General features: G+C 43.8%; 2 protein-coding genes across 4 annotated transcripts; both read left to right on the top strand.

Moving 5' to 3' along the window:
* The first annotated feature begins 8,739 nt into the window (after positions 1 to 8,739).
* Positions 8,740 to 28,850, top strand: HSD17B2 (hydroxysteroid 17-beta dehydrogenase 2). Of its 2 annotated transcripts, XM_067540158.1 has the most exons (5): positions 8,740 to 9,057; positions 13,416 to 13,628; positions 14,070 to 14,255; positions 17,915 to 18,052; positions 19,473 to 28,850. In XM_067540158.1, the coding sequence occupies exons 1-5, from the start codon at positions 8,772 to 8,774 to the stop codon at positions 19,829 to 19,831; spliced, it is 1,182 nt and encodes a 393-aa protein (XP_067396259.1). In that variant the 5' UTR covers positions 8,740 to 8,771; the 3' UTR covers positions 19,832 to 28,850. The 2 variants fall into 2 exon arrangements, with proteins under 2 accessions (XP_067396259.1, XP_067396260.1); XM_067540159.1 differs by lacking the exon at positions 13,416 to 13,628.
* Positions 28,851 to 61,727: 32,877 nt separating this feature from the next.
* On the top strand, positions 61,728 to 66,546 carry LOC137147652 (arylamine N-acetyltransferase, pineal gland isozyme NAT-3-like). 2 transcript variants are annotated; one of them, XM_067539957.1, is made up of 2 exons: positions 61,728 to 61,846; positions 64,458 to 66,546. In XM_067539957.1, exon 2 carries the CDS (start codon positions 64,463 to 64,465, stop codon positions 65,333 to 65,335), a length of 873 nt encoding a protein of 290 aa, XP_067396058.1. In that variant the 5' UTR covers positions 61,728 to 61,846; positions 64,458 to 64,462; the 3' UTR covers positions 65,336 to 66,546. The 2 variants fall into 2 exon arrangements, with proteins under 2 accessions (XP_067396058.1, XP_067396057.1); XM_067539956.1 differs by lacking the exon at positions 61,728 to 61,846 and adding an exon at positions 62,115 to 62,167.
* The last annotated feature ends 5,543 nt before the right edge of the window (positions 66,547 to 72,089 follow it).

The following is a 72,089-nucleotide window of genomic DNA, read 5'->3' on the forward strand; positions in this document are numbered from 1 at the left end:
AAACAGTTTTGATAGAGGTTTTATTGGAATCCCGATCAGGCGATCTAGTCAATCCACCTCCCTTTGTAGGGCCTCAGCTGAAAAATTGTCATGGAAAAAACAGCACCATTAGTGTTAGGCCTAGTTCTCCAAGGATTTTGATCTTCGACTCTCTGAACGACTTGTAAGACTTGAACGCTATGTGGTTTCACCCATGGGATATTGTCCAACAGGACCTTGGGAGACCTGGTTATTTACTGCATTGTTAAGACAGAAATTCTTTCAGTTTGTACTTTCACGGTCTGTTGGGTTTTTTTTAACTTTTTCTGTCAGATAGCCTTTCTAGTTAAGAAGAGCTCTCATATGGCAGGTTTTCTGTACCGCCTACCAGTCTGTAAACTTCACCTCTACTCTTTCTTATGAACCTATATTAGCCCGGGTCTACACTTACCTGGCGATTCGGCGGGAGTTGCACAAACTACACAGAGTAGCTTGCATAACTCCCGTCGACTGCTGTGCTTCCCTTCTGTGTGACGTCTTCGCTGCACTGTGCTACGCCACTTGAGAGGGTGGTTTACCAGCGTCGACTTCTGGATCGATTGAGCAGGTCTTCACTGACCACTCAGTCGATCCAGATCGGTCAATCTGACGGTGGCAACTTTGTGACCTTTGTACCCTTAGAGAGACTTTTTAATCTGTAAAATGTGGTTTCTGATAGAGAATAAAACAGTGCTTAGTTCAATAATAGATATACATGGTACTGCAAATGGGCTCATGACTCAACCTTTTCCCTAGAAACATTTTTAAAAATCAAGACCATCGACCAGTAATGTTTAGAATGTCTTACTCTTGAATTGGGGGCATTTACAATTAGAGTGGGGGGCTTGTCTACATTGGGGAGGATTAACCAGATTAAGTCACGTTAAACCAGTTTGAAAATTCAGTATAGCACACAAACTCTGTATTTATTGCGACCTCTGGAGTCCTCTATCAAAGTGAACTAAGGCTCTGTCCATGCTGCCTCAGAGTCCCGATTACGGGGATGTGAATAGCAGAGTGCACCAAATTGCTGCACTGTAACTCCTCCGTGCGATTCTGCAGGTGTGAACTAAAAGGTTCCTAGTTTGCATTAATGTAGTCCTGTTTGAAGAGGACTTATGTGAACGCAAACTAGGACCCTTTTAGATTGTGCCTGCCGTGACTGCCCAGGCTAGTTACAGTGCAACAAAGAGGCCCGTGAACAGATGTCCCCAGGATCTCTTTGGGACTCAGGCCCCTGATGCCGACCCAGTAGAAAATGAGCCCAATTCCTGCCGTGCAGCAGTTGAGCCTGAGTCCCAGAAAGCCAGGCTGGTACTGAGGAGGTAGATCCTCTTGAGGGAACTCCGGCATATAAGTGCCTATTTTTACAATTTGTTGTGCTAAACTACAGTGGAAGCTTCTGTTCACAGTGCCTCATGGCTGCAGCCATTTTAGGCAGATGTGAGGAGCCTTTCCAAGTCTCCAGCCCCCCCCCCCCATCTTTTCCTCTCTCCCTCAGCCCATGTTGTCCATTTGCACCCCTCCCCCCATTTTCGAAATGGCAGCTGCTCCAGTCGGGCAACGTGCATCCATCTCATGCTGACTACTGATCGTTTTCCAGCCCACGCCATGGAGGTCGTCACACATTATTTACTCTCTGCTCCGGGATCCACTTCCATGCCTGTGTAGGGCTGCTGCTCATGGACTTGCCATTGTTGCAGGTTGGTCTTGCCAGCACCACGCCTCACCACTTCCCCCTTCTTCCTCCCCACAAGCTCCACGTGTAACCACTTATTCTCTGTGAAGTGATCCCCAGGAATGTACTGTCCATGTAGCGACTTAAAAGCCTGCGATCGTATTTCTGAGGCCAAAATATTTCTGAATGAACAATTTAAAAGACTTAAATAGCCTTTTTTTTTTCTTGAGCTGGTAGACTGGTGACATGTAGTTCTCAGCCTCTAATGTATTGATACCTGGTACTCTGGGGGTTATTGCCCATAAGTAAATATTAGCCATACAGTATCAAGAAAAAAGGATACCCGTGGCTGTATTTTCAGGCACTGTCTACTCCTTGTGCATGTTCAGCTTTATGCCCATTCTTTCAATACACCAACACCTGTGTGCACAGGGGTTTCTATTCAACAAGATACTTAAGCACAGACTTAACTTTAAGTACATGAGTAGTCTCATTGACTTAAGTGGGGCTACTCGTGCTTAAAACTAAGCACATGCTTAAATACGATGCTGAATAGGGACCAAGGGACTGATCTTAACACTTGTGTGAGAGGTTGATAGACATTTTATATGCAAAATCTATTTGCCCAAATGGGTTGTGTGCATGTAGAGTCAATAACTTCTGCACTTAGGAGTTGCAGTCTTTTGACTGTTCATGCTGCTGTCGTTCCACCCAAATGTGAACATGTAGTTGTACATACACAGCTAGAAGGTGTGGAAAGGCCTGCCAGAAAATCTTGTAAACCTAAAACAGATTATCATTGATTTTAAAGAAGTGGTAAGTTTGTTTTCTTGTATATACATAATGCAGTGGTTCCCAACCTTTTTGGTTCGAGGGCCACAGATATCATTTTTACAACCCTGACGGGCCACCAGTCTCCACCAGCAGCCTCCCCTCCCCCACTGCAACCAGATGGAAGGAGTCCTTGCTGATCTCCCATCCCCCTGGCTGCAGCAGGGACCCCAGTGTCCATGGACCCAGGCAGAGCGCTTTGCCATGCTTCCTGCTACAACCAGGGGGAGGGGAGCGCTGATCTCTGGTCCCCTTGGCTTCAGCAAGGACCCTGCGCTGGTCTTGTAGCCCCGCGGCAATGTGCTCTGCCTGGGTCCCTTCTGCAGCCAGTGGGAAGAGAGTGGTGGGTCATTCTGAAAGACTCCGCAGGCCACTTTTGGCCGCAGGTTGGGCACCACTGGCATAATCGGTTACCATTTTCCTCACCTAGTAAACCCAAGTAAATAATTTAATATTTTTCCCACTCGGGGATATATTTGCTCATGGATATATTTTCACAAACTTGGTTAATAATACATTTGGTGGAGCAAACTCCACCTTATTTCATGCTGGTTTTATTTTCCAGCAGAAAGCGTCTGGCCAAGAATCTCTCTACAAGAATCTCTTCAACGAGAGTCAGGTTATGTCTACACTGCAAAGTTACGTTGACTTAAGTTACGTTGATGATCAGCTATCGCTGTAATTAAACCGCTTTTGCATGTCCACACAACGCTTGTGATGGTAGGGTGCATCCACAGTTGGTGCTCTTGCATTGACAGAGAGAGCAGTGCTCCGTGGGTCGCTATCCCACTGTGCAACTTGCCACAATCTGCCGCTGGGAGTTCTGGGACAGGATCGCGGTGCCTCATGGGGCGGGCTCATTGTCCCATGATGCAGCTGTCTCCATCCCATTATCCTATGGGCTTCTGACTACATTTTGCGCCACTTTTCAACAGCACCTGTAAACTGTGCACCTTCCATCTCTGTCTGAAAGCATGTGTCCTGCACTGCTCTCCAGTTTTGTGATGACTGTTCTGAATACGAGGATGATCCTGCAGTATTTCATGACCTGCGAATCTGATATTGACAGAGTGGTGTCTGCCCTGCTGTGTCCCATGGAAAGAAACAATTCAAGATTGCTGTTGGCATTCACAGAGCAGTTGCACACGGTGGATTGTCGGTACTATGCTTGGGAAACAAGCACTGAATGGTGGGGTCACACCGTGAGGCAGGTACAGGATGACGAACAGTGTCTGCAAAACTTTTCCATGTACAAAGCCGCCTTTTTGGAACTGTGTGTGGAGGTCGCCTCTGCCCGCTGGCTCAGGTACACCAAAATGAAAGCTGCCCTCACAGTGGAGAAGCGAGTGCAGATCGATGTGTGGAATCTGGCTACTCCAGACTGCTACCGATCAGTTGTGGAGTCGGGAAGGCCACGTGGGGGTTGCAAGCATGCAAGGCCATTAATTGCCTCCTGCTACAAAGGACTGTGACTCTGGGCAATATGCAGGAAATAGTGGATGGCTTTGCAGCAATGGGATTCCCTAACTGCGACGGGGCGGTAGATGGCATGCATATCCCCATTTTGGCCCCAGACCACCTTGCAATGGAATACATCAACAGAAATGGCTACTTTTCTATGGCATTGCAAGTGCTGGTGGATAACCGGGGTTGTTTCACTGTCATCAACACGGGGTAGTCAGGGAAGGTGCATGACGCTTGCATCAACACTAGCCTGTATAAAAAGCTGCAAGCAAGGACTTTCTTTCCAGATGAGAAGATTGCCAATTGTGAACCTGGGAGACCCAAACCTACCCCTTGCTCCCCTGGCTCATGAAGCCTTACACTGGAAACCTTGACTGCAGCAGGGAGCGCTTCAACAACAGGCTGAGAAGGTGCAGAATGACTCTCAAATGTGCCTTTGGCTGATTAAAGGGTTGCTGGTGCTGCCTTTTTGGCAGGTTAGACCTCAATGACGGAAATATTCCCATGGTCATAGCAGCCTGCTGTGATCTGTATAACATTTGTGAAGCTAAGCTAACGTTTTCACAGGGGTGGAGCATTGAGTTGGATTGGCTGGCAGCTGCTTTTGAGCAGCCAGATGTCAGGGCTGTTAGAGGGGCTCAGCAGAGGGGGGTATTCAAATCAGGGAGTCTTTGAAGGAGCATTTTGACAATGAGCCCAATAATGTATCTTTCTGTAATGCATTGAGCCAGGCATTGCTTTCTTGCACTGTAGTATGACCCTTGTACTGATTGCTGTGTGTGCATTCATTGTACTCTGCTAATGCACCAGTTGCCACTGTGTATGAATTTCTGCAGCAACCGCCATGTGTTGTAGACAAATAAAGATTAATTTTCTTTCTATAAGTACAATTTTATTCATCAGCTATACAAACATGTCTATTTTCTAAAAGAGAAATGACACAGAAGAACATTTTTTGAAATGAGGTTCTCACAGTTAGGTGTGTCCAGCTGTCATTGTGAAACATGTCCCTTTGGGAGGAGTGCAGGGGGTACTGTGATGGGCCAGGAACATGCGAGGAACGTGTGTGGGGAGTTTAGGGAGGGCATGGAAGGCAGTTCTGTGTGGACTGCAGGGGGAGGTGAGCACAGATGTGTTCCACCTGCAGCACAGTTAGGAATCTCAGCATATCTGTTTGATCTTCCAGCAGCTGTATCATCCAGTCCTGCCCTTGTTTCCTTTCCTGGCTATCCATTCTCAGTTTTTCATCCATAATCTTTCTCCATGCTCTCTGTTTGCTATCAGCAGCACCAGCTGAATGCAGCACCTCCCAGAACATGTCTTTCTTACTCCTCCTGGTTCGTCTCCGTATCACATGGAATCGCTCAGCTGGTAAGCAGGAGGAGACCCTCGAAGCCACATGTGCAGAAGCTAAAGAAACAGTAGACAGAGGCACCACTATGAGTGCACTCACAGCCTGGATTCATACAAGTTAGAAACACCACTTTCTCACGTTCCCATGGCAGGCACACAGCACGGTGAGAGCCCTAACCATGGTGTGTTTGCCCCGGGGGGAAGGGGAAAGATGGGACAAAGGTGGGGGGGCATCAGAGAGGTATCAATACAAGCACCTAGGGCCACTATTCTGAACACTGGCACTGTTTTCCACAAGTGGGAGTGATAGCAACTGACATCTCACTTCTGCATGTGACCAAGGATGCAAGAGTGCAGCTCCTGCATGTGTGCGGCTGCAGACCAGGTCCATGTGCTGCACGCCTGTGTGCTGCTTTGGTGCCTACAGAGGTAACTGCTGATTGGCACGGCAAAATTTCCCATCACAGGGGAAGAAACGAGGCTGCGCTCCCAAGTAACCTTCAGCAAAGGATTGCAGAGTACCTCCAGGAAAGTTTCCTAGAAATCTCTATGGAAGATTCCCAGGACATCCCGGTGTGCATTAAGAAACTTTTCCACAGTGCCCCCTCCACCTAGCTGCACAGGGGAAAGAGAAGAAGATGCAAACAGTGCTTGTGTTGGTTATTTCAGTCCCTTTTCTACCATGGGGTGGGGGGGAAAGCAGCACTCTATCTAATGTCTTCCTGCAGTATCAACACACAATGACTACTTACCAGAACTCCTCTTTCCAGTGGCAGGCGGGCCAGAGCTGGAGTGCTGGGGCTGGCTAGATCCTTCTGGAGTTGAAAAGAGGTCCTGGCTCACCATGCCACTTCACGTCCCTGTCCCCCATCTTCCTCCAGCTCCACTTCCTTGTCCACCACTTTGTCCTTGGGGTTTGCTCTGCTGGCCACTGCCTCCAGCCCTTGCAAAGTACAGGGCTCTTGGCAGCGGAGGTGAGGTCACCGCCGAGGATGGCGTACGGCTCCTTGTAGAAGCGGCATGTCTTTGGTGAAGCACCAGACGGACAGTTGGCCTTCCTTGCCTTCTGGTACACCTGCCTCCGCTCCTTGATCTCAGCAGGGCACTGCTGCGGGTCCCTTTCATGCCCCTTCTCCTCCAGGCCGGGAGCAATCTGCTTGTAGATATCAAAGTTCCTCCGGCAGCTGGAGCGGAGCTGCGACAGCGTAGCCTCCTCGCCGCACAGACCCAGCAGATCCAACAACTCCGCTGTACTCCAGGCAAGAGCACATTTGCTGTGGGGAGCTGGCATGGCCAACTGGGATGATGCTATGTAAGCTGTCCGCGCCAAGCAATCAGAAAGTGGAATTTCAAACATTTCTGGGGCTTTAAAAGGGCTGGGGCACATGCCTGTGTACCTGGCCTGCAGGGCAGCGGCGTCTTAATTGGTGATCAGAGCGGTCACGATGGGCATTGTGGGATACCTCACGGAGGTCACTTATGGTGACACAAGCAACGCAGTGTCTATGCTGACACTGCATCCCTCTAACTTTGTCACAAAAAGCTCTACGCCTCTTGTCCATGTGGTTTCATGATGTCAGCCTAGCAGGAGAGTGAGAGCAGTGGCAGGAGCCTTGTGGTGCGTTCACCTCCACTGTTTTGTCGACAAAAGCTGACTTTTATCAACACAACTGTGTGACGTAGACATGGCCTACGTCAGGTACTTGGGTCTTAATTTGATTCCAAGAACAATTGGTCAGTTTTCTTACTTAACAACTTCTTGTCTGTGACTTTCTGAAGGAATTGTTGAGTTCCTTTATAATTATTAATGTCCAGTTTAATTGATCTCCAAACTGCTATTTACCTGAATATCAGACCTTTGGCTAGTGGTTTTTCTGGATTGAGTAAATGTATATTAGCAAATTGGACTATTCTGTAAATACCTGTTTGCTAAACACACATGAAACACTAACATTTTTCTGCTTTGACATATGGTTCTAAGTAAATGAATATAGGTTAGTATGGTTGGTTATGAAATAAAAACAAACCTCTGGGCTCATAGTCTTTTAAGGAATAGTGACCTCATCTGAAACATACACTAGATAATAGCCATACATAAATATTTGTATTAGCTTTTAAAATAATTTATGACAAATAGAAATATTATCTCCTGACACTACAAGGAATGATATATAGTCATGAATGGAGAAAAATTACTTTTATATTTTGTTGGATTCTCATACCACTAAGCTGTACTTAAATATCCAGTAATCTCTCATGCTCTGTCTAGGCTAGGAAAAAAGTACATCTTAAAATCAAATTAAGATTGAAACACCACTTAGCACTTGTAGTAGACACAAGTTTAGCACCTTCATGTTAGCAGGTCCTTGGGGTAAGCCCAGTTTATAACATGACTGATCAATATGATTTTAAAGGTGTTAATACTTATTGTAGATACAGGTTTATGTGGTGTTTCAATCACTTTAGCTAATTTAGTTTTAACATAACTTTTTTTTAAATTTAAAAAGACCTTTAGAGTACCCCAAAGTAGGTGTTAAGTATTTCTAATCTAATTTATTGACTGGCTAATAGCTACATGTTGCTGTACACAATTTTGAACAGTCTTTGCCTGCCAAAACTAAGCTTAACATAACCTTTAAAGTTCAGTTCAAGATTTGAGCTGAAGTTAGTTGACTAGTGCTCATTTGGAATCATATCCTCAAAAACATGAGGCAAACCCCCTCCAATTTCAATCAACCAGAAACACAGTGATCATGTGAATATGGAATGTGTCAATATCCAGAGGAACACATTAAATACAGGAAAGGCAATCTTGTTTAGCTTCGGTGTTTCCTTGAGATAAAGTGGGTGGTAGTAGCATGATAGGAACACAGAAGATATTCACGTAACATTAATGCAATGACAGCTACGTATTTTGTACTAGAAAGAGTAAACAAGCAGACCTGATTCATGCCAGTGTAAATCAAAAGTAAATCTACTGAAGTCAGGCCCCTAACTTCATAAGAAGGACGCTTCTGTTTTCAACGGTGTTAGACATACTTTTTCTATTTAGTGAAAATCCATTTAAGTGTGTCAAACAGGTAACAGTTATATTTTTCCTTAGGCCAGGACTTGCTACTTCATGTCCATTCCTGACTCTGTCAATCATTTTCCAACCCTTGTATCATTCAGAAGGTGGAGCTGGAAGACAATAAAAATAAAAAGTGAGAAGAGGAAGTGTTCTAGTATTTATACCAGTATCTGGGGTGATTCAGATAAACCAGTCTTACATCTTGCAATTTTTTTTCTTACTTAAAGATCCTAAAACGATTCCCCTTTCCCTGCCCCACCCCTCACCCAGTTCATATAAAACTCACTCTGCCTTTAGCAACACCTTGTTACGCTGTTGGCTGTGTAGTGCTCGTGAGTCTGCCTTCTATCTAGCAGAATGGACTCTTATATCTCTAAAGCTGACCCGTCTGTGTTGCTCTACTTGGGTGTGACTGCCGCATTTGGAATAATAGCCTTTTACAAAGCCAAGAAGAACCAGGTGGAGAGAAAGTGTAAATTTGCCCGTGGTCTCCTCCAGCTACTTTTATTGGAAATACTCTGTTTTGCCATGCTGAAAAGTTATGTAGGCTTAATCCTATTCTCTATGGCATGTGTCATCTCTTACATTTACTTACCAGTTCAAACAATGTTACCTGTGGACAACAAAGCTGTATTGATCACAGGTAAGAATGAACATGCAAAGTTTGGGAAGTCAAATCTGCCCCTTTCACAGATATGCTGTGAAAATTTGTGTCATCTTAAAGATTTTTTTTTACTAAATATCTTGTATTCTTTTTGCTAGTTTATTCATTTTCCCAGAACTCTTTTTCCAGGTAATTAAATGTTCTGATATCATGTAGGAAAAGATTCATTGTGCTTATTTTATTATTATTTTTACTGGCTTTGTATCTTGAAAAGAAATGTTATAGGTAGATTTTCAAGATGCGCTGCTAGTTTCTTTAGCTAATATTTATTAGTGAAATACATATTATGTTGCTTCTGATTGTTTAATCTTTTAAAACTAAGATTTTAATTACTAGATGCTTCTTAAATGTTACCATAATGCAATGCCTTTGTTTACTTTTGAAAAATATTTATTATTAAACTAGGCACATGTGTACAGTTGTTTTTGAATTATACATTTAAACAATTCATAGTACCAAAGAATATCCAACAAACTGATTCAATACAGTAAAATATTATACACACATGATGCAAACATTGTCTGTCTATCTCTATGAAATTATTAATGAAAGACTTTCCTAACAATGAAAGTTCACATAAGTAACATTGCTAATGAGTTTTGCTCATGTGACATGTTCTCTCATCTACTTTTTGATAAATGCTTTTTTTTTTTTTTTTTGACATTTAAATGTTTCAATCTGATGTTCTGTCTGGAGCAATTTCCTGCAGCTCCTTTGCCTTAGTAGCCTTTTTGTTTCTTTTTGTACCTGAAAGGGTGGATTGAATCGTTTTGAGCTGTAAAGCTGATTTGTTTGGCTGAGAATTTATACAGAAACTTGGAAAGTCATTTAGTTTGGATTGAGAAGTGTTATTACTGAGATGAAAAAAGACAAATGATAAAAACCACATCAACAGCAAGGTCACGTCTTTTCTTGTAACTCAGCCAAATTCTGTCTGCTGCATTCAGTCATGGTTCATTTGCAGTGGTGTATGGAATGATGATGGATGGGAGCAGTGGGTGAATAGGGACTGCATGATTGTGAATGAATGCACAAACTTGAATGGATTAGCCATAGCACTGCTCGAGATTTACAGCCAGGGCTCTGGAGATTTGCCTTTCTCTTTTCTCTTCTCTTTCTTTCTAATACCTTTTGCAAGATATTTAGATTTAGTCATTCTTTAATAAAAACCTGTCAGTTTCTCAGGGCTTATCTACCCCAGATTGTGTAGATCAATCAATTGTGCTTCAGTTGATTATATTGCACTGACATGTTCCAGTCTACCTTCAGTTGGTTTAAGATTTGCTTTTGCATCCCCGGTAGGGCTGCTCTAACCCAATAAAGGTATAGGTTGTTCTTTCTGACAGCTGTCACCTAGAAGGAGGTTTTCCATGGCCGATTGGCACACAATCACTTGAAACCAAGGCTTAGCCCTATAAACTGGGTTAAGCTGCACACCACTGTTGCCTCCCCAGTGACTAAAGCAATTTTGTGTGTGGATGTAGGTGCTGTCTAGTCAATCTCGGTGTTGCTTTCTCCAATGCAGACAAGGCCAGAGGGACTGCTTTAATGACACACTGTATTTCTTTTCACTTTTCCTCCCTTAATTGTGGTGGAATGTTGTTGCGCACTGTTAAACAACCGTCACATTCCACTCTAGAGGTGTCTGTATTGCAGTGGAGGAGGAAGTGATCTTTGTGCACATCTTGTATTTCAGTTTCAGATTTTATAAAATGCTTTTTCTGTTTCTTTGGGATGGAAGATGATATACGTGTAACATATTATAGATTATTATTCATTCCATACAGCAGTGTCTGTGAATGCTCCAAGTGTAAGGTAAAGTTATTGTCTTTGCATTCAATCATGCAAACACTTTTGCACATAACTGCAGTCAGGTGAGCACTCCAGTGAACCCCTTGATCCAAATATTTCTATTGATCCTGTCTGCAGGATTGAGCCCTTTGGGTGTATTTAAATGGAACCTCTTAGGGACAGAATATTTTGCCAGTTTCACGGGAAACCATTTTATAGCTTGAATGACTCCCAGACTCTAGTACATGCCACAGTTCTCTGAAATGAGTGAAAAAAGACTCAAATCCTATAAAATAGCTGGGAGGATGCTATGGAATAACTGAGAAAGAGAAAGCTTTACATTCTGAAGGATAAATTTCTTCACCACGTGCAACGTTTTCCTCCTTATGGCTTCAGTGTCATGAATCAACATTTATGACGTCATCTGGGGTGCTAAGGATACTAATAGTCAGCTTAATGTTGGATTCGCCATCTCTTGACTGGATGCCTTTCTGGAAGATGTATTTTAGTCAAGCATAAGTTATTGGGCCCCAAAGAGGGGCAGCTGGGTGAAATTCTAATGGCCTGTGGAGGTCAGACTAGATGACCTAATGGTCTTTTTTGGCCTTAAAATCTATGACCGAATCCACAAAGAAAGAAGCAAAAGTCCCTTGACTTCAATGGGTGTAGGGCTGGCCACAAATCAGGTTTGTACTGGATGGAGGTAGATTGGTTGGAAGCAAGACAATCAGATGCGGGTGAAAGAAATGTTGCATTTCTTCCTTGTCATTGCTAAATCTGTTCACTTTCCCCAACACTGCACCCTTTCCCTCCTTAAGGTTGTGTTGTAAACCTGTAGTTTGAAGTAAGGGTGGGTGGTTAAGGGAGACTTGGAACTATTCTCATCTGAAACAATTTTTGAAAAAAACCTTGAGAATTGGCGCTATTTGGTCTATTCTACAGAAAGAAATTTGCTCTTCAGAGTATTTTTATGAGCCTCGGGGATAAATCCACCATAAACGGGTGAGCTGCCTTACAGGCCAAGAAACCACTTGCCTCATCCGTTTGGTGGCAGAATGTGACCAGAAGAGCCAACTTCAGTTCATAGATGTTATGAGTGTATTTTATTTAATGTAACCTTTCTTGGTTCAAAATTAATTTGACAGAGTGATTTCTTTGAGAGCCAAAAGTACTTTGTATGATTGTCTGGTTCAGCTGAGATTTCAAGATGTGCAACAGCAAATATCTCTTGGGTTTTTTTCCACAGGACAGTTTTGCCACAGCCATGATTTCAATCTGAATGCTATCTTGCATTGAAGCAATTCAGCATTTTCATTCTACTTTTCTTATATATGTGGATTCAAATCCTAACGATGCATCTGATTGTAACAAAATGAGCAGATGCCATCCTGACCTACTAGGAGATATTCTGTCTGAGTCTTTTAGCTGTACTTCTTTGAATGCATAAAGGCTAGAGTTTCATAGGCAGTCTCCAAGTACCAACAGATGTTGCTCTTAAAGCTGTACCTAACTTCCTTATACTTAGATTTGGAAGGATTAGAATTTTTATCAGTAAATGTCAGTAAATGTCAATTTCACAGCACACGCACAAACCAACGAAAAATAATTTAAAAAATAATCAACATTTGCAGATTAGCAAAGTAAGAAAAATGCTGCTCGAGAATTTAGAGTTTGATTTAAGGATATTTGCCGCGTATATTTTGACATGTGATGTTGACCGTTTGTATTTGAATGGTTATAAAGGTTTAGCTTTTTGAATCTCAGTGTACACCGTCATTAAATAATTGTCTGAGCCACATAATCTCCTGCAGTGGTGAGAATTTATACAGATTAAAAAATCTAAAAAAATGAGCAAAAATAAATATTTGTTATCCATCAATATTACATAAATCCAAAAATAGAATTCTGCCAGGCCTACTTATATTGTATGTTAAACACCGATGGAACAAGGAACCAATTTTCTAAGGATCCTCTTCCTGGTCTCCATTTGGTCATGTGCACGTGCATGCAGGGTTTCCCAGAAGGCATTTTACATTATCATATCATTCTTAATAGATGATGAAGAGCCGGGCGAACTTTTTCAGCCTTTTTTTTTTTTTTTTTTTTTGGCCAAACCCCACGGATTTGAGTTGACCCAAAAGAGTTCGGTAATTTGTGTCAAATTCACTGATTTTTTTGGTCAAAAACAAACAATAATAATTAAAATAAAAAAAATATGAAATGTTTCATTTTGAACTTTACTTCAATCTTATCTTAATTTTATTTTGAAAGATTAAAAAAAAAAACAACCCTCAAACAAAATGTGTTTCTTTTTGGATTGAATGAAATGTTTCATTTGACCCAAACAAATGTTTCTCATCTTTTTGGTTCAATGAAAATTTTTTAAAAAATTCATTCCAGGTCGACCCAAAACAATTATTTTTCCTGAAAGGTCAGTGAACCAGAAAACCCAACAACAACAAATAAACATTGCTACAGTTCTATTTAGGAAGAAGTTTTAATATTTTATTTTGCCTAAGATGTCTTTCTGATTCTGGTGCTTTCAGGAAGTGATTCCGGGATTGGGCATGCATTGGCGAAGCACCTTGATAATTTAGGATTTGCTGTATTTGCTGGTGTCTTGAATAAAAAAGGACCTGGGGCTGAAGAATTAAAAAGGAGCTGTTCTCAGAGACTTTGTGTCCTGCAGCTGGATATAACCAGTTCTGCACAAATTAAGGACGCCTATCTTAAAATTTCAGAGATGGTGCCAAATACAGGTATGGTTTCTGTGACATTTTACGTGGTGGTGGGCATATACCTGCTTGCAAGAGGCTTCCATTTTATAATTGTTTGATAATGTGTCCTTTTGTGTGTGTGTGTGTTCTGCATTCCCTTCCTCTGTACCTATGAGCAGTAAGGCTGTTTATATTGATATATCGATGAGACTTCTGCTTTATGGAGCACTTCAAAAACAGGATCCTTGTCAAATGGCACCAGTGTACCAGCTACAAGAAGCAAGTGGGCTGAAAGGCGCAATATGGACATGTGTACTTAACAATTGCACAGCATCCTAGCTTTGTTTCTGGATGGCTTAGCCAGCCTAGAAGTTGGCATTTCAACAGTCATTTCTCCTTGTTAGGGAAATTATATTTACTTACCTTCTCTTCCTCATTTCTCCTTGTTAGGGAAATTATATTTACTTACCTTCTCTTCCTCAGGGTTATGGGGTGTTGTCAACAATGCTGGGATCTTGGGATTTCCTGCCGATGGAGAACTGCTGCCCATGAGTGTTTACAAGCAGTGTATGGATGTGAATTTCTTTGGGTCTGTAGAGGTGACCAAAACGTTCTTACCATTACTTCGGAAATCCAAAGGAAGGCTTATTAATACCTCTAGTATGGCAGGTGAGTTAAACGAAAGTTCTAAGTTCTGGTGCTGTCCAAATAATTACTAATAATTCACTTGAAGTAAACATTGAGCAAGGTTTTGGTCAATATATCGCTCAGTTTGATAATCCTCAGAAGTCAATATCTGCTTATTATTTATAGGCCTCTTTAATGAAACATCTATTTTGTTCAGTGACTGCTTCCAGTAACCAGCCCATAAAGAAGAAGAGTTTTATAGTAACGTTCAAGAGAAATCAACTCTCCTTCCATAGAAACTAATATAATAATCTTGCATATCTAGATCTGGACATGGTAGGTGGAAAATCCCCAGCAGGAGAACAAGGAAACCAGATGTTGGTAGGAGCACAAATAAACTTGACAGACTCACACAGGAAGATGTCAGGAAGCTTTGGGCAGGAGAGAGGGACAAGCATTCGTAGCGGGCGTTTCCTGTCTCATTCTGGGACCAACCATGGCCATAATTAGCTAGCTGATCTAAAAAGGGAGAGCAGAACCATGGTTCTGCAAGCAAAGGCTCCTGGGCACCTTAGAGGACTCCCAAGCCCAAAGGACTCTCCAGGAAACTGAGGCAGGGAAATGCGTATTGGGGTGTTTATGATTTGTCTAGATCTGTGTATCCCTCCTGTTCAATAAAGAGTAAGTGTGTTTACAACCCTGTGCAGAGCCTGTGTGTCTGTTGGCTTTCACTGGCATGCCACTGAACAGTTAGACCCTGAGTTGCCCACACAGGCGGAGTTCTGGGAGAGGGTGTATTGAAACTACAGAGAACTCTGAGGGGTCAGTGTCAGTGCCAGGGGCTAGTCAATTGGACTGTTGCGTCCAGAAAGGGCTGCTAGACAGAGGATCTGCACCCCAAGAGTGGGCCTAGGAACCCCAGCCAGAGGCAGTGCCTGGACTTTCTTTAGACTCACTGGGCTTAAAGAGCACCAGAGGCCCAGTGAGGTGGTCTCCAAACATAACACAACTGGTAAGTGTCCAGTCATGGGGGGACCAGCGGGGGTTCTGCCAGGACTCTGTGTGTGACGATGTTTAAGTCCACTCATGCAGAAGACTCTGTTAATAATTTAAGGCCTGACATGCATATATTTTTTTTAAATAAAAAGGATTTCAATTCACTTTGAGGGACATATTTTTATCCCAGCCTCCATATTTGCGAATACAGTTTTGTGGGCACAGTTATTTGCTAGAGAAGAGCCAAATTCATGCACGTAAGGGGTACTTATGAACCCACATCGGGACTATCATCTACCTCGCTAGCTGGAGCAGCGACTGTTGGCTTTTGCACATTTTAAATGTGTGGATATAAATTCGGAGAGGACGTGCCGTAAGAAGTGATGGGTATTTCAACTATCCGGCTCCCACTGAAGTATATGGCAAATTCTCATTGATTCTTTCCTGTGAGTGTGCGCCTCCACCAAACTTCGTTATCGAGCGATGATACACTCCCTCAGCAAGCTAGTGAAAAAAGTCACTTTTCCATGTGATGAGGGACTTATTTCCAAGTCGTGTTTTCATACCTATGAGCCATTACATTTTTACAGTGAAGGAAACCGTGCAGTGAGCATTTTTAAAACCATCTATTCTAATTTGGGTGATCACCTAACATATGTTATCATGGAAACGAGCAATAATAGGAACTGACAGCCAGCAGCTGATGTTTTAGTGCTCCTTCAAAATGTAAAGGGCTAGATACAGGATCCCACGGTGCCGAAAAGATTTTGGTTTGATGAAGATAAGTTGGAGGATTACAGTATTCTCCCCACCCCTCGTTTTCCCCCAAAAAATGTGTTCTGAAATGTCCTGTCCTGGAAAAATCAGAGAGATATTAAGTGTCATTAAAATCCCCTTTAAGGAGTCAATATTCACAGTTCAGGAACTCCAGTCCAAGGAGCAAACAGTTCAGTTTCAACACAACAGTGGGGTGCTTTAGATTAAAAATAAAACAAGCTCATTAACAAAAGGATTTAGGATTTTAAGTAAAGTCAAGTGTCAGAGAGAAAGTTAGAAATGAGACTAACTGTGCGTGCAACAGGGGGTTGGGCTTGCTGAGCTAATCTGACCCAGGGGGTTGGTTCCTGCAGCCAGCGTCTTCTCCACTATAGAAGCATGGCCTGTGGAGACAAGTGCCCTACTAGAGTAGGTGGACAATTTTCTGTCAAAAGGGAAAAGTGTTCAAAAAGGTAGTTTTGTAAAATGTTTCAGTTTTCAAAAACTAAAAATTCTGAAAAAAACGTTTGTTTTGTTTTGAAAAACGGGAACATTTCTCTCCCAGAAATTGTGTGAAAAATTAAACATTGTAATGGCCTTTGGAATTTTTCACAGAAAAATCTTGCTGTTTTCCAACTCTTCCCCATGGAGTAGACTGTTGTGGTGTCTTGATCCTAGAGGAAGGCTGGTTGGGTTGAAATAAAGCATTGTATTTTGGGACCTGTGATTTTGTCTCTTTTATATCTGTTCCCTTTTATGGGCTCCTGGCACCTTACCAGAAAAAAAACAGGGTAGCAGGCAGGGGAATGGGGAGCAGGGATGACAACAGCTGTGTGGGGTGCGGGGAGCGTGCCCGGTAGCAGCGGGAGGCTGCTGCTGCGGAGGCAGGCGGCGGTGCAAAGTGCGGAGCTGTCCCCTGCTCTGCCAGCAGGGCAGCCTGGGGAGGTGTTGGGAGTGGGGGAGCAGGGGTGGCAGCACCTGGCAGAGCTGGGGCTAGAGCCGGTCCAGCTCCTCACCCAGCATGCCCCCCAAACTCCACCCATGGAGCCCCCCCATGATCCATCTCGTGCCCCCCCCAATTTGAGAACCGCTGGTCTACACTGCATGGTTAGGTTGACATAAACTGCCATGTGTTGACCTAGCTGTGGACGTGTCTCCACTTAAATTTGGCTTCTGCTGACATAAGCGCCTCTGCACGCCCATTTAGTAGCACCACCTCCCCGAATGGTGTCATGGTTGATGTAATTAGGTCAACGCAGTGTGAGAGTAGACGCTGCGTTGCTTACGTCAACTGTTACTGGCCTCCAGGAGCCATCCCACAATGCCCCACACTGACACGATAATTGATACAACTGCTCCTGGTAAGGTCACGCCCCACGCCAACACGCGGAGCCAAGTGTGCACACATACAAGCGATTTAATAAGTGCGGTGGCTGTATGCCAGCATGAGTTAGGGCGACATAATTTTGTAGTGTAGACATGGCCTGAAACTGGAATTGTGACTGTGTAACTCAGGGTAATTATTCGGTATGGTAGGGACTTCAAATCCACTGCCTTTATTCACTCATTAAAACAACAGAACAAAACCCCATTGCTTAATTATTAACACTAGCTAAAAGTTACCTGTGTGATTTCCCTTTCTGAACATAACAGCAATTGTGATTAATTTTGTATCCCCACATGCAATACAATTTACTCTCCCTGTGTTTAAAAGTGACTGATGATGAGGTGTGACTCGGATTGCAGCTGCTTCGAGCTACTGCTGATTTAAGATTTTTTTTTTTTTTGCCAGAAACAAATGATTCCCTTGATGTCTTGTCTTTAACCTTGGTGGAAGCTGTATAATTTTGTGTTATGCTATGATCATTCTTTTAAATTATTGAAATAAAGTCCCAGCAGCCCAGAAAGCACTGGCGTCAAACTTTATCATGTTTATATTGCTTCTGTAGGAGGCATTCCGATGCCAAAGTTGGCCGCATATGGCGCATCAAAAGCAGCTCTGTCCATGTTTTCCGGCGTAATGAGGCAGGAGCTTTCCAAATGGGAAATTAAAGTTGCTGCAGTTCATCCAGCAGGCTTCAGAACATGTAGGTATTTGACATTTCAGATCGTTCTCCTTCGTTCAGATTATTCCCTGTTGACCAACATCCTCAAGAAAAAGTCATGAATGATTCGCAGCTGTCACAGTTACTTCCTAGCCTCACTCAAATGAAGATCCAGATTTCTTAAGGGAATTAAAAAACCAACCAAACAATAACCTCCCCCTACAGAGATAGTGAGTGACTTTTGCTTCCAAGCAGCCAACATTTAGGCAATGATGTCTATCAAGGAATGATTGAAAACCTTGTTTTGCCTTTCTGTCTGCTGGGCACAGTTTGTCTTCAGCATGTAGTGAATGATCGGCAGTGGCATATCTAAGTGTTTGTCAGTCATTCCTGATGGGGGAGGCTGCCATTTCTTCTCTTTGCTTTTACCTGCCTTACCAGAAATAAAAAGCAGATTTCCGTGTGGGTCGGACTTGATTAAGGAAGCCATAAGAACTAATTAAAAACATCAGATATGGCCAACCATAAGTATAATCGCATGCTACACAGTGCTCTAATTTTCTTTATCAAACTATTTTCCATCTGCATAATGGGTGTCTTGGTGTTGTATTATCTTGCATTGTTTCAAGATGCTACTTATTTTTACTATGGAACAGAGGCTCCTTCTGTCTTTTCATCTCTCCCACCCACCTTCCAGCTCTAAATTCTTCTTCTCGCCATGCTGACAGAGACAAAAATCCAGGTTTCTACAGAATTCCTTTCCATGTCATGAAAGTTGCCAGTCACCCAAGAGATTTTGAGCATTCAGTGAAGACCAATAGTGATTTCTAGCTTGCTAGCTTCCGTACTTGGAGAATGGGCCCTACAGACCATATGAGGCCATATGGAAGGGCTTTATAAAGAAACACGCATTCCCCGTCTCTGGGTATGTGCTTATTCTGGCAAGAAAATGAAGGTGTGAGTTTCTAGTGCTATCTATCCAGCACCTTTTATTAGCACTAAAATTGTGTTTATAGACATTAAAAAGCAAAGAGCATTGTCTTTATCACCCCCCCTTGAACATGTTGCATGTAAAATAATTTGACAGGGCCTTATTAAGAGTGTTTTTCTTAAGGGACAATGCTAACCTAAGCTATATGTAAATAAGGCAGACTATCCAGGATATTTTAAAGCAAAGTGCAAGCTTGATAGTAGAGATGAAAACGGAGCTGAAGTCCCTCAATCCATGCTTTGCAGTAGGATGTCCTGTCCTGTTCTGTCTGTAACTTAGCCACACCTTTTTTTTGTTAAAGAACTTCAGGCTTATCATGAAATAATGAAACTTTTTTTAACCTCATGGTACAGTTTGGATGTGCAGAATAACTACGTAAGACAGGGAGGGGAAAAATGTACTCATTTGCCAAGTGAACTGGACTGTGAAGTTACTTTACAAAGCCCAGGTAACTCAAATTTGTTATTCCAGGCATTCAAGGCACATCTGAGTTGTGGAATAAGCAAGAAAAGCATCTTCTGGAGAATCTCACACCAGATGTGAAGAAAGACTATGGTGAAGACTACATTGAAGCACTGAAAACTTTCCTCCTGCACATGCCAGGTCACTGTGAGGCTGACCTCTCCCCAGTACTAGATGATATTCTCCATGCTTTGTTGGCAAAGCGTCCACACGGTTTATACACTCCAGGCAAAAATGCTTACCTTGCTCTGTGTATCTTTTGCTATTTTCCGCTCTGGATTTACGATGGTTTCATTGGTAAGATGCAAATTAGCAAGAGTGTACCCAGCGCTTTAAGGACCCCAGAGGCTAAAAGCAAGAACATGTGAGCAGGGTGTGGAACGCCATTGGCGCTTCAAACTATGCTGTGAGATCCTGGCAAGGTTCTGCAGGAAGCCAGCGCTTGCTGCATTGTAGTTTATTGGGAGCCCTTTGCTTGTCAAATTGCATTCAAGCCGCTGGGCGATTGGGTGTCAGGTTAATCCTGAAGCTTTAAGTGTATTTTAGTGTTGGTGAATGGTGGCGGATGGACAGCACTGGCAGAAACGGTAATGGCGTCCCCCCCCCCGTGTTGTGCCTTTCTGTGTGGGAAGCAAGCAGCTAGTTCAAGCATCATGCTCAGTCAGTCCATTTTTTTGCTGAGCTTGCTTCAGCCTGCCAGGGAAAGCTGAACACGATGAAGCTCATTAAGTGACCACATATTGTTCTGAAGGCTATTTTTTTTTTTTTTTTTTTTGGTGACACAGCCCTACGTGTCCACGTGGGCGTAAGACCCCACCCCACACTGCTGCATTAGCACTCTCGGAACATGGCTTCAGGAACAGTAAGGAAGCTAAGGGGCTGCATACCTGGGACTCCCTGTGATGGAGTGTATAGACCCCACACTGATAAGGAAGGTGCTGGAGAACCTGGGGGTCAAGCCTAATTCCAGCCCTCTGGCTCTGTCAATCATGTATGGTAGGAAGGAGGCCTTCAAAAGGGAGGAAACTGCGGACAGCTGGGAGAGGAACAGGAGACTGCTGTGTGACTTCTAGAGCCCCAGAGGGAACTCCCAGCCTGCACATCTTCACCCCAATCGTATGGAGAGTATAGTAAGCTCCCCGTGTAAATTGGCTGGTAAAGTGGTAAGCCCAACTCAGCAGTCCAGTCAGCGCGATCTCTCAAAACCCACTAATCAGGTGGTATTGTTGACAGGGCTGTGGACTTCCCCCCACCTTTGGGGGACCCTGAGAAGGGGGTACCCTCAAATGCATTGGGGCATTTGACTTTCCTTTTGATTGCCCCATTTGGAGAGACTTCAGAAAGCCTGCAGAGGGCAAGTCCATCCCAGTGTAAGTAACAGGGCCTGGTCAGGTTCTCCCACCCTCTGGGAGAAAGGGGAGTCCCCTGAGGCCTGAGTCCCTTCCCCCTCAGGCAGGTGAGTGGCAAGGGGTTGGAGAGAGCCAGGCAGCAGGTGGGGCTTTGTCTCTGGTTCCCATCACCTCAGCTATCCCCTGGGAGTGGGAGCAAGGGGTAACGGGGTGGTGAAAACATGCTGCACCCAGTAAAGGGGAAGGGGCAGATGGGTGAGCATCTCTTTCACAGGTCTGATTCTGAAGACTGAAGCTAGCCCGTAATGTTAAAAGTCATACTGTCGTGAGTCACAGTTTGGAAATTAAAGTAGCACTAGATCAGGCTGTTCCTCTCTTTTTCTGATTCTGAAAGCTCTCTCCTGTTGGGGTGTAGATACATGGATGTCTGACTTTCAGTAGAATTGGCCTGACTTTCAATAAATAAATCTACTTTTTAACTAAACTGGCCAAAGGTTCTACTTTTTTTAGCATCCTGCTTGTCTTACCCTGGGGACATAGAGGGGGGGTAAAGCCTGGACCTATTGAAAGACAAATGCAGTTTTACCACTGAATTCAGTGGGGCCAGAATTTCACCTAGCGATTTCAGCTATCTAAAGACATACATACCAAAGACAAGAAACCTTTTTACCATGTTTGTGTCATGATTTTCATACACAGAACTTTGTGTCTTAACCATATCTCTTTAAGCACATCTTTTGACAAGGCATTTGCATTTACCGAGGACTAGTTTCTTGACAAGGTTTAAAATTAACTTCATTTTATTTGAGTCCCGTCTCCCCCTCCCCCCCCAAAAGGGGGGGGGTGTTATTTGTTTATTTTTAGCACTTAGGAATCAAATGCTTTTTTCATATATGAGATAACTCAGTCATGGTCAAATGAAGTTTTACTTTAAGACATGCTCTCTTTGGGCTTAAAATTAGAGCAGAAATGTTGTTTCCCAATCAGGACTTAAAAACACTTTCTGCATTTGTATATATTCACTGACAAGTGAGATTTGGGATTTTCAAAACAGCTCATTTCGGTGTTTCTCAACCGTTCTGATTCTGATTCTGGCTTCCTATTTTGTGTCAGGGAGATCTCAGAGACTGGTGCTGGTCCATGGACTGGTCGTTGAGGAACACTGGCCTATGTGACTCTGATTTTCAATGAACAAAGCCAAGTAATGAAGCAAGATTAAAAACTTTTGGAGCCAGGATTGTTTTAGCAGGCCCATATGATAACCTGAGAAGTGCTTCCTTGATACATGGCTTTTCAAAAGATCCCAAATGACCTGCGAACATAAGTCCTACTGAAAGTCCAACATGTGACCAAGGGCCAGCTTTGTAAAGATAGTTAGGTGCCTAGTCAGATTTTCAAAAGCAGCTTAGGTGTCCAACAACCAGTTAAATCCATGAGTTTTAGGCAACTAGATATTTCGGAAAAACCTCACTAGGCAGCTAAATACCTCTTTAAAAAATTGCTCCTACATCACTTAGAAGCACAAGTCCTGCTCAAAATCAAACATGTGACTGTTAGTCATGGGCAAATCAGTTGGATTTGTGCTCCTATATTATCTGATTACCTAAAAGACCTAGGAACAATAGCTCGTAAATCAATTAGACTTTTAAAAAAATCCCAAGCACTAAAGATAAATAGCTCCCAGCCTGTCACATGAACCTCCTAAACACAATCCTAATTACAATAGTGTTTAACCCTTGTCACATTACTTGACTTTATTCAGACACACATTTAATCTCAGTTTTGAAATTGCGATACATGGTATTATTATTATTGAGTTGTACAACATGGGTGGTGTGTGAGGTGTTTTACAGGCAGGCATAAAGATTTTTTTCCCCCCCTGAAGCACCAGAAATAGCTGGGTGGGATGGATGCATCTTGGAGCAGATTTTGGTGTCATGTAGTGACAGGATTATACTGGACATTGCTGATAAATACATAGCGCTAGAGCTACCTGTACTGTCAACAGTACATGCTCATGAAGGTGATGCAAGTAAAGAAATGATAGATTGGAGGAAATGGCCGGGCAAGGAATACTGCAGTCCAAGATCACTCTTCTTTCTCTTCTTGTCTACCTAGTGTGGTGACAAACACCAAGCAAAGAACCAGCTGATACCCTAAAGGGATCAGGCTATTTAACTCTGTGAACATATGGTTTGATCCAGCACCCACTGATGTCAAAGGAAAACATCCATTGACCTCAGTGGGCTTTGGATTAGGCTCATTTCTGTCATAACAGAAAGATATAACTAACTCAGATACATAGCACAGTCAGCTCTCGTTCTAGAAATCTGTCTTCTTCCCAGACTCTTGGGGCAGAAAGGTATGAATTCAGCATGATTTTTCTCTTCCAGTGCCCTGCTTCTTAACTGATTGACTATCACAGAACTTCCAAATTTGGGTTTACTCTTTCATTAGAGCTGTTTCCAAAATACTCTTTCTATAGCTGGCCTTTTAAATAACCACTTGCACCCTTAAGATGATCATTTTGGTTGTGTAAGTTAGACCTTCCTTCCTTCAAATATCCAGCCATGGACAAAGCCTAATGGCCAAACTGTGTGCGGCACTAGGTGATGGAGAAACAAATGAGTAACTGATTAATAAAATAATGCCAGTAACAGGGAAATGAGAATTAGAATTACAAAGTGCTATAGAAAGATTCTTGAACAGACATCCTCCGACTGGCTCATGCCGGTACATCCTCACCTTTGTTCAACAGAAAATAGTCATTTAATTCACTGCACGCAACAATCACTAGCAGAATCAATCTCTACTGGCACGCAATATCCATATTATCTGGGACTGACATCTTTCTGGGCACTTATCCATGGTAGCTTGCAAATAACTTCAGTGCAGGCTTTTAAAGTTCGATAAAAATCCAACCTCCAACTGTGAATTTCCCCTGTGAATATTCTTCAGCCAGTGGTGTAGCTATAGGTGGGCCTTTGAAAGCAGACCCACCCAATCAGATTTTAAACAATTCATCCCACGTTTTTAGCAGCTTGTGACACATGGCTTGTGCCCACCCTTGTCAACCACAGGCCTGGCCAAAAAAATATCAGTTCTGGCTACTCCTCTGTCTTCAGTGCAATATGAATGACACCTGTGAAAAATGGAAGCAGCTGTTGTGTCTTGACCATGCTGTGACTCACAAAATCGAGTCCTGTGATTAAGATGTGGCTAAGCATAAACAGATGAAATATAAGACAGGGAACAAATACAGGGAGCCTGACTCTCCCAACTGCAAGATGCGTGGAGGAAAAAATACATAAAAGAACAAAAACTTAAGTAATAAAATAACAAAGCACACTATGATTTAGTCTTTCCAGGGACCAAATGTGAAATGCTGCTGCCAGTGAATTCAATGTCAAAGCGCCCATTGACTTCCATGGGATCATGCTTCACCCACGTTCTGTGTACAGAGCAGCTCATCTGTCTGTCTGCCCTCTCCTTGTTTATAAATGGTTTATTACACTAATTTCCAACTACCAGCATAACAATGAACTGGTGCCACTCATGTCTCACTTCCTGATCACATCCTTTAGCTACATAAACATAGTTACACTCTATGTATGCAACTGTTTACTCAGTTGGGTAGTGTCTTGAAGCCATCCCCTTGAAATAAATGACCAGTAACTGAAATAAAATCTCTCTCAGACTTGTGGGAAACCTGCAGCCCTAAAGACACTGCCTGAGGAAATGTGCCTGACCGAACATGGGAGCTGGGACAAGAAGCTCAATGGCCTTTTTTTGTGTTGCTTCCATACCATCTTGCTCCAGAAGTAGTCAAGCCAGTATGGTACTGTTAATTTTCTCTGATACTTGACCAGTTCCTCTAACAAACACCCATATACACAGTGTGTCTGTCTGACTGCAGGTTAAATGCTTGGATTTCAGAATGACCGAGCATTGGATCCTATCAAAGGAACCGTGCATTAGGAAGAATGACTGGGTCCTTGCTTGTGTCTGTTATAGTTTAAACCCGACTCATGTGAAAGTGGCCTTAATTTAGTGCAGCTCTGCTGATTTCCAACAGCTCCGGGCCTGCCCCCGCCCACACATTCTCTTGCACAGTTGGGACGCAATATCAGAGTGAAATCCTTGTCTCATTGAAGTCAGTGGAAAAAACTTACACCCCATAATGATACTAGACGTTTTTGCAACTCCATCACATTATAAGCCCCAGATCCTTCTCAGCAGTACGACCACCTAGCCAGTTAATCCCCATTTTGTCGTTGTACATTTGATTTTTCTGTCCTACGTGTAGTACTTGGCATTTGTCTTTATAAAATTGAATCTTGTTCACTTCAGACCAGTTTGAAGCAGTCATTTTGAATTCTAACCCAGACCTCCAAAGTGCTAGCAACCCCTCTCAGCTTGGAGTCACAGTCACAGCCAACCTGAAACACTTTCCAACTCAACTTTGGAAAAAAAATCACACTTCAAAGCTAATCGTATTATAGGGGATTGATTTGGTTTTACAGGCTGTTGACTTTTCATGGCTCACTGCCTCATTTACAGGCAGGTAAGCACCTGGGCATGTCAAAGAATCTCAAAACGTGTCAACACTCATTTAGCAAAAGTCAGTCCAGAACTTGTCGGTAATGTTTTTCCTTCTAGCTATTGCACGTTTAATCAGTGTTATGGTACAACCAACAATGCCTGACATTTTACAAGGTACATAATGCAACTCCACTCATGAATACACCCAGGTGCAGCAGACCTAAGCAAGATGATGTAAATATGGTTCCAAAAGTTTTCCAGTGTGTCATTTTGCAGTGGGACAAGCTGTGGGACCCTTCTTAGGAACCGCATAAATGAAGGGTCTCTCCTGGTTCCCGTCAGGTGTGTATCTCTATCACTGCAGACCCTAGTGCAGCCGGGCAAAGCTGCTCTTTGCACTAATGGAGACTGCTACTGCTTGAAATGGGGATAAACTCCACTGATGTTAATGGCAGCTGTGCTCATCTACACTAACATTTGTGCTGGTGCAGCTAGGCTGAAGGTTGGAATTGGTGCAAATCCCAGCATAGCTGAGGAATTTAAAAAAAAGCTAGACAATGAACAAGTGCAAGGAGACTAATTCATCCCCCATGGTATTCAACAGCCTTCCATCAGAGAGAGATTTTTACCCCAAGCAGTGTCTGCATCCCTAAGGAAATGGCATCTTCCTGTATACAAAATGCAACCTCTTTTGGCTGCCAGTAGTGATGAGAAACCTTTCCTGCATGGGTTACTGCAGCTGACTATAGTGCAAAATGTACTTAAAGCAACAAATAAGGTTCAGGGTAATTTCACAGGAAAGCTTAGGGTGAAACCGTAGAGTGACATGGTCTCAAAAATGCGGAGCGCTTTACATAGTTTGGATACATAGCGCGAAACAAGGTTGTCTGCACATTCCTAAAAAAAATGTTTGTGCAAAGATGCATACACACTGTCGTAACCTGTTGCACAACAAGGTGCTCACATGGAGAACCTGAACCTTTTTTCTAATGCTGATAAATGCAAAGTAATGCATATTGCCAAACATAATCCCAACTGTTCATATAAAATGATGGGCTCTGAATTAGCTGTTACCATGAAGAATGAGACCTTGCATTTATTGTGGATAGTTCTCTGAAAACATCCACTCAGTGGGCAGAAGCAGTCAAAAAAGCCATCAGAATGTTAGGAACCATTAGGAAAGAGTTAGCTAATAAGACAGAAAATAGCAAAATGTCACTATATAAATCCATAGTGTGCCCACACCTTGAATACTGCATGCAGTTCTGGTCATTCCATCTAATATATATATATATATATATATATATATATACATTAAAACTGGAAAAAGGATGGCGAAGGGCAGCAAAAATGATTAAGAGTATGAAACAGCTTTCATATGAGGAGAGAGTAAAAAGACTAGGACTATTCATCTTGGAAAAGAGACTAAGTGGAGAAGGGCTATGATAGAGGTCTATAAAATCATGAATAGTGTGGATAAAGTGAATAAGGAAGTGTTATTTACTCCTTCACATATTGTAAGAACTAGGGGTCACCCAATGAAATTAATAGTCAGCAGGTTTAAAACAAAAGGAAGTACTTCACACAACACACAGTCAATCTGTGGAACTCATTGCCAGGGCATGGCGTGAAGGCCAAAACTATAACGGGGCTCAAAAAAAGAATTAAATAAGTTCATGGAGGATAGGGCCATCAATGGTTATTAGCCAAAATGGTCAGGATGCAATCCTACGTTCTGGGTGTCCCTAGCCTCTGCCTACCAAAAGCTGGGAGTGGACAATGGCTCACTCAATGATTGCCTGTTCTGTTCATTCTTTCTGAAGTACCTACCATTGACGCCTGTCAGAAGCTAGGCTACTAGGCTAGAAAGACTATTGGTGTGAGCTAGTATGGCTGTTTTTATGGAAGGCCACATCTCTTGTATGGGATTGTGAAGGGTAAGGCATATAGATTTAGAGTAGTGTGAATAATCTAATTTGCTTTATTTTAAATGGGATTTAGATTAACATGATTATAAAAGCAGCCCTGTCCTTAGATGCTGCCAGGTGTGAAGGCAACTGTTTACTTAGTTAACCCGCTTTTCTGTTTCCTGCTTGCTGAGGCTCTAAAATGGGTATTTTGAGAACATGCTGAGCAAGTGATTGTGAAAGAAGGAATTACAGTTTGCAGTAAGTTATAAATCAGGTCTATTGCTTTAATGACTACGAGTCCTGGGCACCCTTTCATTGTTAACCCAGAGAAGGGATGTAAAGTCATGTCGTGTTGAGCTCATACTGCTATATGTTGAAAGTAAGCACATTGTCTGCAGTCCAGGACAAAAGAACTGCCAACTGGGATGGAGCCTCCAAAATGGACCAAAGATTAAGCTTGACTACTCATAACCAGGGTTGGGCCGTGTTGTCAGGATGTGAGCGCTGTGGGACCCTGAGTCGCTCAGAAGGTGTTGTGGGAGGTGCCATGGGGGTGCAACCAGCATGAATCACATCCCCATTAGGTGAAAGCAAATATGAGAGAAGCATGTTTTTCCCTCAAGTCACCATGACAATAACAAAGATGGCTGATGCTCCTACTTTCCCTGAGGAAGGCATAGACTCAGACCAGAAGGCTGTATAGCATGAGGTATCAAGAAAGAAGAAGTCATCTGACTTCAATGTTCCTGAGATCAAGAAAGCTGAAGAGCAGAATCTTTTTCTTTTCTAGATAAGATTTTCCCCCCTTTGCTTCTTTATCTTGAATATAATACTTGTGCAGAGATACCTACCAATTTACTGATTTTTTGACATATGAATGTTTAAAAAGTAAGTAGCATGTGTGGACATTTATTAAAAATGGCACCATTAATTAGTTACCAACCTAAAGTTTAAGCAAATCCTACCCCAAGTGGAACTGTGAGTTGCTGATCATTATTGTATTGAAAGTAGAGACGTTAGCTGGAAGGGGAGCAAACAGAGTACGTAAGTCAAGTGATAGTGCTCTGAAGGAACGTAGTGGTGATTCAGGGTTGAGAAAGAGACTGTGTGTCCTTGAATGGTTCATTTTATTTTAGTTTGTGTAAATTCATCATGTATCACAATGACCTCATGATCTGATAATTAATTATGTTGACTAGATTATTTGATCAATTGTTGATCCCATTTCATGTTATTTTTAATTTCCTGATTTAGTAATTTGACCTCTATTGTAACCTTGATTTGATCAGTACCCTGTTGTATATTGTCATTTGGGTTAGGGCAATTTATAAGTAAATTAACCAGTGATATATTTATTTAGGTTCATTTATTCTTATTTATTTTCTTAATATAATCTGTAAAGAGTACACTTACTTAGTTCTCTCTCATCAAATGGGAAAGTGGCTTACACTGATCCACTTCTGAATTAAACCCCATTTCTACTACAGAAAAAACTGAAAGCTTAACAGAATGGGTTCTTTCTTATGAAAATTAAAAATAAATAAACAAACAAATAAAGTATTCATCTAGACAAACACAGACTGGAAATAAGGTGTATATTTTTTAACAGTGATGGTAATTAACCATTAGCACAACTAACCAAGGTTTGTGGTAGATTCTCCATCACTGGCAATTTTAAAATCAAGATTGGGTGTTTTTCTAAAAGATCTGCTCTAGGATTAGTTTGGGGACGTTCTATAGCCTGTGTTACACAGGACATCAGACTAGATGAGCACAATGGTCCTTTCTGGCCTTGGAATTTATGAAAAGATAACCAGCAAGGACCACCCAGGAGCAATCACTGCATCAGATTATAAGTAAAATCAAGTCCAGAAACGCACTGTCAGCTTGTTACATGGAGTTCTTTCTAAGCTCTTGGTAATCTTATTCTGTGCTAGGTGGTGTCAGGAAATAAATCAATGGCAACACGGCCATCTGGCTGATAAATGGACTGGCATGAACAGTATAACACAAGAGTGTTCTCACTTAAGAGCTATATTTCACTTAGTCTCCAAGCACTTACACATGTCCACAACAGGTTTATAAACACACCCAACACTCAATAATTACAGACATTTGGGTGGCTCTTGAGTGGCCTTCCGCTTGGCCATCTTCCAGCTGCCAATGGGGACCACAAACTATGTCCAAGAAGAGATCCCTGAAGAGTCCAAATCCCTCCCCTTCTATTATTAGTAGAAAATAATACATCAAGGAAAAAATCTGTTAGGCAAGCAGTTTCAAAAATTAGACAAGAGGTCTCCACAGAGTACTAATTAGCCAGATGTGTTCCTATAGAGTCTGCATACCTTGAAGCCCTAACAAACACGTCCCAGAAGGCGTGCATAGATAAGCTTCTTGCTTTTCTCCTGAAACACAGACCCAGCATGTTTAAGAGACATCTCATTAGGGGTGGGGGTGTTGCAGAATCAGATAAAAGTTGAGCAAAAGGCTCCCTCTCCCCTCCTGGCTTAGTCATGGTAAGGCTGCACAGATCTGCAAAAAGGCCTACCGATTTAGGCTGCTGTTTGTTAGCAACAAGTACGATAGTCAATATTACACTGTTGGTCGTGGTCCCTGGCCCTTTTACTGGTCCACCAAAATCTCCCCATCCAAGCTGATCGACTTGTGCCTGGAATGTTGACACCAAAGTTGGCAAAATTTTAATAGCCTACCTTTGCCATTTTATGCTGGAGATAAGCGTTGCTTATTATTCATACAGAGTTGTATTCCAACAACCCTGAGGAGGCTGGGCGCCAAACATAGTAATAATCATAATGCTTTAATTTTTAGAGCATGGGACAATGCATAAAACAAGCATCACTGTCACGCTGTGAAAGGAGGTAAACGGTGAATCGTGCTGCTGGGATAATTGTGGTTTTCAAATATGTTGTACAGGTCATCGTAACCTGAGTAAATGATTCTGACTTTTATCTCCTGCATGAAGGTAATTATAGTGATGAAAACCGCAACTTAGGCAGTTTTAAAGCCTTGGGCATTTGTGTTAAACAAGTTTACAGGAATGTCTGTATGCTGCCTTTAATTCCATTGAGACCACAGCACAAGGAGGAACCTTGTCATGAGAGCCAAATAATTCAGTCTTAGCAATCATTGAGAATGATGCAAGTGGGGCAGGTTCACAGCACAACAGCCAGGGCACCTCAGCCCTCCGTCCTGGCATAGCAAGTAAACTGAGTTTCAGTCATTTCGCTGTGCGTAGGGCTTCCAGCTGAGTTGTAAGGCATAAGATCTGGTTGCCCTTGCTCAGACACTGACAATGCTATGTAAAAGCAGATGTGTTTGCGGTAGCATGCTTGACCAAAATTTCCTTGTCTCTGTCTAATGTGCAGAATGCTCTGTGCTAGGCGCTTGCTGCTGTCCAACCCCACCTGAAATCCTGGATGCACTTGCTAATGGACCCAGACTGGCGACCCAGCTCTGCATCATCCCACATGCTTGAACGTGCAGATGTAAACAGGCAAGGGAACACTTTGGGACCCTTTCACATGGAAGGTACTATACCTATATACACATATACCCCCCCCCCTCCCCCCCCCGAAACGATCATTATTTCTATACATACACGGTATTGTCATCAATTCACTGAATATCAGCTGGGGGGGGGGGGAGGGGGGGGGAGAAAGGGGAAGGAGATGACAGGGCCTTTTGGAATGTTTTTTTAATTTTATATGATTAAAAAAAAAAGATTTGGGGTTATTTTCTTAGCAATGTCCCAAACAGCTCACAGAGTCAATGCTGCTGAAAATAGTTCTACCTAGTGCCCTCCATGCAGCTCGCTGGCACCATGTTAACAGTGCATACAATAACAATGAAAAGCTAATATTTGCACATGGCCAATTATTTTGGGTAAAATACGAAGTGGGCATCACGCTTGCCTAACCCTTCTACCAGCACTCCAAACTCTTACCCAGTTGGATAGTCTTGCCCCATCTGACTTGGATGTAGCATGGTCAACCAAGCCCAGGACTCTGCTGTGCGAGGCAGTATACAAGGGACAGCCCCCCCTGCCCTCTCCCCTGAAGAGCTTACAGTCAAAATACACAAGACTGCTGAAGGTGAGGGGAAGCAGAGATGTGCTTGTAGTCCTGCAGCAGGTGAGTGGCAAAGCTGGCATAACACCCATGCCTCGTGCATCTTGGGCCGGGGGCCCTAGCCATCGGCCTCTACATCCGCTTAACTCTCCTTTCTCTTTGGTCACGTATGTGTAACTCTGAACTTCCCACTTGCAGTTGGTTGTGAAACTGCTGAAAATTTATGACCAAGGCTGATTTGGCCTTATAGTATCTGTCAACAGCTACTTGGAGTCACGCAAGAGAACCTGTTCATGCCAGATTTCTAGCCCCTTTGTGCACAGATAGTTTATCCAGATTGAACCGCCATCCTCTGGGAGATTCAGCCACCACCAACCTTCATCTACGTGCTTGGAGACATGCAGGGTGCAGCTTATCAGATGAATTAGGCTTGACAACTTTGTAATGTGCAATTACTGAACGCACACACACATACACTGGGTCCTTCACTTATCTAAAATCAGCTAACAGGGAACATTTGCACATGTAGTCATTTGACTTGCATGTATAGTCACACACATAAATTAGGACCACGATTTCACATACATTTATATGTCAAAATCTCTCACTCTGTGTCCAACTCTTTTATTCTGCTCCCTTACTTCTCCCACCTGGATAAACTGATTTGACCTCAGCAAAGTTTGTTCAGAGTTGGAGCTCTCAGCATTCTTATTATGGAGTCTTTCATCAGCCAAAACCAAGGTTGTTCGCAGGTGATTTATTCTGTGGTAAAGCTCCTTCCGAAACCCATAACCACCCACCAAGGATAATTGCCCCTATAAACCCATGGCTTTAAAAACTGAATGTCCTGCTTTGGAATAACAGGGAAAGATGAAACAGAGATAAAAGGATTTGAGGATAAACACCATAAAGAAAACAAACAAAGCACAGACATGACTAAAGATGAAAGATAACAAGGGAATTAAAATAGAGATATTTCTACAATATGTTTGAACATGCTCAGCTGTGTTCACACCTTGTGCCCCATGTTATACTAACCCAGAATGTTTTTTTCCATAGCTCCTCACTAATGCCATACATTTTTATAGCATCTTATGATGTTAGGACATTGTAACCTGTCCTTTCGTAGCCCTAACCTTCGAAGTTAATTGGTTGTATCATCTTGGTATTCCATGTAAAGCAAGTGGCAGCATATCCTGGCTGACTGGCCTTTGTTAGGTGGTGGTGGAGGGGGAAAATATGCTGCTGTGCTTATTTCAGTATTGCGATTTTAATTGCTGACGGGGTCTAGAGCACTGAAGAATTTTTGTGTGTGTGCTGCATTTCAAACAAGATTAAATGAATACTGCATGCCTGAAGTGCAGACAAAAATAGGCTCAGGGTAGAGATATTCTCTTTTTGGGTTATATTTTCAATGTGTTACCTGGAGATTTAGTTGCATGACTTCAATTTTCCGACAATTTTCGTTGCATTTTAGCATGGCAAACTGCTGACACTTGGTTTTGCAAATTAACTCATCCGATCAGTTGGGAGTATGACTCTAGGTGACGCAATCACAGGGCTCCTTTGTGGTACTGCATTTCTATACTCAGGCTCCCAAGAGCCCTGAATAAATTGTCCCTGCAAGTCCAGAGTCTCTGTTGTGCCCAACTTCTGCTCAGTGCAGAGGGAGGCGAGTGTACTGTCAAGGAAGTGGGTATGGCTACCTGGTTTTCAGTGTGGATTTGTGCTGCCCTGAGCCCTGGCTTGGGTAAAAGCAGCCTGGGGATTACTCTAATTTATACTAGTTAGATATGGTCCCTAAGGGACTGTATGCAAACTGAGCATAGAACACAACTTCTTGCTCCTCTCCATACCGCTACCAAGGGCATATAAGTGGTGGGGAAATACTGTGACAGGAGGCTGGCAATAGGCCAGCTGATGGATTCCCTCCTTCTGGCCAGATCTGGCTGCTCCCTAGCTCTTTGCTTTCTTTCCCTTTCAGGGGGGGAAATTTTGCTTCATTTCTATTGTGTCTTTTGCTCTTTCGACACAACAATTTCCATCGTAAGAAGCTGGGAGAGCTTATGGGAGGTGTTTCTGCCTCCAGTTACCCGTGAGCAGCCGGCAACATCAACAAGAGTGGCTCTAAGCTACTCAATCACTCCATCCAGGTGGGGAGAAAACCTCTAAAATGGGCATGATCAGGAGAATAAAGGAAAGAAATGGAAGGTGAAGAAGAGATGCGTGGCTGAAGAGCCAGGCCCTTGGCTGATCTCAAAGCTTAGCTGATCATCACATGTGTAAGAATCTTACCTATAAGCACAAGAGTTATAAATCATCATTCTGAGTCCTACGTTCTGGCTTCTTCCCAGGGAGGAAGCTGGCTGCTGGTTACTTCTGGCAGGAGGCAGTGTGCCACACCTGCTCCCAACCCACCCTCCATAGAAATAAAAAACCCGCTCTGCTGCCCTGGCAACGAGGGATGAGGAATCTGCGTTAATGGTGAAGGAGTAGAAGCCATGAACCCCAAGGCCAGGAGTAGCACTGCCCCTGCTCCCAAGAGGAAACGAAAGGTGATGGTCGTGGTCATGGACTCCTTTCTAAGAGGGATGGAGGCATCCATCTGCCAGGGGCCCCAATTTGAAACATTGTGGAAGGATTTCTGAGGCCCATCCGGCCCTCTGACCACTGCCCCCTGTTGCTCATCCTAATGATACTGTGAGGTATGACCCTGAGCTGATCAGATGTGACCCCTGGGTTCTGGGAGTGAGGTCAGGGCCCAGGCATAATTTTTTCAGGCCCAGTACAAGCTTGTAACATGGGCCCCCTCCCACACACATACCACAATCTCTCAGCCCATACATACAATCTCATGAGCCATGAAATTTTTTTCCTCATGGTAATGGGGGTTGCAGCCTGGGCCAGGTCCCCTCAGGGCCCCGGTAAAGTGTACCCTTCCCCCCCATGTGGGGGCCCTGAGTGAGAGTGAGGAATTTGGGAGGACAGGGGGTGTTCTCATTGATCCTTCCAGTCAAGGGTAAGGGTCCAAGCAGAAATAGAAATATCCTGGAGGTGAATACCTGGCTGCATGGATGGTGTTGCCAGGAGGGCTTTGGCTTCGGCTTCCTTGACCAGGAGCTGCTGTTCTGAGAAGGACAGTTGGCAGAGCTGGGGTCCACCTATCAAGGAATGTGCAGAGTATCTTTGCATACAGATTGGCTAACCTAGTGAGGTGGGCTTTAAACTAGGCTCGATGGGGCAGGAGACAAAAACCCACCAGTAAGTCTAAACATGGATACCTGGGTGTAGGGTCAGAATCTGGGGGGAACATGGGCAATCACAGCAGGGATAAAGGAGATACAAGAGAGAATATAGAGGGGAACTCTAACAGACATCTAAAATGTCTGTATGCTAATGCAAGAAGCACTGGGAATAAATAGGAAGAACTAGAAATACCAGTGAATAAATCACAATTACAACATAATTAGCATCACAGAATAATAATTCATGGCTGGAATATTAGAATAGAAGAGTGCAACTTGTTCAGGAAGAACAGGCAGGGAAAAAAGGGAGAAGGTGTTGCCTTGTATATTAAAGAGCTATACGCTTGCACTGAATGGGAGGCAGACCTGTTGAAAGTCTCTGAATAAGGATAAAAGGGGCAAAAAACAAGGGTGATGTGATGGTAGTAGTCTACTATCGACCACCTAACCAGGAAGAAGAGGTGGACGAGGCAGGCCTTTTTTAAACAACTAACAAAATCATCCAAAACATAGGATTTGGTAGTGATGTGGCATTTCAATTACCCAGCTATTTGTTGGGAAAATAAAATAGCAGGGCACAGATTACCCAACAAGTTACTGGAATGCACTGGAGACAACTTTTTATTATGGAAAGTGAAAAATCTGACTTGGGAAAGCTGTCCGAGATTTGATTCTGACCAATAGCGAGGAACTGGTGCAGAATTTGGACATGGAAGACAGCTTGGGTGAAAAAGATCATCATGAAATGACAGAGTCCATGATTCTAAGGAATGGTAGAAGCAGAATAAAGACAATGGACTTTAAGAAGGAAGACTTAAGCAAACTCAGAGAATTGGTAGGTAATCAGGAAGCAGGCCTAAGGGAAAAACAGTTTAGGAAAGTTGGTATTTTTTGAAAGAGACATTATTAAAAGTGCAAGAACAAACTATCCAATGAATGGAAAAGATAGGAAATATGGTAAGAAATCACCCTTGCTTAAACTGAAGATCATCAATGACCTGAAGCTCAAAAAAAAAGAATTATATAAAAAGTGGAAATTACAAAGGATGAATATAAAAAAACAACACCAGCATGTAGGGACAAAGTTAGAAAGGCCCAGGCACAAACCAAGATTAAATTAGCTAGGGACATAGGGTAAGTCAAAGACAAAGTCGCCGCTGTCAGATTGACTTATCTGGATCGATTGCGCGGTCAGTGAAAACCCGCTCAATCGATCCAGAAGTCAACGCTGTTAATCTATCCCCGCAAGTGGCATAGCGCTGCATCTACAGGAACGCTCAATCAATCTAGAAGTCGACGCTGTTAATCCATCCCGAACAAGTGGCGTAGCACTGCGTCAACAGGAACACGGCTCAGTGCAGTAAAGACGGCGTGCAGAAGAGAAGCACAGCACTTGACGGGAGTTACGCAAGCTACTCTGCGTAGCTTGCATTACTCCCGTCTACTGCTGCCGAATCGCTGGGTAAATGTAGACCAAGCCATAAAGAGTAACGAGAAAACATTTTGCAAATACATTAGAATTGAAAGAGGAAGACCAAAGACAGGGTAGGCCCATTACTCAAAGAGGAGGGAAAGACAATAACAGAAAATGCAGCAATGGCCGAAGTATTAGAATCCTTTTTTGTTTCAGTTTTCACCAAAAATGTTAGCAGAGATCAGATAAGAACATCCATGTAGATGGGGTAGGATCTGAGCCTAACGTAGGGAAGGCACAAGTTAAGAATTACTTAGACTAGTAATGTCTTCCGGGCTTGATGAAATATACCCTAGAATACTTAAGGAACTGGTTGAAGAAATCTTTGAGCCACTAGTGATTGTCTCTGGGAACTTGTGGAGGACAGGAGATATTCCAGAGGACAGGAAAAGGCAAATATAGTACCTATCTAAAAAAATGAGATTAAGGATAACTCAAAGAATTACAGACCAGTAAAGTACCTGAAAAGATAATGGAGCAAACAATTGAACAATCAGTTAGTAAGACCTTGAAGATAATAAGGTGATAAGCAAGAGTCAACAATGATTTGTCAAGAACGAATCATGACAAGCCAACCTATTATCCTTCTTGGACAGGGTAACCAGCCTTGTGGATGGCGGGGGAGCAGTAGATGTGATATATCTTGAATTTAGTAAGCCTTTTGATACCCTCTCCCATTACTTTCTCATAAGCAAACTAGGGAAATATAGCCTAGACAAACCTACTATATAGTGGGTGCACAACTGTTTGGAAAACCATACACAGAGCGTAATTATCAATAGTTCACAATCAAGCTGGAAACGCATACTGAGTTGGGTCCCACAGAGATCTGTCCTGGGCCCAGTTCTATTCAATATCTGCATAAATTGTTTGGGTAATGGAATAGAGTATATTTGTAAAGCTTGTGGCTAATACTGAGCTGGGAGGGGTTGCAAGCTATTTGGACAGAACTAGAATTCAAATCACCTTGACAAACTGGAAAAATGGTCTGAAATAAATAGGATGAAATTCAATAAATACAGTTGCAAAGTACTGCACTTAGGATGGAATATTCAATTGCACAAATACAAAATGGGAAATGATTGCCAAAAAAGTTTACTGCATAAAAGGATCTGGGAGTTAGCACGGATTATAAACTAAATATAGGTCAACAATGTAAAACTATTGAAAAAAAAAGGCAAACATTCAGAGATGTGTTAACAGGAGTGTTGTTTGCAAGACATGAGAAGTAATTCTTCCACTCCAACTGGAGTACTGTGTCCAATTCTGGGCACCACACTTCGGGAAAGATGTGGACAAATTGTATAAAGTCCAGAGGAGAGCAACCAAAATGATTAAAGGGCCAGAAAACATGATCCATGAGGAAAGATAGAAAAAACTGGGTTTGAGTGAGTATGGAGAAGAGAAAGCTGAAGTATGTAAACAGTTGTTATTAAGAGGAGAGTGATAAATAGTTCTCCTTATCCACAGAGGAAAGGACAAGAAACAACGGGCTTACATTACAGGAAGCGAGAATTAGGAAAATTACCCTAGTTGTAAGGGCAGTTGAGCACTGGAACAAATTACCTAGGGAGGTTGTGGAATCTCCATCACTGGAGGGTTAAAGAACAGGTTAGACAAACCATTGTCAGGAATGGTCTAGATAATACTTAGTCCTGCCTCACTGCAGGGGACTGGACCAGATGACCTATTGAGGTCCCTTCCAGTCCTTCATTTCAATGATTCCATAGCTCAGAAAGCATCTTCATGCCTTTCATTTCCAACAGAAACACAATTCATAGCCCTAAGAAGTTCCTGAAGGGCTAATTTAATTAAAAGGTGATGAAGAAAAGGCCTCCAAAGTAGAGCAAATATGATCTAATTATTGTCTTTTAATAAGTATAGATACATGCAGGTGTGGAATCCTGCTGCGTGCCTGACAAAGATGAATTAGAGGACTCATAGGGGTTTAAAAAATGTAGCACTTTTCCAAATCATTCTTATCAGAGAAAATCTTGTTAAAACTTCATGCAGGGAGTCTGCCATTTTCTAGTCGCCTTTGAAACATACGCACGGGAGCATAGGTGTGTACTGTCCTTTAAAACGCCTACCCCCAAGCACTATAATAATGGCTTATTGCCTTGGCGGGTAGGAAAGATCAGCACAAAAAGGAGGGTTATAAAAGAAACACAAATAGCAACTTGGAAATATCACCCTGGGACGTCATTACTGCTCCCCAAGGCTCTTTCAAGAACTCTCAAGGACAGGAAAAGGTTAAGAGCGGGAACAAATCAACAAGATAGATGAAGATGCTCAGCCTACAGGTTTAACTTACTTTGCAGAATAGCAAATGGGACATAGTGACAGCCATGTTCACAACATAATGAATGGCCATATTCAAACCACACCACTGCACAGCAATGAACCTCACGTAGTGTCAGCTGAATTCTAATCTGTGTATGCCCAGGCAGTGATTATACAACTGCTGAAAGAACCAGAGTCCTATCAGCTTCCCAGAAAACAGTTAGAGATGCCAAGCGCATCTTAGGGACATCTTGGCCCTAGGCATTTATATAACTTCCCAGTCACCACAGTATCTGGACACCTTCCCAATATTTAAAAATATAAAAGATAATAGCAATGTCTCTCTTCCCAGCATGTAAGAGGAGTGGCTTGGCTGGCCCACAGGGACTCACTCTCTCTCTTTTTTCTTTTTTTTTGCCGGTGTGTGTATGTCAGGGAATGGGTGAACTTGGACTTGTGTGTAGACGGTACTAAGGGCAAGCAAGATCGAAGATAGGAGTTCTGCATTGAGCTGCACAGTGTTGAGGTCCAATTCTTATTGCGCTCCAATTCCAATTATTGAGGTCCAAGTCATTCTTATCTCCTGGGGGAGTGAAATTCTATTGGTGGAAATTAGTCCCTAAGACTCTGGCTTTCTTGGATTTAGGCGGTTTTCTTTCCAGCTTTTTGAAAGGACATCATCCTCTTGGCTACTTGTCCTGACTTGGCCAGTTGACCATGCTGCCATGTCTCCATGGAAGCAGCATTACTATCACTGACAAGAAGGGACATCACCATGCAGAGGTCACGTTAGGCCACCGTGGGAGCAAGGCAATGGACAGTGGCAGTATGAAGCACTGCGCAAGCTTTTATTTTAGTTATGGGACTCACTATTCTCTCTGTCACCTCCAGACTGGATTCCTGCTATTTGCGCTGCTTGGGTGACACTGAAGACCACTCAAACTTCAGCTGCTGAACGACACAACAGCCCATTTGCTTATCAGCGCTTGTCAACAGGATATGCTGCAGGGATGGCACTGGCTTCCAATTCACTTCTAGAGGCGAGTCATGGCGTTGGTTGAAGCCCTTATGCCGGAATTTTAAATCTAGCTTTTGAAAGATTTACCTGGGCGTATGAAGTGGTCAGAATGAGAGCGTGTGAAATGCTGACATAAGACGATGGCTTATTGCTCTCAAAGTAGATTTGTCTCCCTAAAGATTAGGAAACTAACAGTTCTGATAAAAGGATAGAGGGCTCTGTCCTCTTTTAAAAAGCAACCCCCTGAATCAGCAGTTATGTGAACATTTAACGGGTGACAAAATGTAAAACTTTTGTATGTTTCACTCCTTCCAATAGGCCTTACATGAGGGGGTTACCCTGCTAGGTGAGGAGAAAGTACACCCTTTCAAGGCTTGGAGAACAAAACACCGGGGATGCTTTACAGCGGTGGAATAATGCAATCTTTGTTTGAAAGCGGTGGAGCTAGCTTTTTAAAAATGAATGCTGTCATGGGGCAGATGTAAGCAGGTAAGTAAGTGGCCACGTATTCAAGTTCGCATAGACTTCAATACGGGCTAGCTGCCCAAATAAGTTCCCAGGCTGGTTTGTGCAGCTTCACTTCTATTGGTACCTGAGGCATCTAGATTAAGGTTCGCTCAGGTATGTCTACATAGGCTGCAATCACACACCTCTACTGAAGTGTTTCTGGAACTTAGTTTCTGGAACTCTAGCGCTAGCAATAGATGCTACAGCTTGACCATGTAGGGCCAGCTTCATGCAAGTTGTCATGGGGAGGTGTGATTTATCCTTCCTTCCCCACAGGGTCTTGTTAGCCGTGGTTCTGCTAACCCAAAGCTTGTGGTAACTTTACTTTCTGCGAGGTGGTGTCAGGAAATAAGCCCAATGGAGACAAGGCCATCCAGCTGATAGATGGACTGGTAGAAACAGTACAACAGAAAGGTGCTTTTACTTCAAAGCTATGCTTTACTTAGGTGCAAACACAACACGAGAGAGCTCTTACTTTCAAGCTATACTTTACTTAGGCTCAAGCACTTACACACGTCTGCCACAGGTTAGTAAAACACCCCACCCCTCAATAATTACCAAACTCTGGGGTGACTTTCAAGTGGAAACAGCAACGGCTTTCCGATTGGCCTGATCTTCCAGCTGTCATTGGAGGAGCCAGAAGCTGTGTCCAAGACGAGATCCCAAAGAGTTCAAGCCTCTCCCCACACATTTATCCTTGTTATTAGACAATAACAGGGCAAGAAAGAGGGAAAAAAATCTTTCAAAAGCTAGATTTAAGATCTCCAGAGTACTTAATTAACTAGAGGAGTTCCTACAGAATCTGCATATCTTGAGGCCTGGACAAACATCTCCCAGAGGGCATGCATAAATAAGCTTATTGGTCTTTTCCTGACACACAGATCCCAGCACATCCACCAGAGTATCAGGAAGGGGTGTAGGGTCAGGCAAAGGTTGAGCAAGAGGCTCCCCTCCCTCCTGGCTTAGTCATTCCAAGGCTACACAGGTCTGTCAGAGAGGCTACTGATTTTGGCTGCTGTTGGCAACCAATATGGTAATCAATATTACATCATCAAGTGGTCCTGACCCTTTTAGTGGTCTATCAAAATCTTCCCCACAGGGTCTCACGTAGGAGGAAGTGTAGGAGAGGCCTGAGATCATCATGCCTCAAAAAACAGAGGAAAAGTTCTTCCACCTGGAAGCCTTCAGATACTTTCCAGCAACAGCCATTTTATAAGTGAAGAAAGACTAATCTTAAATATTTTAAAGAAGGAAACAATCACATCATCTGCAAATAGAGGGTCTTGCATTCTTTGTGGTCGATGGCAGTTTTGCCATTGATTTCAGTTAGAGCAGAATTGAGTCTGCGATATTTCCCATTAATATGCAAAGCATTGGGTGATATGTGGTGAACAGGTTTGTATTTCTTATTTAAAGAGAATGGGAGCCGATTTCAATTAATGAGGCAGCCAAGTCTTTGATAACATGTATAGGACACATAGCCGGAGATTAAAACTTTTAATGAGTTTGAACTGAAATTAACCCTGCAAAATCGTAAGTGAGCTAAGGAAATAGAAAAGTAAAAGTGTGCTGGTTTGCAATCAGCCAGCCTTTAGCTAAACTCATTGAGCTACAGCAACTGGTTTTCTGTTAGTGAATAAATGTGTCCTGCTTAAATTGGGATGGATTCAGTTAGACTTCATTGAGATCTGATTAAATCTGATTCATCTGATGAAATCTAATTAAAGGCTGATTCATAGCAAACTGGCTTTACAATCAGAAATAACAACGCTCCTGCATTTTGATATGAAAATCAGGAGGAAAATGTCAAAAATGCACAGGCAAGCATAAGTGGGTGAGCTGAAGCGCTTACACAACCGTGTAGCTTAAAAAACAGAAGGCTAAGGGATGACTTGATTACAGTCCATAAACACCTACATGGGGTTACAACTATTTAATAATGGGCTTGTCAATCTAGCAGAGAAAATTATAACACAATGGCTTGAAAGTGAAGCTAGACAAATTATAATAAGGTGTACATTTATTATAAGAAAAGGGAAATAAGGTGTACATTTTTAATGGTTAGCGTACTTAAGCATTCCACCAATGGACCACCACCTTGTCGTGGCTGGAGGGCTTGTGTGTCTCGATGACCCCTAGAGCTATGCTGGTTGGAGCTTTGTGCTCCTGGTAGAGTCTCCCATGCCAGACAGGTCGAAGGATAGAGACCAGACGAAGTGTGGTCCCTGGTCCTCCAGGTTGGGGGTTTGGCACAGGGCTAACCACCCTGTCCTAGAAAACACTTGGGGTTACGGAAACAGCAACAAAGAAAATTTCCACGAACAGGTGTGATGGGCCTCTAGGGTCTCCTCAAGGGACTTGTATGAATGGAGCCACTGACAGGATGACAGAGGTCTTGAACACCAAAACAAAGACAAGGTTAGGATTTTGGAATGTTCGTACAATGTATCAGACAAGCAAGCTGGCGCAAGTAACAGCAGAGACAACCTGGCGCCGAACGGTAGAACAAGAATTAAAAGACCACCACCACACCTGGGGAACAATAGGCGCTCTGGCCCGCGACCGGCAGAAGTGGAAGGACTTTGTTGCTGCCCTATGCGCCACTGGCGTCACGGGCAGTAAGTAAGTACTTAAGCATTGGAACAATTTAACGAGGGTTGTGGTGAATTTGCCAGCCCTGGCTATTTTAAAAACAAGTTTGGATGTTTTTCTAAGAGATCCACTCTAGGAATCTTTCTGGGGAAGTTCTATGCCTGTGTTATACAGGAGATCGGATTACATGATCACAATGGTCCCTTCTGGCCTTAGAATCTATGACTTCATGCACAGAAGCCAGTGTTGAGTTTTGTGAAGACATGTTTTACGCACTTAGACGGGCAGGTTCCTTTGCAATTAAACGTGAGGAATTATAGTTTTGCTTGCAGTCCATCACCTGCCATACAAGTGTGGTTGAAAAGGCAGCTTGGCTGGAATTTATGTCGCCAGCCATCCTTGCAATTCACTGCTTCCCCTCTTCCCTGAAAGGATGTCATTTACTCAGAGTACAGCAGACGTCAGGATGGCACAAAGTGATGGATGGTGGTGAAGAGGTCCTTATGGTATAGCCAGGAATGGATATTTGGCAATCAGCACGGCTATAAAGGATTCTCTTTCCTCTTGACGTTGCCTGTATCTATAGCATTCTCCAGATAAAAAGGACTCAGAGAGGTGTCAAACCATCCTTTCCTCCAGGGACATCACTAACTTTATGAGGATCCTGGTAACGGGAATACAGGCTTTTGTTGGTACAAGAGACAGACTTTGCCAGACTCTGTTCCAATGATCCAGATCATAAACGCTTTCAATATGGTCCATGAGGTCCTTGAGCCTCCTAGACCACAAGTTGGAAGTAAAAGGTGTCCCAGTAAATTAACCCAAGAAACTACTTTAAAAAATGGAATCTAGGATTGAGAACGCGACAATGACATTCATGGCAGAGTCCTGTTTGTTATTATTTACTATTTGTGTCACTAGTCATGGACCAGGCTCCCATTGTGCTAGGCACTGTACAAATACAGAAGAAAAAGATGATGTCGGCCCCTGGGAGTTTACAACCTAAGTGTAATTCAGAAGACAACACATGGATACAGACAGATGGGGGAGTGCAAGGTTACAATCCCAGACACCAGGCCATGCAGGTGCTGCAGCCTTTACTCTCAACATTTCTGTGAGTTTGTAATTCTGTAAGGAAGATCAATTTACTTTTCTCTCACGTAGTGACCGGGTCTGTTACGTTCGTTCTGGGATCCTGTGCCCCATGTGGGTTAACTATGATCATTTTTGTTTGTACTCCTGTATTGCTCTGCTTTTGGCTGCGAGCAAGTGTCTGAGTGGTGAAATAATTTTCTTCCGCAGTTTAAGGACTTCCTGTTGTCCCTTAGAGTATATGTGCACTGCAATGACACACCCATGGCCTGTGTCAGCTGACTTGGGCAGCGGGACTATAAAATTGCAGTGTAGAAGTTTGGGATCGGGCTGGAGCCCAGACTCTGGGACCTTGCAAGGGGGCAGGGGCCCAGAACCTGGGCACCACCCTGAGCCTGAACATTTGCACTGCAATTGTATAGGCCTTCAGCCTGCACCCAATTCAGTCGACATGGGCCAGCGAAGGGTGTTTGGTTGCAGTGTAGACATACCCTTTGTTCCCATCAATTTCAGGAGCTTAGCTGGAGAGTCCCCATCCCCACAGTACCTGAGCAATGTATTTATCCACTCAGCTTCCTTGTAAAGTACGGCCGTGCTGTCATCACTGTTTTGCAGACTGAGACACAGAGAGGCTTAGAGCCAGATTTTTGAAGGTGTTGAGGTGCTTAAAGATGCCTACCAGGCTTTTGAAACGCTTCTAGCCACCTAACTCCCATGGCTTGCCCAGGGTCCCCCAGGACGGCTGTGGTGGAGCAGGCATTGAATGCAGGTCTCCGAAGTCCCACTCTTCAACCTTAGACACTAGCACAGAAATAACTCTGCTTTTTAGAAGCTAGAGTCACTATTTTGTCAGGTTTTTGCCACAGCAGAAGGATGGTAGGGTAACCCCTTCAAGTTAAACTGGCAGTTCAAACTGGATTAACACAGTACACACAGGGCCGTGCTCAGGAATTTAAATTCCAGTGCTTTGGGAGGGGCACATTCTGTGTCCCAAGCCCCGGGAGTTGGAGGAAGTGTCAGCTCCTGCCATTGACTGGAGGAGCATGTGCCCTCCCTGCCGGGGCCCCGGGAGCCAGAGGAGCTCTGTACTTACCCGCTGATCATTGGGGGCGGGGCCTGGACCCCTGCTTGCCACCCCTGTTTATTCACTCCCCTGACTGCACAATTTTTTGTCTTGCAAAACAGCAGGAAAGTTTAAAATTAGTAGCAAAGTCCCTTAGTGTGAAAGAGAATAAGAAATGGGAGTTATCGTCTCAGAAAGAACACGCTCACCTGCACCTTCACTGAAGGGGCCATCAGGCGGCTGCGGGCTCTGGCATGTAGAAGCACAGTGTGTCGTTTCATGTGTCCTTTGCTTAGATCGCTGGGAACACGGACCACGCTGAAAAAAAAGGAGCAAGCGAATTGAGGTAAACTTTCCCAACGGTGCATTTGATTCTGCACAAGGCCATTATGGCTGCTGCCAGCCGGAGTCCAATTCACCGCCCCAGGAAGGCGTAAAAAGTTCAGCGTACTCTGCAAATTACCAAGTAGGCAGTGGGAAAACGAGACCGTTCCTTCTCCAAGGAGCTGTCTCTTCCCATTTGGTAAGACAGGTGCTTAAGTACTGAACACATTGCTCAAAAGCTGCTGAAAATACACTGCAGTTCAGATCATTGCAACTTCACAGCAATTCAGCAGAAGAGAAAGCGCCACAGGCACCACTGGCACTCTTTTATTAAGGGACAGAATGTTTCTCAGCGTGAGACAAGAGAGGGTACGTAAGTAGTAAAGGGACTGGGAAGCTGTGGTTTTTGTGCTTCCTGGTGGTGACAAACAGAGAACATCAGATTCGTCATCAACCAAAGGCTAATGGTTCCTAGGGGCTGGTACGGCAGCTGGGATCAGAAGTGCCCTGGCCGCACCCACTTTCCTCCAGCCATTCGCCTTGCACAGGGATATCATAGGACGTTTTATGGTGTCGCTACAGCACAGAAAGATTCCTCTATGTAGAGGGATGCTCCAGTGGCTGGATTTATCTGCTCTTGGGCCATCTGTGATGCCAGACTGGCAGAGAGCAGCTGGAGACCTCTAGGGAACTGGCGCCGTAGCCTCCACACTGCACTCTTCTTCTTTTGGTCTATTTGCAGAAAATGCAAGTTGTCCTCGTCAGGAGATTGCACGTGCTTACATACAAAAATCAGACCAAACCAGCGTGAGCAGGCCCTGCTGCTGGGCTGTCAAGCTCTCCTCGCTGTGGGAAAGTGGCTCTTGGGAGGGGAAAAGCTGCCTGGCTTTTTTGGGTCTGCACCTGTAAAAACACATTGGTGTGATTCCAGGGCAGTCAGGGATGAATTTCTCCCTTTAAACTCAGTTTTCCAGCTGCTTTCCAGAGACATTTTTTTGCACCATGGATTTTAAGGCCAGAAGGGATCATTAGTTATTCTAGTCTGAGCGCTGGTATTATACGGGCCATAGAATTGCCTCTTCTCAGTTCCTCCTGGGCTTCTTTGGGGTTACTTTCTGCTCCTTCTTGAGCAGCCACTTCCAGGCCTATCTAGCTGGAGTCTTTTCTCCCCTGGGATTTCAGTCTCCTGCAGAAGCCTTCTCCAGGCCTTTGCAGAAGTCTCTCTCCCCCTTGTCTCACTACCCAGGTCTCTCTCTTATCCATACCAGGGGCCTGAGTGAGTCACTTGACTCATTTTCCTCACCTGGGAAGGCAAGCGGGCTGTATAACAGATGGGGCTGAGACCCATCTCTCTTCAAAGGGCCAGCCACCCTGCGATCATCCCCTCCCCAGAGCTTTGTCCATCCTGAGGCAAAGACAAGCTCTCTGCAGTCCAAACTTTATTTCTTCCTTTGCCCCTTGCCAGTCCGTTTTTCAGTCCACGGTCCTCCCCCTCTTCTTTCAGCGGGCTGATCTCTGAGAATAACTGGGCTCTCTCATCCAGCGCTCCCTGCACATCAGACAGCTGGAGGTGAAAGTCCATCTCCTTCAGCGTTTCTATCCTGGCTTCTACCAAAGTCTCCCCTCATTGCCCTGGCATCTACCCCAGAAATCTATTTGGGTCACATGAGCCATTTTCCCCAGCTGGGGAAGCAAATTGGCTGTGACACCAACGGGGCTGAGACCCATCTCCCCGTAAAGGGCCAGCCTCCCTGGGACAGAGATTGCAGATTTTGGCTCCTACGTAAGCTGCGCTGTCCAGTTGACAGGCATCGCTTGAGCTCTCTTATAACCGTGCAGAACATCCACCTATCAACACCCACCACCCGTTCCAAATACAGAGCTAGAGTGAACATCTGCCTGGTTATATATTTATATCTGTTACCAAGCACCGTGCGCGGTGAAAATGAACACATGGGGTGCAACTGCTGAGTCCTAGCATGCCCTGTACATTCATTGATCAGTTAATCAGGAGTTGACATCATATTTCTTGGGGCAGGGGGAAATTAATAATCAACCAACAGGTTTGGTGTTCTCCAAGTTCAATAACAATCCAGAAGCCTTGGTAGCCTGCGATAATAATCAGCTTTTTTTTTTTTTTTCTTTTTCTAAATTCATAGAGAAAATAAAATGACATTCTTCCTGTAAAAGGAAAAACAAACAAATAACCCCCCCCCTAGTGTTATCAAAGCCATGACCTGAGAGCTTTCATTTTATTGCTCAGTAAAGGATCCAGTTTGTGATCAGAGATGAAGAAAACTAAACAACGTAGTCAAGTCAACAATGTGGAGCAACATAACAAAACTAAAGATGGTAATAGCTTGAGAAACAAAGTAAATCATCCCACAAAGCAAATATTTGCTGGTGAATTCAGTGAGCCTGGCACAGAGATTCAGGGGCATTATTTGTAATGACCACATCCCCTTCCTGGGAAAACAGGCATCAAGCAAACTTTACTTCCATTAGCAAATATTTTCTGCTGACTGGCACTGGCCTTTCTCTGAATTACCGGGGCCATTATAGCATCTCACTGTCCTCAGAAGTGTTTGTGGGATATTGGAGGACATCTAGGTGAGGTGTCGGGGGACAAAGGGAAGCACAGTGAAAGCCACATGAAGAAGAGAGGCACTTGTTAAAGGAAGTAAGCCACACACTCAAACATGCTTTAAAGACAGTGAGCCAGATTCTTCTCTCACCCACTATCTTCTGGCTGCAGCTGGGAAAAGAGGCATTGCAAAGAAGCCCTTTTCAGCCCTCTAATTCTGGGACTAGAAATATGTTGCCTCCAGGTCTCTTATAGTTTAGAGCCATCTAGGGTCTGCTCTATGTTTTGCTGGCTCTGTGATCCTCAGTGTGCAGCTATGCTCTGCCTATGCCTATCCCCGCCTTGCCTTTCCCCAACATGCTCCTACTTCGTGGTCTGTGGAAAGGAGTGATGTACCAGCTGGGGGGATCTCTTATCGGGGGGAGTACTAACTTTTTAGTCACTTTGTGTCCTCAGAGCAGTGCAACGGGGCTGGATTACAAAAGAGGAATGGACCCTAAGTTTTTGGGCACTGCCTTAAATTTTCTCTTTAATAGCTGAGATTCTGAAACTTTGACGTCCAACATGAAATGCTTTAACTAATAGATGTTCTTTGCTGATTGCCTCAGTATTTCACATTAGGGAAAGCCCGGGCTTGTGGAGCTAAGAAGCTGATAAAACATGGCATTAATAGCCACCCTGTGATAAATTGCAAGTGATAAAACTTTAACTCACTGTGTGCATTGAGCTAAAGTTCAACCAGACACAATTTATTAAGAGTGCAATGGGGTACTCTGTACTTCCCTGTGTTAGCACACTGGAACTTCACCTCAGACTGTAGCTTAGGTCCCAGGGACAGGTCTCATCACAGTCCAGGTTTTGTTTGTCTCAGCCTTTTGCCTCTTTTAATGGAAGCCGCCTCTCCTCAGCGGTGCTTAGTACATTTCCTGCAAGTCAGCCCTCTTGTTCCAGTCCCACAAACTCAGGTGGCCTTCATCAGCTGCATATCTTGCTCTTCAGAGTCAAGTTACTTATTGATCGGAGCTATCATGTATAACTTACAAGCATTTTCATGCCTAATTTAAGTTGGACGGGAGTCATCATCTCTTTGAACTTGGCCTTCTGACTCAGGGCAAGAAGCCAGTCACTGGGCGTGTTATGCGGGTTACTGCTCCAGTGCCAGTCACCTGCATGGCGTGGTTGGTAGTAATCATGTCTGTTATTGTCGGGCAGCTGACTGGAGATCGAAGGAAATGAATTGGAGCTGTATGGACCTGTCTCCTCACCCCAGAAATGATCAGCAGAATGGCTGCTGATCTCCGGCAGTCAAGGTGGCAGTCCACGGAGAATTCCCATGCCTGATCCTCATTGCATTACTCTAGTTTTGTTCTCAGACCTAGAAGCTGACATGCTCTCTGTAACCACCAGAGGTCTGTGCTGATACATTTGGTCTGACCTTGTAGGAGTATCTTGCATTGGTTTTGGGGTGCTGACAAACAGAGAACATTGGATTGCACAGTTATCACACCAGCAACTTTCACAAAAACCAAGTGCGTGTTATAGAAAGTCCTGTAGCACTTTAAAGACTAACAAATTTAATTTCTGCAGGCAGAAGCTTTCGTGGGCTGTAACCCACTTCGTCAGCTGCAAGAAATAGAAATCAGATAGGGGTGAATATATATACATCTAAGGGTAAGGAACAACAATGGGGAAGTTAGGTATAAGCAAAGTCAATTCAGTTAGAGTATTCACAACCATTGATTAGAAGGTGAGAATGTGTGAACAGTGACAATTACTTCTTGTAATGAGATAACCATTCCAAGTCCCTGTTCAGACCCAGTTTGATTGTGTCAAGTTTGCAGATGATTTCCAGCTCTGCAGTTTCTCTTTGAAGTCTGTTTTTGAAGTTTTTTTGTAGAAGTATGGCAACTTTCAAGTCAGTTACAGAGTGCCCTGGGAGATTGAAGTGCTCTCTGACTGGTTTATGGATATTACCATTTTTTGTGTCCATTTATTCTTTTGTGTAGTGACAGTCCGGTTTGGCCAATGTACATGGCAGAAGGGCATTGAAAGTGTTTCCTGAGACTGTGAGATCAGCTACTGTTGCCAAGGAGTCACCAAAAGGGAGACTTTCCCTCATTACTCTTCTGAGAGGAGGCAAAGGAAAGATTCAGCATAGTGCTTTCCTTCCACAATTATTCTTTAGACAAAGTGCTTCTGAGCCTGTCGTTAAGAACACAGTCAGAGCCCTCCATCCTCCATTAGTCAAGGAGAGGAAAAAAGTCTAGGAATTCAGTCAGACATTGCACCACTAAGAACAAAAACAAACACAGGGGGGCAGACGCTGTAAATACAGATCCAGCTGCAATTATTACTGATACATGTAAGTATTTAAAGCAGCCGATGAATATAAAGCATGCAAAGGCTCTCAGACCTCAAGAACATTAATACGCCCAGTGCTATTAATGCGTCTGAAGGTACTGCTCAGAACTCAGGACTTGCAGGGGGTGGGCAATTGCCTACCTATTAACTCCAAATGTAAAAGACCACAAATGCCCTGGAGAAATACTGTGGATACCCAGAGAGCACGGCTCACACCTGAATGAACCTGAATGAGAGAACACAGAGGAATATACCACAGAAATTGCATGTAACCACAAAGGTCTAGAGATAAAGGATTAACCATTCAGTTTCTTCACTGTCCTGTCTTCAGCTGTGATGAAAAGAGTTTACTCATCTAGAATTTCTCCCCATATGTTCCTTCTTTCTACCCCTGTATGGACATTCATTTTGGTTTAAAAGTGGCATATTTTTGTTTAACTTAAGCTGATTCCTAATTTACTTTAAGCTAAACAGAAAGAAATCACTCATTCAAACAGGGATGCTAACTAAACTGGTTCAAAATCACACCTTACCTTTCGTTCAACCAGTGTGACTTTCTCATGCAGACAAGCCTGTAGGCGCCTACGTTACTTAGGCATTTTTGAACATTTTATCCTTGGCTCTTAAAAAAACAAATGCGCTACCCCCCCTCAGTAAAACTCAATAAGAATAGTCTCCAATACGTGAAAAGGATCCAAGGTTTCACATATTATTTAACTCGGTTTAGTCACTTAGCTTTAAAAAAATGTAAAAGAGAGAGAAAAACTATCTTGATGAAAAATGTTTTAGTACTATTCCAAGCAATGTAACCAAATGGAAGGTGTGACGCAACTGCAACCATCCATCATGGGTTTGGTCCTCTGCTCAACAGAATGGACCAGTACATTTGTATAAAGCTGGTGTCACATTCTGAGAAGGAGGAGTTCTCGTGGGGGGGACAGGGACAGGAGGGGGAGGGAAGGAGTGCAGAGTTTTGAAAAGAAAAGTTTGAAAGGAGCTCAAAACCTGTGATCACTGACAACTAATAATAAATAACAATACTTGGCACTTATCCAGCACTTGTCATCTTCAAAGTGCTTTACCATCATCAACTAATTAAATAAATTATACTTATAGACAGTGATAAAATGCCTGCATCCTCTAGATGCTATCTAGGGCCAGATCCGCCTCTGACTTACGCTGGCGTAACTCCATTGGCTTCAGTAGAGTTCCTCCTTGCTCTGCAGCTGCATGAGGATAAGTGAGACAAGAATCAGTGCTTTGTCATTCTTTCTGCTGCTTATCCACCCTCAACCCAATGGCTCTGTAAAAAACGGAGAAATTTATTTTGCTTTAAAACTAAATACATTACTATGATTTCTCAGTACTCCAGTGCATTACACTCAGGCCAGGAGTCATTACAAGTTACGCCATCCCGACTATTTCCCCTGCTTGAACTCCTGGCTCCACTCCAGTAAAATGTTCTCCTCGGCGAGATAAGGAGCACATCCTGGTATCTGCTCAGACTGCGTTCAATCCAGAGGCTGGTTCAGGTAGACTTTAGAACCGGTTCAAAGCTCTGAATATCAGGACTGTCCCTATAAAATCGGGACATCTGGTCAGCCCACCCCACCCCACACATGCCTGCTCTGCAGGAGGGGGCAGAAGCAGCTGGCATAGAGCTGGCTATACTGACTTTATGCCTCATGGGGATTTCCCTAAGCAGCCCATTAGGGCATATTGCCGACTGCGTGGCAATGCCTGGGCAATGCAAAGAGCCAGAAAGCAGGAGATGATCTGCTTTGATTCTTCTTTCCCCCCAAATGTCTGAAATTTAGTCTTTGTGGTTTTTCTTCTTAATTTTTTTGAGCTGTGCACATGGAGCTAGTGACATTCGGGGAGTTATGCCCACTTGCACCAGGTCTTAATTTGGTCCGAACAGGGTGAGTCTACCGATTTATGGGGGTTACCGTAGGATCCTTCATTAAATGAAATAGCGTTGCTGTGATGTGTGTTATGTTCTGAGGTGCAATCCAGACCGGTGAAGAGTTGTCACCTCTGACCCCATAATCCTTAAGTGCCTTAAATCTTTGCTACTGTAGCTGTCTAAAAACAAGTTTATTTTCATTCCAAAGAGGGAGGTTTTAGGTGAATACAAATATAGGAATTAAAGTTGGAAATGGTTACAAGAGAAATAAAGAAAAACGCTTTCTAGTAACTAAAAATTAACAAGCTAGACTTGGTTCAAAGTAAAATCCTCACCAAATGTTTCCATCAATATGGCTGACCGAGCTCCTGGGTCAGGATCTAATCCTCCAAAGTCAAAAGGCTGGTACCTTTGTCTTCTTAGGCAAAAGATAGATAACTTGGGGTTCTATAGCCCTCTATTTTAGAGTCAATTGATTCTTTGGAGAGGATTCTTCTGAAGGAGACCTTCCGACAAAAGTCTATCTCCAGCTGTTAGGTAGGCAACATGGAGTCTGTCTTGAAGGGAGTGCTCTGCTGTGTCTTTCCTGCTCGGGTTGTCTGCTAAAATGCAAATGATTGAACATTAGACATGTGATTGTCAATCTCCTTCCCCTCTGTGACAGTGTGACATTTGCCTTCACCCCTTGTTAGCTTGATGGGTCTGTTTATGTGATATGTAAATACATTCTCATTGTCTTTCAAAGTACTTTGGAAGTAACTCCCCGGTGGGGAAACTACATTCTTTTGTCTAAGGTGGGGTAACTCCTGCTTGGCTGGCAAACACATTTTAAGACTGATAATTTCAGTTTATGTCCATAACTTTGCATCAGGTGCTTGCATCTACATTACACGATGATATTGACAACCGGTGAGTCATTAGCTTTTCATTGACTCCTTGCATGACACTTATTGGATACATTCCATGACATTGAAGAATTGGGGTACACATGAATTAGTTAAGCCAGCTGCAATTCATTACCAGATATTTGGGTGCCCCTAGGCTTCTGCCCTGGGACTGTTCTTAATGTCACAGTATGCCACCATGGTGAGATTTTCAAATGAATTGACCCAAATATGCTTTACCATTGAAGTCAGTGTTAAAACTCCGATGGATTTCAATGGCAGCAGAGTTAGATTAATATTAGAGTTAATGCTTTTGAAAATACCATCCTAAGGAAGGAAATGTTTGGAACAATAGCAACTGATAATAGTATCACTAATACTTATTCAACAACATTATCTTCTAGTTCATCTGCACATTTGACCCTACACATTAAGTGGAGTTCAATTTGCCGGAATGGTGTAAACTTACAGTGAAGGCAATTCTGTGTCACAATTTATAAAGAGAGGGTAAGTTCCCCTCCAACCGAGCAACAAAATTCAAAGGAAGTTTAAATCTCTCAATTTTCTTTGCTCAGCTATCAGAGGAAAGGAGTTTGATCTCAAGGAAACAGAATAAATTCGAATGGCAGCTTTGTAGCTAAATAGAAAGACCATCCAGACAGAATACAAATCATAAAGCCAGTGTATACTGAATCACAAATATGAAGATTGAAAGTGAGATAATATCTTTTATTGGACCAACTTCCTGGAACCAAGATAGTTACAACGACACTACAACAAACAAAACAATGCAGGTATCATAATGTAATGTACAAGGGCATCTGAAGTGTTGGGATTAATATAGGTGGACAAGTGGAATAACTCACTTTAAACGAACACGAATGAAAAATAGCCGATATGTACTGCTTTGCATCAAAAAGTCCGCCTAAAGCAAGTTCAAGTGCTTAGCCTCAGATCCCATTAGTGCCTGTAGCAGATTGTGGGCCCAGGTCCTCAAAGGTATTTAGGTACCTAACTCCCTTTGAAATCAACCTGTTCACTGGAGAGCTGGTTTAGAAGAACATAACCCTTTGTGGACATTCCAGTTGAAAGTTTTGTCCTACTGGCAGCAGCTGGTAATTAGCTTTGGGAACAGAAGAAAGGGTCTACTGGGCTTCCGTTTACTGGAGTTACCAGTCCTTCAGCTAACAGAGATCAATAGAAACTGACGGAGCTGTGTTGGTCCCAGGATATTAGGTAGACAAAATGAGTGAAGTTGTATCTTGTAACAGACCAACTTTATTGGACCAAAGAGACAAACTTTTGAGCTTACACAGGCCTGAAGAAGAGCTGGAAAGCTCATCTCTTTCACACACAGAAATTGGGTCTAAGACAAGATATTACCTCACCCACCTTGTCTCTCCCATTCATGAGGCATTAGAGGGAAATACATGTTGGGAGTTAGGATTCTTAATCATAAGGTATTGTTTCTTGCTTTGCTTGGCTCCTTTTACAGCTCTTATCTGGTTCACCAATTTTTCCTGGGGTCAGTCATGGAGAGTCAGCACCCTTTGCACTAACCTCTGCATCCCTGACAACAGAAGTTTCTGATTTCCCTGGGGCGAATGTCGGGAAGGCAACAAACTTTGAACTGAAGCGCCTTTAATTCCTTTCGTAGCAGATTGATAATCAGACAGCTGGAAAAGGATTCCTGGGCCAAATCCCAGTATCCAGATCCAAGCACTACTGAATTTTGAAGGCGTCAGAATTGAGGGTGCAAGTCTGGATAAGAATTTTAACAGGCTGTTTTATTTTTAGAATGGTCTGACTCAAAACCTCAGAGCCAGACACCCTTGACTTTTGGAGTTTTTGGAATCCAGATCCAAATATGGTAGCTTCAGCTCATGTCCAGGTAAGTTGCCTGGGGCAAGCTCTCTGAGCAGGCTCAGTGGATTTCCTAGTGCCATTCACAAGAGCCAAGTTGCAGGGTGAGAGATTCCACACTGGGGAAGGAGAGATACAGAGTCCAGCTGTGCTTCATGGCTGCTGAAGACAGGTGATTTAATGCCCTGAAATGGTGTCTTGCCCTTGGAGCTGCACTGTAAGATGTTTTAAATTTGTTAAGCCATTGGGTTTATCCTTTGCACAACCATTACTTCAACTGTCAACAGAATTAAGTGAGCCACCACCGAAAAAAGTAGGTTTATTACTGGAAGAATATCGCTTAGGCTGCATGTGAATGACCGGACCCCTTTCTGATGACCAGATTGCAAGCTCAGGCTAAGAAAATTGCTCAGAAGCAGCTGGAGGATGTTGAATGGGGCTGAGCCTTGCCCTTTATACGATGGCTGAACTGCTTTTTGGAAAATAGGGGCCACGCTCAGATGCCTCAGTGATGGCCGGAAGAGAAGAACCTATGTAGGTTTTCCTCTGGTTCGGCATCACCTGAGACGTGGCTTTGTCTAATAAACCGACTTGTGCTAACGCAGTTCTGCTGAAACCTGACCATTGTCTTGGCCTCCTGGTATTTTGCAGAGTTCTCCATTGTCCAAAGCCACAGTAAGGGGAGTTGTTTGCCTAGTGAACACTGAGGGAGGGAGGAGGCCTGGACTTAGTTGCTGTTGTCATTCAGTACTGCATGATTTCCACAGAGATGTTATTGTCCGTCTTTGTGTCCAGGCCTAGATACTGTTCACACAATGCCAGAGAATGGAAGATGCAGGGAGCTAGAGGAGTGATTCAATCATGGGCAAAGCAGGTGATCTGAGCCAGGGCCGTTTTAAGACCTTCATAGGCCCTAGGCCCACTTGCCTTTGTAGGCCCTAGGCCCACTTGCCTTCGTAGGCCTCCCCGACCGAAATAACTAATTTGATTTTAAGCTATTAATAAATAGTTTTTAAAATAAAAATAAAAAATTATATATACATTTTTTTCGTAGGCCCTGAAAGTTTCGTAGGCCCTAGGCACTGTGCCTATTGTGCCTATGGGTAATACGGCCCTGATCTGAGCAGCTGTGATTTTAAGGGAGTGAGAAGTGTCGTGTGGGAAACAAGAAGCTAGAGGGGAGAATTACAGTAATCAAGACATGAGATAATGACCGACTGGATGAGCGTCTGAGCTGTAGGGATTTCAATGAGAGTTAGGTGCCTAAATACCTTGTAGGATCTGGGCCAAAAAGAAAAGTTCAGCTTTTTGAGGAAATTACAGAGGATGAAGTGGCAAGATTTGGATGCTGCCAGTGCATATAAACATAAGCATTATTATGAGAGTGAACGTGTAAACGTGCCTGTTTTAAATTAGCACCCTAATCTCAAGAGCACATGTTGTTACCTCCAAAGGAAAACGATGATCAAAACCAATAACGTGAATCAACATTACTAATCACTGGCAGGCAGGAAAATGACAGGTACAATTACTGGAAACATATTAACTAAGCAACCCTTTGACCCAGAGAGAGTAAACACAATGGGGCAGCTTCTGAAACAGGAGTAGCTGTACAGTCACTGGAGATCAGCAGATGCCCATCTGTTTAAGAGCTGACCCAGTGTAGGGATTCTGACATCATTTCACCAGCTTTGAATAGCGTATTTGAACACCCTGGTGGGCTAGCTGACTCGGGGTGGTTTGCCATTAAACCCAGTCTTTCAATTCTAGGGTAGATTGGTTTAGCTGTGGTCTAGACTGGTGGTGACTGGATTGGGTGGCTACTCACTAGTCTAGGTGAAGTGTTTTGGAGTGCTGCCCGATCTCAGTTATGTCCCCAGAGGACACAAGCCCATTTCGCGCTCACACATACACACACACAACCCAATTCACAGTAATTCCTACCCCGCTTGGCAGGCTTAGCAGAGATGCAGATTTAAATGATAACATTTAATTGCCTGATTTTCAATGGTCTACAATAGACATTGACTGTGTGGTTGCCACATATTCCATATCGTACCAGTTTACTAATGCAACATTCTGATCATAAGAAAGTAACAATCCCTTTAGATTCTAAATGATTGGAATCCATAACACTTAAAAAAGGTGGGAAAAACAGAGGGATGAAATGGAGGATAAGTGTCTTCCCTTCGAGCTTTGCAGCTGGGCTATTTTCAAGGATGAAAGAAGGCTATCTGGCTGTCCTCCTTTTGCACAATTTATTTCTCTTTCCAAATAGATAAGGATTCTAGGCAGCATAAACCTAAAAGCTAATCACCAGAAAGGGAACAAGGCACTAATTTGTACCTCTCGAAGATCGCCTATAAAATGTCAGTCTTTGGTTCAATTTCAGTATTAAATCGTCTATCAACTATTCCTTAATAATACATCTATGTTGCCGTTGCTAAATACAAATAAATGAAATCACATTTTTTGATCAAATGTAATCCCCTACATGCCACCCCTGCATTTGCTGACTGAATCAGTGTGCATGGGGATTAGTTACCATCTACAATTAGTCTCTCATCCAAGTCTTTTTCTTTGTCCCTTATACTGGGAAATTGCATATGGAAGGCCACCATTTGTTTATTAAATACTCCTTGGTGGGTTCTGCCAGGATCCATGAATATTATAGTTTGGTTCAGCAACTGAATACCACTAAACTATGGCTTAGGATTCCATTTTTCTTCAGGCTCATATGAGAATAAATCCACACCTGACCTTTTCTACCTCTTGGGTAAAAGGGCTACCTAGCCTTTTGGGCTCTCCTCAGCCCATCCCAATCCACCAGTTAGGCACAGTGGGGCTCCCTCTGTCACTAGGTAATCATCCAGGTCCTGCTTGTGGGGTCCACTCATTCTTCATTCACAGAAATCACCGCTGGTGGGGGGTGGTTGCCCACCCAGCTTTGTTTCGGCCCACAAGTCTGCACACCATGGGCACCCTGGCGGGTCGCTCTCTCTGTATTCTCCCCTTTTGTATCTGCCGGTGGCTCAAGGATTGTCCCCCCCAACTCTGACACAGCCCCACAAACCTTGTGTCTGACCACTGCTGCTAACGACGACACGGGAATACTATTTGACTAGCTCCCTGGAGCATTTGAGAGGCAGTGTGATTTAGTGTTCAGACACCGCCCTCTGAATTAACTCTGTAAAGAAAAGGAGTCAGGGTTGGCTTTATGCAGTATGTATTCACCACGTTCTTGAGATCAGTGCCTTACGGTATACAGATATTTGCAGTGTGGTTGTAGCTGTGATGGTTTCAGGATATGAGAGAGACACGGCGGGTGAGGTAATATTACCGTGTCTCCCCGTTTACAGATATTCATGCATGAAATGGAGCCATAACTAATCTGTAAATCCATTTTCTTTAAAAATTCAATAGATTACATTCAGGAAACAGAAGATGAATTTGTGTTTCCTAATCCACTCACACAGGAATACTTTCCTGGAATTACGTTTTCTGATTTAAAAACAAGTCAAGTTTAAACAAAAAATAAGAGACGAAGTACACGTGGTCGAAAGTGACACAGCAATTTAGTCTCTTGAACTTTCTACTTGAGCAGAGGTCTTTTCAAATGCAAATAGTTTCTTCTTTTTACAGCACAAGTCCAAGGTACAATAGGTAACCTTGAAGGGCATAGGAACACTGAAGATCAAAACAGTAAGTACTCACGTGGGTTATATCTGGGTTAGAAAAAAGCAAATTGTATCCAGTAACATTCTGGGTCTGAAGTAATTGACACATTCAAAATCTGAGCTACCAAGTTTCCCATTAAGGCTCTTTTTAAAAAAACCCAGATATTTCCTTGCACATCAACTCAGCCTAAAAATATTGATAATGGCTCAACAAAAGGCAAGTATTTAAGTCTGAGCGACTTTCCCAGACCTGAAGAAGAGCTCTGTGTAGCTTGAAAGCTTGTCTGTTTCACCAGCAGAAGTTGGTCCAATAAAAGATATCTCCCTTCTCCCTAAGATGCTGGGACCATCCTGGCTACAACAACACTATATTTTCTTTCCTATAAACTTTATATTCGGATAGAACTGGAATAGTTTTCTGATCACTAATAATTGTTTTTTTAAAAGGTCTTTAACATAAGCCTATCAGATTGCAAGAGGATTTCATCAGTTTGGTAGGTCTGAAGATGAAGTAAAATTATAGTGACATCTAGTGACCATTAAGATTTCACGGTGGTACCAGCAGCAATAGAAGAATATTTTTGCTGCTAGAGAGCCTTTTAAACACTCAGTATTCAGAATTAGATTATTAAAATAGGCAAGAGAATGAATTAAAATGCTGATGGATGTAATAATGTGACCAACCCTATAATTTGTTGAAAACAGGCTTGCAAATTCTTAAGAATTCTAATGAATGTTCACAATCAGACCCGGTTAATGTGACTGCATTGCGAACAACATGTTTATTCAGCTTGAAATACAGGAGACTTTCGTTAATAGAGAGTTCTCTGCGGTCAGGGAAACATCCAGATCACCTGCGTATCCCCAATAAGAGAAATTGGAGATTTAATGTAGCAAAAATCTGCAATTGCCCATTTATTGAATGTATTTGTATAAATAGCTAGAGCTGTGCTATTTCATGCACAAAGACAATTTTAAAGATCAACGTATAGAACAATTTAATGGTCGCTATAATGCCAGGTTGTTAAAAATAGTGATTGTTCTTTACTTCCCCCAAACTGCACATTAGTTTGAAGACCCAGGCAGGAGAGCACTCTACCTGGATCTTGGGCTGAGACAACCTGCACCGTAACACATGTGGCAGTGACAAAGTCTGAATGAACTCAGACCGCTTTGGACTCTAGCTGTATCCTTCTGTGCTGAGCCATGGGTACTTGCTGTCATTTTTAACTTCTCCGAGGGGTTAAAATAGCACCCTGTTTAAGATCGGTGCCTGAATCCTAATGTCCACATGGGGACTGCCACAGACTTAATCATCCATCCCTCATCCACCCAAAACTGCCTCTGATGGCAATAGACGTTTCAGGTATTCAAGGAATGCAGGACTGCACTCTGTGATCATCCTTAGTGAGGAACCAGGGGGCATTCTCTGTACTTCAGAGCAGTGAGTCAATGATACTTATACTGTGTAACACAGGGAGAGTCCATTTTTTTTTGTCAAGGTCCAAATTTCTTGGTCAAGGTGTAGTGAAGGTCCAGATGCCAGAGAAAATAATAATAATAATAAAATAATAACAATAATGGTAATAAGTAAATACAAAGATTTTGGGGTCCATTCAACAGCATCTGGCAGTCCAGATTTGGCCCGTGGGCCACCTATTGACAACGTTGGTGTAACGACATGTCCCCAGCTGGGCCATTAGCTGTCGGCTCAAACCTGGGCCCCCTGGTTCTTTGCATAAGACCTACCTCTGTAAGACATTGCTGCAGCAAGCTCAGCAATCTCAGGCCTCGCCACCACTAGAGAGAGGGACAGAGCTGCCACCACCTGCCATAGGAGGAGTCGGCATACAGCTCCTGCATCCATTTCTGAGCTCACCGATGACCTTGGGATGGATCAAGCACCTTGCGCTACTCCCTAAGGACACTTTGTAGCTGACTGAAGGGAAGCTGCTGATGAGAGCTGTGCCCAGCCTTTCCTTCTGCGTCGGAAGATCACTGGGAAGCAGGGTTTTTTCAGGGCATGATCCAATGCCCATTGAAATCAGTGGAAAGATCCACTACCTTCACTAGGCTTTGGATAAGGCTCAAGGAGAGGACAGGGATCGAAGGGGAAATGTCTGAGGAGTGGGCAGAACAATCCCCTGAAATCAAGAATATTTTGCATGGAGGAAGCAGTTACAGGCTGCATTGTGGGAAATGGATTCTTTTAGGTGTCTGACTGGCAGTATTTACACTGTCAGTGCTATCAGTTCCCCCCCCTTTACTAAAAGCCCCAAAGGGGGAAATTACTAGCGAGATTTAAAAAGTAGAAGAGTGCTTAGAGTGCACTGCTGCCTGTGGTTTTGGCTTCCTCTGCTGTAAAACACTGGGTCCTGACACTGTAAGTAGGGCAGGATCTAACCTGGACAATGAAACCTGTTAAGTATTGCAATCGGGACAATGATCTTTATTTACAAACATGGAGCTTCCCGGGGGATGTCTGCCTATGTCAGGCCACCTGTTCCTTTGATGATAACCTGGCTTGGACCTGAGCACAGTCACGTGGGGGTGAAAGATCATCCCCAGACGACCATGATAAAGAGCCAAGTATTGAGATGGGGGACAGGTTGTGCAGTTCTGTGTCTGAACTTATTTATTATCCCCACTAATTATACCAAGTAATCAGCCGTTTAGTGGAATGTGTTGGTGATACTAAATTAGTTTGTCTCTGAGGACAGAGAATTAATACAAAAGAACCTACAAATAATTGAAGCTTGGGAGGAAAATGAGATTTAAGCTTGGAAAATGCACACTAATCTGTAGGCAGAAAGCAATATGGATTATACTCAAGTGACGGGGGAATTGTACACAGCAGTAGTTATTTTTTAATTCTGATATAGCAGTAGCATTCAGAGCCCCCAGTCATGGTCAGGGTCCCGTAATGCTCGACATAGTTCAAACGTCCAAGACGACACAGTCCCTGCCTCAAAGAATTTACACTCTACAAAATCTACTGAAATGCACAAGGAAATGTAGCGGAGACAATGGATAACAAATTAGGCACAGGGCTACAATACTAGAATTCGGCTTTGCTGCCCAACCAGCACTATGGTTTGTGTTTCCACTCAACAGTGCTAGAATCTTGTCATTCTTGTGACATACCAAATAGTGGAAATCTTCTCAGGTCAACTGGCATGAGATTTTGGCCCTACGTGCCCGAACAACATTGAGCTGTCTAATATCCTGAAAAAAGTACCATCTTCGATATTATAATGTTTTTAAAACAAAGAATAACCCTGCTGCCTTTTCCCTACCCAACCAAGCAGTGGATTTAGCTACTGGACAAGACAAAGCAGTGTGTGTTCTAACGAGTAGCGTTCAGAGCCTCATCACTTCAGTACAACTAAAATGTGCTGGCTCACTACACCTTAGCTCCACCCTCCTCTAGCTCTGACAATCAGTTACAGAGGAGAGTGAAAGTGACGTGAGGAAAGAAGGCGTTTCTCTCAAGAGAAGCTGGAGAACTGTTGTCTGTTCCCAACTTCACTGCATAAAGGACTGAAAACAAGGTCAGACAGTTTAGTGCCTAAAGAAACAGAACAGTGAAAACTGATACACTTGGTTGAACTGTTTTTACAGGTAAGATACTTTTTAAACCCAGAATCTTTGTGGCTGATTTGGTCATAAATGTGCTTTCAAATCTGTCCTAGGAACAAACGTTGCAGAAAATGGCTATGTATCAGAGCTGAGAGGGAATATTCAGACAATTTCAGACTTGACTTCTCTTGAGTCAGTGTAACAGACTTACTGCCATATTCTTTCAATTATCAGTCTCAGCCAGAATACATATTCACATCATCTGGCTTGGTTCAGTTGCCAGTGTGAAAGGTGATCCAGAAATAATCATGACAGATGGACAGAGAGACAAATTCAGACACTTCATGCCTGGTTCTGATAGTGGTAAGCAATAATAAATCTTATTTTGTTTTCAAAGCCAACATACTTCCAATACATTTAAAATTAGAGCAGCAACAACACAGTAAGATTTTCCTTAAAGTGGAAAAAATTATTTAAAATATTGTCTTTACTTCTACCAAAAAAGAAACAAAAGGAAGTGAAGATGGAGCCTGTTGCCAGCTCTTGTGATATTTGATAGTTTTCTTAAAGCTTTCAAAACTGGAATCAGATTATTACTTGACAACCTCAAATCTCAGTTAGAAACATTTTTTTTCTAGCCCTCATAGTTGCTGTGAAAAGCTTGAAAATGTGACCCCTAAATGCTCCAGTTTCAGACAGTAAATAAAAAGAACCCACATTTATTATTTTTTAAATCTCATGATTTTAAGTCAATCTTGTGCTTTTTGAGGGGCCTGATGTTTGAACCCTTGGAGTTGACAATGCTGGGATAGCTACAATTTACATTCCCGTGCATTCTGAATAGCACAAGTTGGGAACATGTCTGACCTTTCTTGCATATTGTCCTAATTGGGGGCAGTGTTATTTTATATTTAGGGTATTTTCCCCATTTCTTTTATATGATAGGGTTTTTTTGTGTGTGTGTTTTTTTTCAATACTGCACACTGATAACTTAACTTTGTCCAGACTGAATACTTCTTATATCCTAAGTGCAGTAAATTTTAAATGCAAAATCACGTCAACCAAGGAGTACGTGCTACTTAGAGAGCAACACAATGGGACTTTTATCTATTGCTCTTTGGACACCTTTATCCTCAGGCACAGAAGACACATGAGAATGTTTGGGGCCTCTCGGATCAATCATCTGCACTCTGACCAGTCATTCTGAATCTCATCCTCGGAGCAGGCTGATGTTGGGTGGTTCCAGCTCTTTGATCCGCTGGGTATAAATATCAGCCTATTTGTCCATATAAAAATCCCTGCCCCCTTCCCAGATGAAAAAGCACCACCAATCCCCTGGCTTTTCCCCACCAGGTCCTGGCTTCCCCCTTGCATTACTTACCATGAGCTGTGATCTTAAGGAGTGGTCTCTCGCCACCTCCTTCCCCACGTTATACTCAGAGAACAGCCAGCTGGCCTGGACGCCTTGATTTGATCTTCATCTGTCACTGGCTGGCTTGTCTTTCTTTCCCCCGGGGAAGCAGAACCTATCTCCTGGTCTCACTGCTGCCATACTGCCCTTTATAAACCGGAGTTTGGGAGAGCACAGAGTGCACTGAGCTGAGCGTGGTGCATACCCCCAACCCCAGTGCATTCTGGGCTCCTGCTCAGAGTTTCTAAAGAGGCAGTGTGATAGGAGCAACAGTGCAGCCGGAGAGAGCCAGGTCCTGCTGCTGTCAGGTTAGAGGGTTGTAGATCTACTTGCCCATCCACGATGAATGACTTCCAGGAACAGGACCTGCTGGTTGCCTCTGAAGATTGTGGGAAGACAACCCATCCTCCCTGCTGTATCTCACATTATGTCATGGGAGGGGAAAAGCCCACTGTGGAGCTGGTGCACGGGCCTTGATTTCCTTCTTTTGGAAAGGGAGCGTCTCCCTCCTGCTCCTACCTCCTCATTGAGACCAGCGAGGTGCGGAGTGGGGAGCTAAGCCACCAGGGATAATGGTGAGAGAACAAGCCCCTCCCATTCACCGCTGATAAGGAGGGGGGATTTATGGAGCTGCCAGAATCGCTGAAAGCCCACGGCGCCAGGAGCACTAATCAGTTTCTCGTTCGTGTCAGTCCTATGAGCAGAAGACAGTGGGATGGGTGCCCTGTGCCAACCAGCATGAATAGCACAGGAAATGTTCAACCAAGCAGTGCTTAGGAGGTTGGCTTAGAAGAACTGGATTGGGGCTCAGGAGTGCTGAGTTTGGTTTCTGGTTCCTATTATGACCTTGAGTGAGTCCTTTAAACCCAGATCCTCACAGGTATTTAGGACCTAACTCCCACTGAGTTAGGCACCTAACTACCTTTGATAATCTGGGCCACAGTCGTCTCCCAGACTCAACACCCTGCCTGAAAAATGGGAACAATTTGTCTGACTGGTCTATTTAGACGGTAAGGTCTTCTGAGCAGGAAGTCACTCTTAAAAAGTGTGTGTAGAGTGCCCAGAACACATGGAGCCATTGTGCACAACTATAAAACAAACAAACTCAACACCTTGTCTTCTGCAAGAGGCTCACTCGATTTAAACAGTCAGGGTATGAAGGGGGTCCTGCTCCTATGACTGGTGGCGACACTCATCCAAGCGTATAAGACTCTCACAATTGTGTTTTTACTCACCTTACAGGCAACATGAACATCACGGAATATTTCACCAGAATTTCTTATAAAGGCTCCTGTGAAAACCTGGATTTGGAGACCTTGACTGGGATCTTCCAGCACCACATCAGGGCCGTTCCTTTTGAAAACCTCAGCATCCACTGTGGGGAAACCATCGCATTAGACTTAGAATCAGTTTATGACAAAATAGTGAGGAAGAAGCGTGGTGGCTGGTGCATGGAAAACAACCACCTTTTATCTTGGGTGCTGAAAACACTGGGATATGACACCACCATTTTAGGAGCAAAAGTTTACAGCCCAGAAAAAAATGCATATAATCATCACATTACTCACCTTCTGCTAAAAGTGGTCCTTGATGGCAAAGCATACATAGTGGATGGCGGCTTTGGAATGATGTATCAAATGTGGCAGCCAATGGAGCTGATTTCTGGGAAAGAGCAGCCTCAGGTTCCTGGCATCTTTTGCTTCGTGGAAGACAATGGGATCTGGTACCTTGAAAAAATCAAAAGGAAGCAATACAATCCCAACCAAAGCTGCTCGAATTCTGACAATCTGGAAAAAAATGCACGGAGGAAAGTGTACCTGTTTACCCTTGAGCCATGTGAGATAGAAGTTTTCAGGCCTCAGAGTGTGTATCTCCAGACATCTCCAGATTCCCTGTTCGTAACGAAGTCTGTCTGCAGCCTCCAGACCACTGATGGGCTTTGGGCTTTAATTGGGTGGACGCTCACCAAGGTAAAATACAATTACAATGAGAACATGGATCTGATGGAAGCCATGACTCTGACGGATGAGGAGGTGGAAAAGACACTGAAAGACAAATTCGGTATAATGCTAGATAAGAAACTCATCCCAGTAAACAACAGCAGATTGTCTATGTTTTAGCTTATTGGCTAGAATATTATTTGATGCAGCAACATCAAATAGCATCTCTTTCCCAGCAGCCAATTATTGCCAAAAATGAAGGGTGAGACTGTCACTTTCTGCCTAGCATAGAATAAGAGTTGTGACTGTCAGAGCTACAGTTTCTTCCCTGCTTCTCTCCTGGCTTCAGCTGGTAAATTAAGTCTTCCAGGCCCATGCCAGTAGCAGATTACTTCCCACTCTGTGTAAGATCAGCTTCACTGGCTGGTGCATGGGGTGCAAGTGGGGGGCTGGAGGCAAGTTTCTACCCCTTCCCTGCTTTAACCCCATAGAACTGCCCTATTCATAGGCAGACTGGCAAAGCGGGGAGGCCAGGCAAGGATTCCCCTTATGCCTCTTTGCTCCCTTGCACTGCATGTAGGGCAAAACATATCCAGGCTCTAAAGAAATGCTACATTACAGCTGAAATGTAGTATCCAGAGATGCTAGAACATTCAGCGTGCAGGCTGCCACCGTACCCGTAGGACTACCCTCTTGCAGTTGCATTAGGAGAAGAGTCTTTCGTTCCGCAGGCACATAGCTACACACCTGTGAGCTACCGCGGCTAATACTTATGGACTGACTATTTGCAGCTATCAAAATGGCCATGGAGCCACACTACTGCAGCACTGGGTAGACATTTTCAGCCCCATTTGTGGTGCCTCACAAACCCTTCAGGCTCTTCACGATAGAGCCACGAAGGGGCAATTCTAGGGAACAGTTTTCAGTTCAGAGGCAGGGACCAAATATATTTTTGCACTTATAATCCTGTCACAGTCATGGCCTCTCTGCAACCCATCATCGCCTTGCAATGCATATTATTTCTGCGCTGCGTGTTATTGCATATGAATGACTTTTATTCTCATTCAGGAAGAATTCTGTCATTTCTTTTGAATCAATCTAAAAGTTGGTCCCGCACTTATCACTGGGCCTTGGGAAGGGCTGTTATTTTCTTCCCCAACAACCACTAAAAAGTCATAAAGATTATTCTATTTGCCATGATGTCATGTATGTTCAGAAACATTTTATGAATACCAGCCTTGCACAATAAAATAGCTCCGAGGCCCATTTTGTTGTGTGATGTGCACCCATGTAGCCATTATATGTACTGGTTAATAACACGGGCTGTCGTCTTACCAAATCTTAGTCGTGTAGGTAGTTATGAATCAGACAGGCTGCTTCCAGGGGTAAGAGACACAGGACATGACTTGTGAGAGTCCTTTTCAGGTGAAAAGTCATTTAACATTATGGTTGTTGTTGCTGCACTAATAAAAAAGAATGTCCTAATTAAGTTTTTGCATTAAAATCAAGCTTAGTATCAGTTTACTATCAAGTAGGGCCTCTACCAGGAGATCATATCCTTTCCTTCAAGAGGAATTGACTCGCTCAGATAATAGGTATTTTTCCATCTGCACTACAATTGGTTGGTGTCATCTGAAAGATGGGATTAAAATACCAAGCCGTCACAAAGAATGGGCTCACATCAATTAAATGTGGTTAAAGGAACAGAAACACGAAGTGTTCCATGTCGACAGAATAATTTCCCTCTGCACCATCTGCTACAACATTCACCCCCACCCCCCACATTCTCACATGGCGAATCCAGTCAGCCTGGTTGGACATGTGCAGTGGTTATTTAGAACAGTTCATGCCTTCCCCCTTCCTCCCACAAGAGGAAATGAAATTATAAAGCAGGAACACACAGTGAATGATAATAGAAACCGGGGTTCACTGCAGTATGACCAGCAGCTTTCAACTCACATCTTCAAATGAAATTCTTGCAGGGTCTACCTAGCAGCATGGGTGTCCCATTACACATAATATAAGAGAAGTCAGTCTAGCTATTTTTTATACTTCACCGCCATTATTGTAATAGCTTACCGTATGTATCCTCACAAGCACTCCATAGCTAGGAAAGTACTGTTATCCCCATTTTACAGATGGAGAACTGAAGGGGGGAAAGACACACTAAGGCCTACGAGGATGTCATTGGACGTTAGGAACCTAAATACCTTTGAGGATCTGGGGCTACGTGACTTGTCCAAGGTCATACAGGGGGTCTGTGGCAGAGCAGGGAATTGAAGCCAGGTCTCTTGAGTCTCGGACTAGTGCTCTGATCACTAGCCCATCCTTCTTCTGTAGGCCACATGGCCCTAGCCAGATGGATACACTACATCTGGGCCTGAGGGCTACTCACAGAAATACCGACCGCTGGTGACTACTTGCTGGCCTGGTCATCTCAGCTGGCCACGGGGCACCTGGGACGTTTCATACACTTACAGTGAATTCACCCAGCTGAACCGGCCTCACAGCATCCACCCACCTTGCCGGAACCGCTGCACATCCGTGGGTGGGAAAGGCAGCGTAGCAGCAGGCAGAGTCCTCTGCACAGGGTGGGCCAGGGCTCTGTGCGAGCTCGACAGAGGCCGTTGCGGATGGGGACGTTTGCGGAGAGCGACGGCCCAGAAGGGGCGGCTGTGCGGTTCCAGACCCTCCGCAGGCTCAGAGATGATGTCTCTCGGCCCGTTGCTCTCCAGTGCAGAGGCTTTTTTGAAGGGAGGGGTGAGTTACATAGTTACGCCTATAACCCTTGTCACAGTATCTGGTAGGCTGCCCCTTCTGAGGCCCTTCTCCAGTCCCCCTCTGCACCCCTTGCAAGTAACAGGCCCACACCACCACTCCTCTTTTGGGTGGCCATCTGCAATCCAGCCACTGACTGGCTGGCTGGGTTATTCTTCCCTGGGGGTGGGGAGGCAGCCATGATTCCTAGGCGGTCCCCCTGGGCTTGGACCCTGCCAGAGTTCTCCTTGGGGAGCGTGCGGTTGGTAACAGTGTGCAGTGAGACAGATGCAGTTTCTCTAAAGCGACGTATGATTTATTCGCCCGAACAGTACACAGAGCTGAGAGTAGATGTAAAAAAATGAGAGAGAGAGAGAGACCTATTCATGCATATTGTGTTACCTGTGCTGGGCGCTCCCCTTGAGTCCCAAGGCAGACATGCCTGAGCCGTGGTGTGCTCTGGGCGCCCCGTTACAGCTCACTGGCTGCAGACCTTGGCTCTCAAGTCAGTCTGTCTGTCTGTCAGCCTCGCCGCATGCTGACTCTGTGTCCTTGCCAGCTGAGCTGACCATATTGCCCCTCCCTCTCTTTCTGACAGGGCATCTTTTAACGCCTTTTGAACTCAGCCTTTGCCCTGGGAAGAGAAAAAATAAACCCGTTAATCCGGATAGTGCCTGCACGGTAGCTTCATTCCCCAAATGACGGCACAGCCCTTGTCGTCTTAACTCCTTTGAAATGGGTACTGATCGACTCTGTGGCATTGTTTTCTTGTTCCTGGGTCCCCCACCTCCTTCACAGCCTGCTTTGCTTTAACTCTGCGTGCTCAGTCGGGCAGCAGGATAAAAGGGAACAAGGCATTGAGTCCTACATTAGATTCCTCCGCCGTCATCCAGACAACTTCCCAGTTTGTCACAACCCTGTGGTCTCACAAACAGCTTTCGCAGAGGGTCCCAAAAGGACCTTCCTCTTCCGGCATAGCCACAACCACAAGATGTAAACATACCTGAGCTTAAATCCAGCAGCATGAGCTGCCACGGTATGCACCTGGCCAGAGCCCTGGGTAATTACTCAGGTAACTGGCTGGAGTTGCAGCCGGGACTGCCATGCCTTCGCTGCTCCAGAACCCAAGCTCGCTGTGCACGTCTACATGAGCTGCAACCACACCCCACGACGGCAATGCAGACATACCCTTCCCCCAGCCACTCTCATTGCAAATGGTTGCCTGTCACACAGCTAAACGCGTCCCTGTCAACTGGTTCAGTGCACGCTGTGATGGACTTACTGCTGGACGTACTCCAAGAGGAGCCGGTCAGACCCCTGGGCCAAGCACATCTCAGTCAGCAAAGCCACATTCGCACATTTCAATGGTTTGTTTTAGCTCAGCTCTTGGCGTCTTACAGGCGTGGCAGTACCATAGGCTCCGATCATGCTACATATATGCCTGGGACGACCGACTCATGCTGTGGCACTAAAATTCACAGTGTAGACAACGAGGCGCAGGCTGGAACGCCGACACTGAAGTCCACCCCCATCCCTAGGCTTTAGTGCCCCAGCACCAGCCTGAAGCACAGCATAAAAGCGCAATCTCTAACGCTGTTCTTAATGCTGTAGCGCGAGCCCAAGTCTGTCGAGTTGGGCTGGGAGGCTCACTGCCCTGGGCTGCCTGCTGGCTGTGTAGGTGTATCCTCAGGGAACAGAATCCCCTCCTGCCCACCCCCTTGCCCCCCGAATGAAGGACTAAGGTGCCTCGAGGGCTTGCTATAGGCATAACAAGAACTCCTCACCACTACACTACTAGTTCAAAAGTTTCCCGGCCTGTCTGCAGATCAGTGACTGTAGTGGAAGGAATTGGTAGCTCTCCATCGCAGTCTGGGCAGGTGTCTTTCAGGCAAACGCCACCATCACAGTAATGGGGCTGGTGGGGTACGCTGAATGGGAGGCCACGGACTGAATGAAAGTCCACGGAGACTGAGCTACTCTGACTGATTGTCCCTGGAGGGCAGGTTTGTGGGGCGCACTTTGAAACACTGCCTAAGGAAAACGTCCCCTGAGGATGCTTGTGCTGTAAGAACTCTTTGGATCACTAGAGAGCGTCAGTCCTCAAAAGTAAAGGTGAGCTGATGTGTAAAGTTGAAGGTTGAAACGTATTTAGATTGTGCGCCCTTTGGGACAGGAGCTATCTTCTTGTTCTATGTTTGTACAGCACCTAGCATAATGAGGTCCTGGGCTATCACTAGGAGTCCTAGGTCCTATGATAATACAAATAAACAAATAACAATTATTATTACTATTAATAATAATGTAGAACACAAAAGAGGACACTAGGATGCTACCCAGCTTTCCCTAAATGGCTCTGACTGACCCACAGTCAGTCCTGCCATATGGTGAAAAGGGGTCTGCATCTTTAAGAGCAGGAATTTCCAATACAAATACTTTCAGGGAACTTTGGAGAGGGGCAGCAGAGAAAGCCTGACACATGCTGGTTTACAGGGGATTGCCCAGGCGTCTCATACGTTTTACTGAGTATGAAAATGACTTATTTTGTGATTGCAGCATCTCAGTATTTGTAGATACTTCTACTCTTCCTATTGGGGAAATTTGAGTTTTAAAAATAAACAGCAGCCATATTTTTCTAAGTAAAAGTATCAAGTTTATGGTATTTTTAAACTTAAGTGTTTGAGGCTGAAGCGGGGCAGTTCATGTCCAATGGCAGTGTATAAAAATCTCAGATGCAATGCAACTTTACATCAATGAACAGTGTAGTTGCATGAAAGACACTCATACTTGGCAAGTTCTTCATGGATGTTAGCAGTGAGGAACGGTTTCTTACCATTCATTCTAATTCAGAGAAGATACAGATATCCCCACGGAAGTCTGCAGACAGACAGAATTAATGTCTGAATCTTGCTACCTGATTTTATGAATGCTGAACGAAATCCTGCTGCTGTGGGAACAAAAATAAATGAGTGAGATCAGATGATAGGGCCTATAATTTTGGCAAACCAGCTTTGGAATACAGGCTGGTAACACACAGACTGCCTAGTATACCCAGGGCTTGCTCTCATTTCAATATGGTCACTAGTGAGGTGAGAGCAGTTGCACAGAGCAATCCAACCTGTCACAAGAAGGAAAACTTGCTCCAGGAAATTTAAAATGAAAGGCACATGGCTAATATGATTTTTGCCTGTCTATACTCATGAAGTCAGTGACTTTATGCCAGAGATACAAACACTCACAGGCCCTAATTGAGACCACAACCCATTATGCTAGGCATTGTGTATATACCCAGTGAGGGACTGTCCCTACCTTGGAGAGTTTACAATCTAGATAGAGGCAAAGAAATGGTAGGAGGGGAAACCGAGGCACAGAGTGGTGAAGTGACTTGCCCAAGGTCACACACATGGTCAGTGGCAGAGCCAGAAATAGAACCCATTTTTCCTGACTCCCAGTCCAGTGCCCTATCCAATACCCTGAAAAGTAGCTCATTAGCTAGCCAACACAGGGAGCCCTTATGTTTGACAAGATTGCATAGATGTGTGGGTTTCCATCTAGCTCCTTCCTTCCTTGCAGCTGGGCCAATGGTACTATGGCTAGTGGCTCTTGGATGAGTGACAACACAGGTAGGTAACCTGCAGGGGCTAAGTCCAATACTACTGGCTAAGAGACAGACTCAACTCTCTTCCACAAAGCTACCCCTGTCCCAACAGGGAACTGATAGCTTCTTGAACACAGTCAAACTCAAGTAGGTACCACACATTTAAAAAAACAGTTCAGACCCATCAGGCCAACAAAACGTACCAGGTTCTCTCTGGAACAGCTCTGGCATATTCATAAGACGTGGACATTTCTATCAGGGTATGAATATTGGACCAAAAATCTGACTAGAAATAAGAGAGCCGTATCTGCCGAGCCGTAGAGCATCCTGGGGACTGACTGTGAGGTGAGGATGCTGAAGCTCCATATAGCTGAGGAGGCTCCTGGGGTAGAGTGCCCCCCTCCTCAAAAAAAGGGAGGGAGACGAAGGGAGGCAATGCAGGAAATAGCGTCCAAGTGGTGCCACTTATTTTATGCTCACTTTGGCTATTCTGAAGTGACAATTTTTCCCTCTCCTGTCCCCTTAATGGGCCACTTTTCCCTCTATCACATTACATTGTCCTCTGTTGTTTCCTCATAAAGC

The sequence above is a fragment of the Emydura macquarii genome, unplaced genomic scaffold (genome assembly GCF_026122565.2).
Source record: "Emydura macquarii macquarii isolate MOO-44397 ecotype Brisbane River unplaced genomic scaffold, CSIRO-AGI_Emac_v2 contig_561, whole genome shotgun sequence".
Taxonomy (NCBI): Eukaryota; Metazoa; Chordata; order Testudines; family Chelidae; genus Emydura; species Emydura macquarii.

Coding starts and splice junctions, on each gene's coding strand:
- HSD17B2 (XM_067540158.1), top strand. CDS start 8,772: ATGGACTCTTATATCTCTAAAGCTGACCCGTCTGTGTTGCTCTACTTG. Junction 9,058..13,415: donor CAAAGCTGTATTGATCACAG/GTAAGAATGAAC, acceptor TGGTGCTTTCAG/GAAGTGATTCCGGGATTGGG. Junction 18,053..19,472: donor TCCAGCAGGCTTCAGAACAT/GTAGGTATTTGA, acceptor TTGTTATTCCAG/GCATTCAAGGCACATCTGAG.